The sequence below is a fragment of the Amphiura filiformis genome, chromosome 18, assembly GCF_039555335.1.
Source record: "Amphiura filiformis chromosome 18, Afil_fr2py, whole genome shotgun sequence".
NCBI lineage: Eukaryota > Metazoa > Echinodermata > Ophiuroidea > Amphilepidida > Amphiuridae > Amphiura > Amphiura filiformis.
The window spans coordinates 56,186,023-56,258,111 of NC_092645.1; the positions used below are offsets into that span (position 1 = coordinate 56,186,023).

The window sequence follows — 72,089 nt, forward strand, 5'->3', positions numbered from 1 at the left end:
GTCGGTTGGGAGATACGATCGGCGAGGGTTTGAGCCTTGGGTTTGCCTTAGGTGAAAATTCTCTTCCCTCCCAAGAAGTCTAGGACTATATAGTGAAAATTCTCTTCCCTCCCAAGAAGTCTAGGACTATATGGTCGGGAATCCTTCAATTAAGTTGTTTCATCACAGAATTTAATTGTAGAATTTCTTCTCACCCCCATACACTGCTTAGCATCATGTGCAGATATAGGTAGTGTATGTGCAACGTCCGTGATTCGGAAGTCACATAAAGCCGTTTGTCCCGTGTTCAGGAGGATTCATCCCTGTGCATGTTAAAGTGTCATCAGAGCTATTCGAAAAGAGGAGGACAAGATGGGCACCATACAACGAAGCGGTAAAAAGCGAGACTAAGCCATAGTCGAATTTTGATAAAAATATGTTATTATAATTTAATCATGATGAAAGCATTCCGTTGAACTTAAAATTATATTGATGTTTATTTTAAAACATGTTAAAATTAAAGTGTTCAATAGTAAAATGGTCATAAAGAGATAAGAAATATCATAATTAGATGATTAGTGAAAATAAAAGTTATCGAATACAACATATATCTTGCATAATTATAATGGCTCACTTCAATACTAAACCATTCTGATTTTGGAATTGGAATCTACCAGTTTATTGATCGCTGAAGCACGAGTAAAAAATCCGACTATGTACATTGGATCTTAAGCAGAACTTTACCCCGGTACTTTGGTCTCTAAAACACACTGTCAATCATGCTTGTTTATCAATCCAATTTAACCGCAAGCACTAAAAGGCACCCCACGAATGTATGCCAAAAATCACTTGCCCCCCTCTCAGATTTGTCAAAACTTGCTTTCACCCGCTCCTCCCCCTTTCGGCTCGCCAAAAATTTTGTGTCCCCTCAATTTTACCCTCCACAGGGCTCATAATTATTGCATAGCCCCTAACTTAGTTGTCTACCAATAAATCCAGTAGAAGGCCACGGTTTTGAACTCGCCACCCTTAGCGTTGCATCACAAATATTATGAGTTTTTACACCAATCAAGTTTCAAATTAGAATATCTCCATAACTATCAACCCTATAGACTAGCAAAAGTATACATTTTTGGAAAGCTGAAGGCAAAAGCAATTTAAATATACACATTTCAACTCATTGTACAGGGTGACCTTGAAGTTATACAGGGTGGAATAAAATAATTCCAAATATAAAATGGGCCATTGCTTACATTACTAACTTGCAGATATAAACTGAAAGTAAACAACATTGATTTGGTTAGAGGTTAGGGGAGCCTACTGACTTTGGAAGAAAAAAGAATCACAGCTGTTTGGTAATCTCGAATACAGGGTGTCCCAAAATATGTTCAAATTTTTTTACAATTCAACATGTTTTGAACTGAAACATTTTACCCCTAACCCATACAGAAAAAGTAAGTGGTCGCATGTCACAAATAGGTCACCCAAAAATGGAGGAGCCGTAACATGAAAATGCTTTCTTCACACTTCAAGTTTGGTTTATTCTATAAGTATAGTACCTATTTTGGAAAGTTTGGTGTCATTTTGTAGATAATTATGTTCTTTGTCAAATACAAAAAAAAACCAAGTCAATTGGGCAACTACTTTGAGATTTATACTTCATTATGTAAGATATGTCAATGGGGGTGCCGGGGCGGGGGAGCTGGGGCGGGGGAGACCCATAGGGTTGTACACAAAATTATGAAAATATGGCCAACTTCAAACCTTTGTATCTTAAAAAGTACAACTAGCATGGACCACAAATTGCACATACATGTATATCATCCTGGATTGTAGATCTACCTCATAGTAGATCAACTGTAACAAAAGATGTAACTAATTAATTGCCTAATTAAATGCTAATTAAGACAGTTTTTCCTATATGTTACTGTACAAAGTGTACACGTAATGCTCTGACATTTCTAAATGGCCCATCTTTGGCCCGGGTCATCCTGCTTATTCAAAAGTACACATATTTTTAAGGAAATTTGATGAGGAATTCAATTATGCTATTAGTTTTAGTGCCAGAAATGGAGGAAAAAAGTTTTGATTGATAAATGTCATAAAAATTGTAAAATTATTTTACAATTTTTGACCACCCTGTACATGTATGTTTAACACAAGGGATACCAAACTCTTTCTTCCTAATTTGTTTGAAGGGCCCATGAAATGTCTTTCTGAATCCATATTCATTTTGACCTACATAGCTTTCAGAAAAGAAAAATATGGGGTTCACTATGACAAGGAAAATGCTAATTTTGTTGATGTTCCACCCTGTATATTTCTTACCCACCCTGTATTATGATGTTATATTTTGTTGATTTGGCATCCTTGTAATATAAGCTTTCCAGAAATATATACTTATAATGGTCTAAAATGTATTTATTAAAAGTTGTGTTGAAGCTAATCAAAATTGGTGATATTTTCCTCATTTTACATTATGTTACACAAAAGATGACCAATTCATGACATGCGACCAAGTCCATATTTAGATTCCTCATCAAATTTCCTCTCAGAAAATGTTTACTTTGACTATGATAGGGTAAGTACCGTAATTAAAAATTTACAGCAACTTTTAAATTTTGAAGACATCCGCATTGCTTACTACAGTGTTTATTATGAAAACGGGTAGTTTTGTACCGGTACGTAAAAGTTTGTATTTTATAGACTAAACCAATCATAAAGAGTTCAAAATGATTAAAAATAATTAGCAGAAAATCTTTATTTCCCATAGACTTTGTTCATACCGCCACCGCCTCATCCGCCACCACCTCATCAACCACCTCGGTCATTCTGAACTCAAACAACTCTAACTCCACTATCTTACATGTAGCTGATAAACAATTCTCCTTTGGAGGTCTGTTAGGGCACTCATTTAGCTACAAACTGACACCAAACACACTATAATACCTTTTGTTTATCAGAGATATAACAATTTGAACAAGTCTCGATTTGGAAAAGCGCAACAAAATAACCACCATTTTTGGGTGGCGAGTTCAAAACGCGTGGCCAGAACTAGTACTAGAACCACCCCCACCGTGCCCCATGGTCGGTAGCCCGAAACATCATGGCCCTAGTTGTTCCTTCCTCGCCATAGGGCCATGAACGCGGTACCATGTTAAAAAGTCTGAACTGATGTCGTGGTGATGACGTCACACTGACGGCATCTATTTATAGGAAGAATTCAAAACACGGCGACGATACAAGTCTGGTCTTTCACATCCTCAAATGTGCTCAAAATTTACTGAACATGCGCCAAATATGTTTTGTTTAAGTCTCATCTTCACATGAGGAATGGTAGGAAGTGGTATTTATTAATTAGAAAAAGTGGTATTTTATGTCCCTGGAAAGGTGTAAGGTAGACATCTCAGACCTTTGCATTGAAAAGTGGAAATCGTAGTGACGGAGGTGTGAGTAGGCCTACCTCGGGCTACATGGTCGGATGTGCGCCAAAAATTTAATTGTCCCACCTCTCGACACATGTGCCAAAAATTGCTACGATTGAATTCCATAAGCCACTTTTCTTGCCGAACTACTACCATTGACTATGGAGATCATACACAATGTACATCGGGGCAAGATTGACTGAATTTTGATGTTGTCATTGGTTTTACACGTAAACACCAAAATGTCTCCAATAATTCCAAAAGTGGAAGTGTATGCATGTAATATTAAGCACTATTTTATTAGTCTAAATCCATTGAGGTTCGACAGTGAACCTCATGTTTTTTAATGTTTTGTATGAATATTAACAAACGATATGTTTATGACACATACTAAAAATTTCTCCCATCGTGTATCTTTGTTTGCATGGTCTAGCGGTAAGGTCTTCGCCTCTCCTGGCTATACATAGTAATAATTTTTTTTCTTCACATTCATTTTGAATCCAAAAATATTTATTTTCATGTGAAAATGTATACATTGCACTGAGAAATATATTTTATGCTTTTTTTTTCTGTAACACACTAACATGGCCAATTAGAGCTAAAAACGCACCTCGGCAGGCTCGGGCTCGGCAGGCTCGGGCTCGGCACGGGGCGTCCAACATCATGAACGTCCAGGCAGTGTTGCCGTCATATTGTCTGTTTTGTTTACGCTATTGGCTGTTGCAACATGAATTATGTCGGCCACCGTCGTCTGTATTATGTGCACATGCTTCTGCTTCTGTACTGTACTCATCACCCTGTGTGGCCCTGTAGGGTTATCGGTACTGATTGCATAGTATTAAATGTGTTGTTTTACACATGCATGCATGTTCACACACACAATACACACAGCTAGCACAGTAGCAGCTCTTCTTATTTATCATGATTATTTCATTTGTGATATTATGTGATTAATAATTCCCATACTTACTCATGTACTCGATGACATTAAGTAGGACCCCCTACTCTATTTTCTACGCAAGAAAATCACAACGTCAAGTGTACAACTATCCCGGGACATACATAAAAATATGTCCAATCGTAAATAAATGACAGTGTCTAGCAATAGCATGAATCTCGCTGAAGTACCCTGAATTTTGCGCTTCCTTCCATATTCGATCACAGATAAATATTTTAGAGACTTGGACAAGATCTTACTGACTGCAACGTAGGATGATCTTTGACCTGGTTCTGTCCATACACGTTGACCTCATTAATATTAATTGTTGACGTCATCACGTTGCAACAACCGTTTGACATTGCTTCTATTCCCGGCTTCTATTTAATATAGAACTGGACGAAAAAACAAACAAACAAACAAATAAGAAATAAAAACAAAAATAAAAACTAACTAACTAACTAACTAACAAACAAACAAACAAACAAACAAACTAAATAACTAAATGACTAAATAAATAACTACATAACTAAATAACTAAATAAATATTAAAATAAATAGATAAATAAATAGATAAATAAATAAATAAATAAATAAATAAATAAATAAATAAATAAATAAATAAATAAATAGATAAATAAATAGATAAATAGATAAATAGATAATAGATAAATAGATAAATAAATAAATAGATAAATAGATAAATAAATAAATAAATAGATAAATAGATAAATAAATAGATAAATAGATAAATAGATAAATAAATAAATAGATAAATAGATAAATAGATAAATAAATAAATAAATAGATAAATAGATAAATAGATAAATAGATAAATAGATAAATAGATAAATAAAAAATAAATAAAAAATAATAATAATAAAAATAAATAAATAAATAAATAAATAAATAAATAAATAAATAAATAAATAAATAAATAAATAAATAAATAAATAAGTGGCCAGTTCTCAAAATGAACTGCCAAAATCGCATGACACCATAAAGCGTAGCCAGCAAGGGGGGGGGGGCAGGGACATACTGCCCTGCCTGGACACCTAAAAATTGGGGATGGAGAAGTGGAAAAAATGGGGACAAAGAATGGGGAGAAAGAGAAAAAGTAGGAGAAGGAGAAGGACTGTAAGAGAAAGCTAGACGATAAAAAAACTACTAACCAAAACTTAAAACTAGACAATACTGATGTTCCTGCCCCCCCTTTCCACAAGATGCCCAGTAGCATGGCGTCGGGGTTACAAGGGGCGCGGGAGCGCTTGAATTGACCGATTCGACATCGATTCTGCGCCCCTCCAAGCGATTAAAGTCAAAATTTTTGCACGCTTGGCGTGCATTTCAGCGCATAAAAATCATTTGAAAGATCATTAAGACCGATATTCACCTTCATTAAAGCAAAATTAATTGTGGTTGGCCATATTTATCCAAATTTTGGCACGCATCTGTTCGCAACAATTGTTTCAAGGAATGTATTTGGGGGTGCCATTATGTATCCGTATCCGTAGCCCTAGCTAAGCCCGATAGCTAAGGGGCTGTGCAATAATTATGAGCCCTGGGGGAGGGTAAAATTGGGGGGGGGGGGAGAAAGACATTTTTGGTGAGCCGAAGGGGGGGCAAGCCATTTTTGTCAAGACGAGAGGGGGGGCAAGCGATTTTTGGCACACATTCATGTTGCGCCTTTTAAACAATACGCTCTAAAAAGGCTTAGGAAAACAGTACAGATCACGCTTATATACGCAAATTTTCCTGCTCGCTCCACTCGCAACATGCATCTACACCATTTAAGGTTTGTATATTGGGATCCCAAAAATTTGGCATGCGCAAGGGGTGGGGCAAAGAATTTTTGATGGGCCGTGAGGGGGGAGCAAGCGATTTTTGGCGGTCTGAGAGGGGGCAAGCAATTTTTGGCGAACCATTTGGAAATGTTACCCCTCCCTGGGGGCTCATAATTATTGCACAGCCCTAAGCCACTGGATGCAATCCTAATAATGACAATTTTTTGTCCAGCCTGGGGCAAAGGCCGCAACTACAAAAATTGGCAATGTGCATGGGGATTTTTGGCAGGCCAAGAACAGGAGGGTCAATCGATATTTGGCAGGCCGGGAGGGTGGGCCAATCACCGTATTTGGACATTTACGCCCCCCCCCCAGCTTGCTAATTATTGCTCAGCCCCTACTATAAGATTTTGGAATCTGGCATATTTGTGACGTCATTATGATGAATATTGAAAAGTATCGTCATTACTGGGAATATAGTATGCCAACGAGTTGCATTCTGGGTAAAATAAGTACTATAAGGGCGCAGACCACCAAATAACTTCCCCTTTGAAAAGCACGTAAAATCAACTTTTTTTTAAGCGGCGTTTTCTACCAGGCGTGACAATATTTTACACTTTTTAACATCATCCCTGTATTAATTAAGGTTAAGCTTCGATTTTGGGAACTTTACAGATTCAGTTTTTATAAAAAAATGTTGAAAAGCGACGCCGCTATTTCAACGCCAAAAAACTTGTTCCGTTAGGGGTGGTGCAATAATTATGTGTACCCCCAGGGGGGTGAATTATAGGGGGGGCAAAGATTTGTTGGCAGGCCAAAAGGGGGGCAAGCATTTTTGGCAGGTCGAAAGGGGGATCAAGTGATTTTGGCAGGTCGAAAGGGGGGGCAAGCAATTTTTGGCACAGATATTTTGGGCACTGTTTCTATATTACGCCCTAAAAAGGCGAGGAAAACGTTACGAACACGCTCAAATATGCAAAATGTCCTGCTCGCTGCGCTCGCATTATATGTTAAGACACTTTAAGGTTTTAAATGCGGTTCCCCAAAATCTTGCATGTGCAAGGGGGGGCAAAGATTTTTGGCACGTCAAAAGGGGGGCAAAGGTTTTTGGCACGTCGAAAGGGGGGAAAGGTTTTTGGCACGGCCAAAGGGGGAGGGTCAAGCGATTTTGGCAGACCATTTTGAGAATTCACCCCGGGGTACACATAATTATTGCACCACCCCTTAGCAGTAATTTGGACAGGGCCTACTTTTCTTGTGAAATCGATTGGTATAAAATCATAGCTATTTTAGTCATTAATAGGTTAGCATCTTTCATTTAAATCAGAACATGCCAACCTCACGAAGAACATGGTCCCTAAGGACACCACATCCAGTGGTGTACCATGGTTGCTCCTATCCGGGCCCGGATCCGGGGGCTGAAGAAAATTTTCCGCCCCTAGTCAACAGCCCGAAAAGGTTGACCAAAATTTTTTAAGGTTGTTTGAAAAAGTGAAGAGAGAAAATTTTTTTTTTAAAAATAAGGATTATAGGCGCTAGCGCCCTAAAAGCAATAAATGTAGGCTATAGTCACAAATTTGTATACTTTTTCAAATTTTTTCCGCCCTTTCTTCTTTACTAATACTATTTGCCGCCGCTTCTTCTTTCGCCGCCCAACTTTTTGCCACCCCTTCTTCCACCGCCCCTTAGTTCTAGCCGCCCCTTCTTTTACACCGGGAGGCTGGCGCCCCAAAGCCCCACCCAAATACGCGCATGACATCATCTCCAGTAGCCATATACTTTTAACTGGAACTTGTTAGAGACTGGAATCAGTTAGTCCTTTCTCGTTACCCAAAAGGCTAGAGCAAATATTGTACCCCCTAAGGATATTGTCAAGATGCAAGTCTTACAAAATGGCATTTCCTGAAAGACGTAAAAGTTTGTAGAAATTGGCCTAGTTGTGCCAGCTTGGCGTAGACCGAGGGGGGTAGTGCGGGCCGTAACCCTCTCCTATTATGGGTTGTTGTCGAGTTCCTACGGGAAGATCATTTAAAACAAACAAACAAACTCATCACAATTGCACCTTTCGCGCAGTGATTTGGTGTAATGCGCCCATAATATCGGCCACTACAATATAGGGTTGGGCAAAATTTGGTTTGCAAGGCTGCAATCGGCTTGGGCGGTGACTAACTCGTCCACGCTGGCTAGTAAGTACACTGTAGTACATGTTAGTAACATTGGGAAATGGGTACTGCATACACGGCAGTATATGGACATATAATTTTGCACATTGCCTAATGGTTACTATTTGTATGTAGTACATATTGGTCAATGTGTACTATTGTCTGTATCGGGTGTCTGTGCTGGTGTTGACAGTTGATGGTCATACAGGGTGTATCAAAATGATTGGTACCCATCAGTATTTATATTTATTGAAAAGCCTGTCATTTCAAAATGTAACATTGGATACTCTTGAAACGTCTAGAACGTTTAGTTTATGACTAATTTATACAATTAAGTTATAAAGTATCTGCATGTTATGTTGAATGATGATGTGTCAGACTTATCCATTATCAATGAAAACTAATGGGTACCAATCATTTTGATACAGCCTGTATACTCTCTTTTGGGTGCGCTGGAGAGCTGCGACTGGGCCCGTGGGGTGGAAGACTCAAGGAGAGCGATATCATCAGAAAAGTCCAGGTCATTTAGCAATTTGGCAGGATATCTTCTTGATCGACGAGGACAGGTCATAACTCCGGAGTCTGGTCCAGACGCCTTTCCCAAAAGGTAGTCAACAAGGATAATAAAGAGAACGGGAGCCAATACATCACGCGCCTTGCAGGACTCCTGTTGTTACATCGAAGGGTTCAGAGATGCCCCCATCAACCATAACTGCACTGCTGGAGTTACTCAATGTAAAGTACCTTTATGGCACTGACCAAAGTGCTTGGAATGCCGTAGTGACGCAATATTGAGAACATTATACTGTTCTGTTGATGGAATCGAAGGCCCGGGATCGAAGGCCTTCTTGAAGTCAACGAAGGTAACTGTCAAGGGGAGTTGGTATTCCTTAATGCCTTCCATAATTCTTCTCAGTATATGGATCTGCTGTGCGCAGCTGCGTCCTGGTCTGAAACCAGCCTGATTGCTTCTCAGGAAGGGGTCTACATGAGGCCGGATTCGTTTTAAAAGGATCTTGTTGTAGACTTTAGCTGCTATGGACATGAGTGATATGCGTCCATACTTCTAAGGTCACCTTTCTTTGGCAATGGTATAATAACATTGTTGATCCATTGGCGTGGTGGAGATAGTGTAGTGTAAACATCTGTCACTCAACACACTCCCTCGGAAATAGTTTTCCAAAATGTGTTATATTTCTACTATTTCTACCTTTCATATCGGTGGTGGCCATCTTGGAATTTTGTATGCGATTAAGAAGTAAAATGTCAAACTCATCGGCTGGATCTGTATTATTCTAGAGTGTACATGTAGGCCTACATTAATTATTGTAGGAAACAAAATCTTTACCTTGAAACTAATGGTTTTTGCTTATACAGCGGCCATTTTAAATTTCTTGAATTATGAGAGTGTACATTTAAAACTGTACATAATTTACATCTAAAGCGTCCAAAAGGCAAATAATTTACACAAAATACTTATTTATTTTGGTACCACTATAGTGAATAACCGAGCTTTTTTTTTATTATCAATAGCGGCCATCTTGAATATTTCTAATTGCCCAGTGGTTACCATTTTACATCCCCCAAAATCTTATTTTGTACCACTCAAAGAGTAATAATCAGCAAAGAAAGCTACTTTTATAACTGGCAAAACCATCTAACTTTGCTCTGCCACCGGATATTGCCATGATTACCACTGAATATATGGAAATTATATTTTGAGATTGATTTGAAATTAGAGCAGAAACTTGTATAATTTGCTATTAAATTGTCGCACCTTAAAATAACATTGCTAAGCATGAATTGTAGGCTTACATAAAGTGAGAATAATTATCATGATTATAGTCACTTCGACGTCAAGATTAGCAATAGGCCTATGTTTATAATTTCACGATTTTTTCCAAGACAATGGGCTATTCCAGAAAATAAGTGCACACCCCCCATAGAGGAGTTACTTTTCAATCAAAGCAATGTCTGGATTTCCAAGTCTGCTTTCTGAAAACGACTGGAATTCCAGATGCAAATGCCACTTGAAAAAGCCTGGAAATCCAATAAAATGAAGGAAAAATTACGGAGATGTCCAAAATGAGCTCTCAAATTGAGGATATTTGATTTTGAACTATTTTTCTGCTGGATTTTTTCGCCTTTGGACACTTTAAAAGTCTGGATTTCCAACAGTCACGATTGGACAAAAAGTCCGGAAATCCGAACTCCTCTATAGGGGGTGTGCATATATTTTCTGGAATAGCTCAATAGGCTACAGTTTCCGAGTATGTTAACATTCATTTTAGTTACTTAACTTTTTTGACTGTAAATATACCTCAGCCCCGGTGAGCAAAAAGATGGGATAATACAAATATGGGATCAGTTTTCGCCTGGTCAAAGGGGAGGGGGCAATATTGTGCAGGTCGAAAGATTATGATATTAAAACTGATTCTGGACCTTAATCTGGGATTTTGCTTGCTTCTTGACTATCAAGCAAAAACAGAAAAGGAAATATTCCTTGTTCTTTAGTACCGTTTAAACACTCACAAATCTGATAAACCCTCGATTTGGGTATAGAATAGTGTGAAATTGCAAATTTTCGTGCGCTTGGCGCGAAATTTACCAAACATAGGTCTACATCAACTTTACAATAAGCTACAATAGTATGAAATATGGAATAAATGTTCGCGCACTACGCGCACTTATCTCATAACATTGGGCCGAACTAATGACCACTACCAAATTTTGTTCTTGCCCTCCTCCCGACAAAAATTCAGGCACGCTCCTCATTTCAACTCTTTACTATTGGGCCCCAGGATATATTGCTGACAGGGCCCTTTTTTTTTAAATCCGCCTCTGTGTCGCCGCACATCCCCGTCACCCATTTTCAGTGAGTGCCCCCCCCCCCCTCGGGGCAGCCCTTTCAAAATAGACGGTGCAGTTACAAACTGAAAAAACAACATATATACAGTGGGGGTACTTACCCAGCAAACACAAAACGTTTTCGACATCATTCGCTTCGCAAAAGGTTGCCAGAAAACGTTTAAATGTCGGGTTATATAAAGGGTATATTAAGAGTATAAAACGTTTTCATAACCTTAAAAAACATTTTTGATAATCTACTGCTCAGCAAACAAAAATGTTTTACAGAAAACGTTTAAATGTCGGGTTATATAAAGGGTATAAATACGTTTTAATAACACTAGCGGGATACCGCTAGATGAGTAAATGGGAGCGTTCACTATAACAGGAAAAATTACTGAACAGGTAGAATCATTCATTGAAAAGGTACATTTTTATTTATCTAAATCTGTCTCTTCTAACATTTTCTTTTTTAGTTTCCTCTGCTTAGCTTGTTTTTTGTTTGTTTCCATGTTATTTATTTATTTAACCCAGTTCCCATTATTTTCTAAATCTGTTCTTTCTTACATTTCCTTTTAGCATCTTTTTTTTTATTTGCTGCTTGTGATTTCCCGTTTCCATGTTTTTTATTTAATTCTGTTCTCATTATTTTATATATACTTCTTTTTTTCTTACATTTCCTGAATAGTTTCTTTCCTTCTTTGTTTCGTTCCCGTTTCATTTAGTTACTTTAACCCGTTGGTCTAATTACTCGTACCTTTTTGTCCTCATTTTAATTTAATTTTTCTTTATAGTACCGCTTCATCCCGTGACCCGTCCATGTACCTTTTTGTCCTTTATTATTTTTCTTCTTTCCGTATTATCATGTCCACTGGTCTCTGGCTCGCAAATCGTGTGGCTCTGCGCCGTTTACGTGCGCATTGGCGTAATGCACATTACGCACGCGACGCCGACGCGCTGCCGGCCAGCTGCAGTGACGCGTAGGCTGGTAACCGATTTTCAAAACAAAAACCCCGTTTTTACCCATATTTTCACTGTTTTTGCAGCCAATTCTTGCCCGTTTCCAACCAAATTTTCGCATAACCGTCTCGGTAAGTTCCTCGATCTCCCGTATGAATTTGGACACATTTGGATCGAAACTGACGGAGCCTTTATACATGATACATAGATACATAGATAGATACATAGATACATACATACAACATTAGCCTATTTATAGTAAGATTCCAAAAACATTCTAAACAGAATGTTATTTTGGGGTTGAAAAAATATTTTGCGAAAAATGTTTGCCCAAAACATTTTCAATAACGTTTTAAAAACGTTTTCATGACCTTTATATAACCCGACATTTAAATGTTATTAAAAGGTTTTGAAAAAAAACATTTTAAGAACATTTCTGTGTTTGCTGGGTTCAAACATTTTGACATAATGTTATTTAAGTATTGACACAATGTTTGGCAAAAATGTTTACAAAAATAGTTTACAATAACATTTTTTGAAAACATTTAAAAATATTGTTGTAGTGTGTTTTCATACAAAACGTTTTAAAACGTTATCATGACCTTTATATAACCCGACATTTGAATGTTATTAAAACGTTTTTACCTAAGCCAAAATATAACTTATTTAAAACGTTTTTCTCTTTCTCTTTCATTCTTTCTTTCTTTCTTTCTTTCTTTCTCTCCATCTTTTCTTTTCTTTTCTTTTCTTTTCTTTTCTTTTCTTTTCTTTTCTTTTCTTTTCTTTTCTTTTCTTTTCTTTTCTTTTCTTTTCTTTTCTTTTCTTTTCTTTTCTTTTCTTTTCTTTTCTTTTCTTTTCTTTTCTTTTCTTTTCTTTTCTTTTCTTTTCTTTTCTTTTCTTTTCTTTTCTTTTCTTTTCTTTTCTTTTCTTTCCTTTCCTTTCCTTTCCTATCGATGTTTTTCTTTGTATCTTTGTTAGGCCTACTGAATTACACGGAACACCCTTCTTAGAAAAATTGAAAGCAGTAACCGCGAAAACTGTCAATCAGTAGCGTAGCCAGCAGGGGGGCAGAGCAGAGTGCCCCCTACCAAAATTCAGTCCGATCATGGGCCAAAATAGTGTAAAATACAAATTTTTTGCGCGCTGCTCGCGCACATTGTAAAGATAAAACCATTTCCATCATGATAATGGGCCAGTGTAAAATATACCCAATTTTTGCATGCAGTCGTCGCAATTTATAAACACCTTTTTTTGAAGCTCTCTCTCTAATTTATGTATGCCTATTGTATGATGCAACTGTAATTTGTTTCGTCTGTGCCCCCGAAATTTCATTTTGCCCCCCCCCCCCACCGACCGAAAAAGCTGGCTACGCCCCTGCGGTCAATGCGCTGTAAGTTCACCGAGCGCAAGTCCCAGCATGCGTATAACGTGCGCCTCCGCCTTTTGTATGCGCAGTTTTAAATTTCGCGCGCAACGCACAGTACGCAACTCGTTCTTGGAAAAAACATGCAGTAACTTCCGGGTTCACGAAATGATGTTTAGGTTAGGCCTACTGAATTTATCCGATTTTGGGAAATATTTGTGGAGTGACGGAAAACAGTAGGCCCTAATTTTACTTGATTTACTGGAGTATTTTTTGCATTCAGAAGAATGTCGGAAGAAACACGCGTCATTTTGCCTCATCTGCCAAAATTTGGTGGATCATCGCCCGGGAATGAAGGGGGAGGAGGCGAAACAATTGCTCCGGTGACTCGGGCGAGAAATGTCAATGCCAACAAGCGAATAATGACGGTAAGGTGATTTTAATAATTATTTTGGTAGCGTAGGTCTACTCTTTTTGCGTAACAAAACGTTTATCGGCCGAGCGGTTACGGCGTTGATGGGGGGGGGTGATCATGGCTGAGATGTTAAGGCCCATGAAAGTCAATTCCGAGTTTATCGTCCCTTTTTTTTTCCAGGTTGGTGAGGTGACTTTTTCATTTTTCATTTTTCATTATTTCATCAGATTTCATTATTGACCTAAAGTGCGTGTTGATTTAAAGCCACACCCCGGGAGCCACACTCATACATTTTATTTATAAACATGTTTTTATATGGGTAGGGGAGAGCGGGGAGTGTTCGCCCTAGGGGCAGGTTCGCCCACCCCTTGTTTCTCAGCACTACGGCTATCAGGGAATTTGGTGATGGCAAAATTAGGTGCTATAGGTCATTATAAACTTCTCATATTAGCTACGCGACATATAGGGACGTGTTCATCGAACTGCAGCCAAAACAAAAAAATTACACCAAAACGTAATTTTTCTTGCATTCATAATGTTGTATTATCATTGATACATAAATACAGATGGTTTTAATGGAAATCTGTATTGGGAACATATGGGATTTGTCAAAGATTTAATGCAGTTATAATCTCCTTATTCGATTTGTGTTTTGCATACCCTGAAGAAAATACACAAATGTGCACAAGGGGCTCGTTCGCCCTTTTGAGGATGGGGCATGTTCGCCCTATATCTTCCCCGGGCGGACTTACCCCAAACTGGAGGGCGAACCTGCCCCATCAGCGTATTATGCAAAATATTGATAATTAAACCATTAAACAAGGTAAAACTATGAAAAACATGTTCTTTTAAAGTTATGTGATATCTGTATTACTCATACCACAGTTTATGTCCTAATCCATTTCTCCCCGAAGTTGTAAACATGATACGTTTAAGCTCACTTTGGACCCCTACATTTTACCCTGACCCGACCCCTGCAACAAATCTAGTGACTCCCCAGAAGAGAATGAATGCCCTGTATACTATTGCTAAATGTTTGCATTGAATATGTTATTGTTATGCAATGTTTAAACCTTTTTTGTGATTAGGGTGAACTTACCCCACTATATGGGCGAACCTGCCCCAATATGGGGCAAGTTCGCCACTTTGCAAAACTTTTTTGTTTGCTCTATCCTGTTGCTATTGTAAGGCCTATATGTCTGGGATTGTGGTCGTATATAGCTAAGACATAGGGCTTTCACATGGGCTAATCAGATCATCCCTAACCTTAAAATTGACATCGCTAGGCTGGTCAGAAAAAAATAGGGCGAACACTCCCCGCTCTCCCCTACTCAGGGTAGGGACTAGAAAAGTTAGAAAAGAGCCTGGTTTTGGTTCCAAGTTATAAATTTATATGTTTTACAAACAAAAATATATGTTTTCAATTGCTAAAACTGGTGAAAACACTGATACTTTGAAAATAATGAATTATTTTGGCATTTTTGACAATTTGACGCGGGTGTTTTTGGTGTCCAAAAAGTGACGCGGGCGGGGGACGATAAACTCGGAATCGACTTTCACGCGCCTAAGCCTAAGGCGTGGCCGTTGCGCTGTCGGTCGGGAGATTAGGCCTAGGCTACGACGGCAAGGGTTCGAACTTTGGGCTTGCCGAATGTTAGAATTCTCATCATCCTTTTCCACAATAAGGTCGGAAATCCTACAATTGTGTTCAGCTATACTTGACAGAATTTAAGATTGTAGAATTTCTTCTCACCCCATACACTGCTTACACTGCTAAACAAGTTGTTGAAAATTTTAAACAGCCGCTGTTTACCGGGTGCATCGCTCAACCTTCAACAACTTGTTTACCAATTAAACAACTTAATTTTACTTTTAAACAGCGGTTGTTTAAAATCTTGCAAGTTAAAACTTATAAACAACTTTGTTTAAAACGTATACAAACTTGTTTAAGACAACGTGTTAAGCTATAACAACAAAACTGCTGAACAATGTTGTTTAAAACCTTTAACAACGCAACACTTTAAACAACGTCTTTTTAAACGGCAATTTTTTTAACAGTCTCACATGCAGATGCCTGCGCTTAGGTAAAATATAATAAATAATAATAATAGAAGTCACGTAAAGCCGTTGGTCCCGTGTACAGGAAGAGTCAAGTTCTGTGCACGTACGCCTACGGTGTCAAAAGCTATTGGAAAAGAGAAGGGGGTCGACCGTCCTTTGTTCTGATATCTGCAATCAATCCTATGTTCCAGGATCGTGCATTATGTTAACTGTGCACGGTAAGCCCGTGCGACAATACTCAACACATGATCATGTCTACTAAGTTTTGCCCTTCAACTTTGCCCAAACTAGCTGAAGGGCAAAACTTAGTAGACATGATCATGTGATGCACGTGACGTAATACATGCTGACACGATGATAGAATATAGGCCTAGGCCTACTTGTTCATAGTAAGCATAGGTTTGATTGAAAGAGGAAAAAGTCTGATAGTCTTCTTCTTCTTCCTATTATTTTGTTATAGCTTACTGTCTGTTCAATTAGCTTAGATTCTTGAATTTTTAAGATATTTGAAAAATACAAAATTGCGGTCAAAGTCATCAAAGAAAAGTGTTAGCACAGCCTTAGACCTAACGTGATTTATACTTTTCAAATTCTAAAGTTCAATTTAAAACCCCATTTCCTTTCAATTTTGGTCTTTTCCCGCGATATTTTCAAAACAAGCCGTAGAACGTCGGGTACCATAAACTTTTTTGAATCAATCCATTTAGAGCAGTGGGGACGCCGGACGATGTCACAATGCGCTGAGATAGTATTTATTCGACCATCCGCATCAAGAATTGTCCAGCAAAATAGCTATATTTGTCAGTAGGCCTATTTCAGATTTGTGTTGAAATCCTACTGTTGAAACATTACCTTATTATTTATGAACTACATGTAAGTTTTCTAAAATAGACCCAGCTTATATAAATACATGCCTTGCGTATTTATTTATTTATTTATTTATTTATTTATTTATTTATTTATTTATTTATTTATTTATTTATTTATTTATTTACTTACTTATTTATTTATTTATTTATTTATTTATTTATTTATTTACGAATGGATCTGAGAAGGTGTAGGCATGTAGGCCTATTATAAAACTACACATTTATTTTCAATTAGTTATTTCGTTTTGTTTGTTGAATACAAACTATGAGAAGGACAAAAGAACTTTTGTACAAGAAAATATTATTCAAAATAATCAGGTTACAGAAAGACATTTTTGAAAAGTCACTGTATCTGAAAATGTCAAGCGAATGCTGATATTCTTGGGAAGGAATGATGGTATTAAACAAAACTCAATTTACATTGTAAACCAGTTGAAATAAGATGGAAAAAAATGTTTAGGAAAAAATAATGCTCAGAATAATGTTATGCATAAAACGTAATCGCGCCATATAATTTTGTATAACAAAAACCGGTGGACCATCATCACCTATAGAACCTATCCAATAACCGGAACGGTATAACAATAGAGGCCCTGCATCATTTTATCGACTGGCTCCAAACAAATGAATTGGAACCGGTGTCCTTCACCGTAGTTATGGCGGAGTGCAGTTCATTCAATCAAATGTTGTCATCAACCTATTTGATCGTAGTGCAGGGTTATGTGTGTGAGACGAACTGTCACGGTAGATTGCAATCATGCTTTTGTTGAATGCATTTGAGTAGTCCGCCATATTTACGGGATGATACGTCACATGCAAGGCCTCTATTGAAATGACAGGACAGATTGGTGAACAGGTTGTTTTTCTATATTGGATAGGGTCTATGCCCTAAGTTGAGAATGGACCGTCCCACTCGATTTGTGAAAAGGTCGCGAACCCTTTGGTGGACCCAAGTAACTGCCTAAAATGAGGCAAAATTGAAAAGAAATCGTGTTTTAAATTGAACTTGGGAATTTGAAAAGTATAAATCACGTTGGGTCTAAGGCTGTGCTAACACTTTTCTTTGATGACTTTGGCAGCATTTTTTTATTTTTTCAAATATCTTAAAAATTCAAGAATCTAAGCTAATTGAACAGACAGTAGTTGTCTTAAACAAGGTTGTATAAGTTTTAAACAATGTTGTAAGTAGGTCCTATTAACAACTTGCACGATTTATCGGGTGCATCGCTCAATCTTGACTGTTTAAAAGTAAAATTAAACAACTTGTGCTAAATTTAAATCAATGTTACTTGAGTAGGCCTACACTGTACACAGCCACCAATAAAACCTCCAAAACGCTAACCCGTATAGTAGAACATGCTCGTTTATTTTCAGTGGCCCATGCAACTAAAATGAACATATTTTTTCATAGGGGCTGGCATCTGGTGCTCACACGAGGAAACATGGAGGTGAACCATTAACATACGGTAGTCAGAGTGCCTTGGGTACCGCGGCAGACTTTCACGGCGGTGTCAATACGCCATCGGTAGGCCTCACCCTCACAAAGGTCCACGAAGACCAAGAAAAACCTGTGTATCTACCAGCCATTGAAGTAGGCCTATCTGAAGAACAAAGACAACAGCGAATCCCCACTGGACTGACTCTCTCTGCACCAAATGACCAGACAGAGTATCACACAAGATCCACTTCCCCGCTAGGTACACCTAGCTATCATGATACGAGACAGCAGCAGCAAAGAATGACGATGGGGCCTCCTCTGTCTTCTCATAGGGATGCGGCATACATCAGAAGTAGGAGTCTGACGCCGTCTCTGTTAGGTGCTCCGAGAGATCTGCTACCACGATCGAAGAAAACATCGGTTCGTGAAATTTAAATGTTTTAAGGGATCAGATTTTAACGTTTGCACGTGGGAGGTGAGAGAGTAGGGGAGAGTGGGGTAAGTTGAGCCACTTTTTACATTTACTTTCACTACGCTCAAATAAATAAAGCAGGACCCAAATGCCCGGGGGGGCACTTCAATTTGAAATGGATATAGGTGTAGGGCTGGCGCTTTCGCACTAAGGGGCATTCGGTGAGAGCAACATGTAAAAAATATGGGGTCATTGGGTGAGAGCATGATTTTTGGCATTCGGTGACAGCAAAATGTAAAAAATATGGGGTCATTGGGTGAGAACATGACCTTTTTTTTTAATGGAATCTTTGGGTGAGAACCAAAACAGCGCCACAAAAACCTCGAAAATCAATTTCTAGTTCTAAATGGCTTCAAATTTCTTTATTTTTTCAAAATAAGTAACAAAATCAGTGATAAATGAAAGTTGCTGTTCAAATTGAACTTGTAAGGGTCTTTGGGTGACAGATCAAATGGAAAAATAGGGGGTCTTCGGGTGACAGAGCGCGGAGCAAGCATGTGTTCGTAAAAAATATGGGGTCTTTGGGTGACAGCGATGCTGAAAAAGGGGTCTTAACAGCCCTACATACGCGTCACCTCCAAAGTTGGAGTGCCCCCAGGCCCAAATGCAGTGTTGCAAATGAAACATATGTATGTTTACTTGGTTATGATACCACAAAATTGTAATCAATATTTTGCACTTTCGCACAGTGAGACGTCAAAAATCATTTGCAAATTGTAAGTTGAGCCAGTCACGGGGGAAAGTTGAGCCACCATAGAAATGCACAGTATATGCCATAGCTGTGAAATTCAATTTTGCTTTTTTTTAATTGTTGTTTTCAGGTATTTATTTCGAAAAATAGTTTGATATAGAAGTAGTTTGATCTAAATATTGCATACAAGTAATTTATGACAAGATTTTACTTTGAATAAAAAAATTGGGGAAATTTCTGCAGGTTTTTCCTATGCTCAACTTGTCCCATGGCCTGTGGCTCAACTTACCCCATGTGACCCTTTTTGTCAACAACCAAGCCTCCCACCTGACTAAAACTTGTTACAGTTTTAAATAGTTTTCTAAAATAGTGTTCATATATCACATCCTCAATATCCAGAATGCTATCATTTTAGCCTTTTTCTTTCTGGGTGAAACATGAAAAAAATTGGTTTTTGCCAAAAGTTCGACAAAAGTGCGAAAAATGAACTTTCTAATGCCGCTTTCTTACCCTATGTGCAAGCGATTCCATATTACACTTGAGAAGCCTCTGTTATGTCATATACAAATAAGTGGAACTGCAAAGTAAGATAAGTTTTTAATTTTCTTTCAAGAGGGGGTGGCTCAACTTACCCCCTGGCTCAACTTGCCCCCACTCTCCCCTACACCAGACATATCGAATTGCAGTCTGAATACGAGGAATGTCCTTCTGATATCAATAGGCCTAATTGTGATTTTTTTGAAATTCACGATATAATACACATTTTATGGGAAATTAATAAAAATTGATAGTTTTGATATTATCAGTCCTCGAAGTAAACTTTATAAATCTAATGATATGTATATACTTAAAGTGTATGTAGCTGGGATAAAAAGTCGTCCATCATTTGAAACTTTTGACCTTTCGTATTGAAGAATAGATATTCACCCCTATTTTTATGTCTTTTGGGAAACAATTCTTCAGTACAGACAAGCATGGGAAGAGTTTATATACATTTATGTATTTATGAATGTTACAGCTATTTGCTGGTTACCTTCCGAATCTTGCACACTCAGAAGACGATGGAGGGCATGATGGCGGCAATCTCACACTCGCGGTCGAAGGTCATCATGACCTGAAATTACCACCAAGAAGAACACCAACGGAGTCTAGGAAAGCCGAGGTAGGTCTATTGGGAAAATGCATTTTTTGTTATTACGGTTAGATGAAATGTGGAACATTCACCATCTTCACTGCGAGTTGTCGAATGTCTGGGGTTATCAAAGCAGTCAGGAATATTTACTAAAAGTATAGTCCTATTATCTACGCATCGTGAAATATGCGGAACAGTGGCTTCACCAGGAATTGGGGGGCAAAGTGAATTTCGGGGGGGGGGCAAAATCGACACATTTTGCGCAAAATTGTCGCAAAAAGCGGCAATTTACGTAATTTGGGGGTTTTGCCTCAAAACTGATGCGGAACAAACAAACCCATCATCGGAGATCAATTCAATGATTCAAGAGGAAACAGAATTTAGGCCTAAACATCAAGGACAGTATATAACTCACTCAATAAGTTACAATTAAAACTTATAGGCCTATAGGACAAACCCAGGGCCGTTCCTAGGGATTTTGCCGCCCTAGGCAAAGCCTCTCCCTGCCACCCCACCAAACCATACCATTTTTCCTTCCCTTTTCTTTCTCTATTCCCGTTTTTTCTTTTTTCGCTTTTTTTTTTCTTCTTCTTTTTTTTGCGCCCCTCTGCGTTTGCCGCCCTAACTAGGCGACCGCATTACCTGGCCTAATGGTCGGAACGGCCCTGGACAAACCAAATTGAAGACCTGAGCGCAAGAAGACCAAGTCCACTTGGCCCCTCAACATGTACCGGTATACACTAAAGTTATGTATAGTTTTTTAGGGTTTTATAATGTTTAATACATGTTCCAGGGTGAAAACATCATGAAAGGTTGTGAAAGATTTGTTTGGGTCCCTGAACACGTATAAAACATTACCAAACTATACGAAACTATACGCAACTTTAGTGTATACATATTGAGGGGCCACGTGGACTTACCGTCTTCTTGCGCTCAGGTCTTCAATTAAAAAGGGGCGGCGCAAAGAAAGAAAGAACAGACAGACAGATCGAACGAAAGAAAGAAAGAGAGGAAAAAAGAAAGAAAGAAATGAAGGGAGGGAGGCCCGGGGAGGGAGGTCGAAAGTCCGAAATAAATATGAAAAAAGAGAGAATGGGAGGGAGGAGAGAGAGAAAGGAAAAAAGACAGAAAGAATAAGTCACATCAAATCACCCATTTCAATCTTTTTTAATACACGTATTTCTATAGAAATCCCGTCACAAACTGTCCACTCCAATATTACACATGTTGGATGGCTATGACGCATATGACGATATTTCATTGGAGGAGAACCTGAAGACTCTATTACTATGTCAATCTATGGGAGTGCGACTGGAGGTAAGAATAATTATTACAGTACAAAGAGTCCTTAAGGCTACATGCTCTTTTTGGTTGCAATTTTTGGCGGGAAATAATCCCGCCAAAACATTAAAGTAATCTTTTCCCACAACTAAATATCATAGTCAGGAAATTAATGATGCATCTGGTAGCTTAGATCATAACTTTCATTATACTTGCAATTATCCCAGATAATTCTTGATTTGTTTTTACAGAGTCTTGAATTGTCGATGTTTTTGATCAAAAAACATCACTACTACTGTTTCTGAGAATCCACTGAGAACTAAAAACTTAATTTGGTCCATTTTCTCCATTCCAAGATGGCCTCTAAATCCAAAATGGCCGCCGTTTATTAAAATATGGCATACCGCTTTAGGCAATTACTATCATTGAGAGTAAAATACACGTATCTCATTTCTGTTAGATATGGATAAGAAAATGATTGTAAACATCTTAAAGTAGTGCAACAACATTGTTTAAGGAGAATATAGGTGCATTTCACCTTTCAAAATGGCCGCCAAAATGTCATGAAATTGGCTACGATTAATTTGTCAGCATTTATGCAATGAAATGCAGAAAATCATGTTTTTAAAAGTTGAAATTTCAATATTGTAATTCAACTTCAGACATTTATGATAGAGCTGACCTTGAGGCATTTAAATGCCTAGTTGTCATCATCCATGTTATCAGTATTTTCAAGTTCCTCAACACAGCTGTATTGGTACACTCTTCATCTGCTCCACAAACACATGCTACTGTACAAGTCAGATTGTGTCGTCTGCAGGAACATCTACTGGAGCATTTGCTTATTCCACATACGCACCTAACAAGCTCGACAACAGACTCGGGAGCTATTGCAATGTCTGACAGGATAGGTACTGGAATGTTATCTGCATCACTCGACCATCCTAGCTTGAACTGGTCTGGAATATTTGGATTTACCACAAGGTCTTGACAAGGTGATGCCACACACCAGAAGTTGGAGGGATTTTATCAATCCCCCTGGTTGGCTCTTGAATTGTTTCCATCTCAGTTTTTCATCTGTGTTAGCCTGAAGGTAATTTTTTGTGCCCATGAGCCTGCACAAAAACCTCTCACAGCCTGAAACAACACTTTGATGTCCTAAGATGGATACGTATTGGTTTCAGCAAGATTTTCCTTCTGTTGTCACCTGTCCCCATAAGCATGGTTGTCTGAAGACCATGAACCGTGAGTCTTCGAAGAGCAAGGACCATAACATCTGTAACAGCTTCAGAGATCTCTGCTGCATGTAGCATGATTAGAGTGTCTGCTTTCCTCTTGTGTACTAACACCTGTCGATGTCTGAACATCATTCATGTTGCTTTTCACATGCAGATGTGTTACAGTGACTATGAAGGTTGCCGTGTCATCTTTGATTATTATTATGGAAGAGAAAACTCAATCAAAGCTATAATCAGACGTCGCAAGTTAGGAGTCCAATCATCAGCGAGAGCCAAATTGTTGCTGACACAACCCCCATCCGTGACTCTAAGCTATTTTTGGCTAACAATGAAACTAAGGACACCCTCGAAATCTACCAGTAGTCACTGTAACACGTCTGCATGTGAGAAGCAACATGAATCATGTTCAGCCATCGACAGGTTTTAGTACACAAGAGGAAGCAGACACTCTAATCATGCTACATGCAGCAGAGATCTCTGAAGCTGGACAGAATGTCCATATCATGACCCAAGATACAGGTGTTATGGTCCTTGCTCTTTGAAGACTAACGGTTCTTGGTCTTCAGACAATCATGCTTATGGGAACAGGTGACAACAGAAGGAAAATCTTGCTGAAACCAATACATATCCGTCTTGGGACATCAAAAGCAGGATGCGACACATGTGGACATATCAGAGGTATAGGTAAGAAGACTGCCTTCAATGCCTTCACTGAAGCAACACCTGAAGAACTCACAGCACTGAGTCAACTTGGTGATGCAGAAATGCCATCTCAAAGTGTTGTTTCAGGCTGTGAGAGGGTTTGGTGCAGGCTCATGGGCACAGTTAAAAAAACTGAGATGGAAACGCTTCAAGAGCCAACCAGGGGGGATTGATAAAATCCCTCCAACTTCTGGTGCGTGGCATCAACACATTCTGCGGGTGCATATGCAAGCATATATTTGTAGTCAAGACCTTGTGGTAAATCCAAATATTCCAGACCCGTTCAAGCTAGGATGGTCGAGTGATGCAGATAACATCCCAGTACCTATCCTGTCAGACATTGCAATAGCTCCCGAGTCTGTTGTCGAGCTTGTTAGGTGCGGATGTGGAATAAGCAAATGCTCCAGAAGATGTTCCTGCAGACGACACAATCTGACTTGTACAGAAGCATGTGCTTGTGGAGCAGATGAAGAGTGTACCAATACAGCTGTGCTGAGGAACTTGAAAATACTGATAACATAGATGATGACAACTAGGCATTAAAATGCCTCAAGGTCAGCTCTATCATAAACGTCTAAAGTTGAATTACAATATTGAAATTTCAACTTTTTAAAACGCGATTTTCTGCATTTCATTGCATAAATGCTGAAAATTAGCTGAAAATCTTAGGCAATTTCAAGACACTTTGGTGGCCATTTTGAAAGGTGAAATGCACATTCTCCTTAAACAATGTTGTTGCACTATTTAAGATGTTTAATCATTTTCTTATCCATATCTGACAGAAATGAAATACATGTATTTTACTCTCAGTGATAGTAATTGCCTAAAGCGGTATGCCATATTTTAATAAAAGGCGGCCATTTTGGATTTAGAGGCCATCTTGGATTGGAGAAAATGGACCAAATTAAGTTTTTATTTCTCAGTGGATTCTCAGAAACATAAGTAGTGAAAATAATCAGCAAAAAAGGAAAGAAATCAATGTCCTTATAGCTGGCAGACCATTTTAGACAAATTGGCGGCCATTTTGGATTTGGCAGCCATCTTGGATTCTAGAAAATGATCCTAATTATGTTCTTAGTGGATTTGACAATCAAAAGTATAAATAATCAGTAAGAAAAATATGACTTTGTGCACTTTCGGGACAAATATGGCTTAAAAAAGGCTAAATATAGTGGCCATTTTGAATTTCAAAATGGCCGCCGAAGACACATTCGAAAAAAATGGAACCAACCTATCATTTTTGAACAAAATATGGTTCAAAAGTACGTACACTGCGCGTATATTCTGGCACAGCGAGGTAATGAAGAGAGCTATTTACGGTGGGGTATCTATTGTAAGCTATTAGGGTAGGCCTATAGTATATATTTTTTTATTCTTTTTACTAATGCGCTGTACCGTTTTTCAAACACGCCCCTGAATGAAATTGATGGGCAAGTATACCCTTAAACCGCAACTTGAAATAGCTCCCGCATTGCCATTGGTTAGCCCGCCTTATATAAACATCTCAAAAAAGTAACTACCCCCCCCCTTAAATAATGGCCATTATTCAAAAAATCTGTAAAATGCGTTGGAAGCAGAATTTATTTTTGCGCATTTTGACACCTTATTTCATGCAATAGCCCAGAAAACAATAAAACACCGGTCAATTTAATGTAGTGAGGTCCAGATTTGAAAGTTGCACTTTATTACAACAATACAAAAACACATAAAGATGTCATTACACACAGATTTCCTTTCATTATACTGAATACAAATCAATAGCTGCAACTTTCAAATATTGGGTTACATTGATTTAAATGTACGCTGTGACGTCAATATTTAGTCAATTGATACAAATGAGGTGTCAACATGTGCGGAAATAAATTCTGCTTCCAACGCATGTTACAGATTTGTAATACAATTGCCCGTTTTTGAATAATGGTCATTATTTAAAGCCATATTATAACATTTGCTGACTGAGGAGAACGCCCTCAAGGGTTTTTACACGATTGTAATGAACTTTAGTAAACAAAGATTCTCTGCAAAAATCAAGACTTTAGGTGCTGTAGTTTTGTCAAAATCCGAGATTTTGAATAAACCGCCTGAATCAGCGTTTTATTATTACGATAGAAATATTAGTCGAACGCGTATGCGATGTCAACAAACCCCTACGTACACCCCGTGCGGGACACACACACACACACCCAGAGGGTCGTACCATATTACAACTGCCGGCGTGACATGCATTGGCGCTAGTTGTAAATTCCGATTTTCTTTGCTTTACCTCACTTGTTCGGCTCAAAATTAAAAGGGACATATTTGACAGTAAATGCTAATATTTTATTGAAAATTAATACTAATCTATTTTTTAAGAAATGTTATAATATGGCTTTAAGGGGGGTTAAGTTACTAGTACTTTTTTTGAGATGTTTAGTTTTAATAGGTTCGATCTGTACGATTTTGGGTACACATAATTAGGCATACACTGAATTTGGGCAACATTGATGTTATCAAATTAAATGAAGTTTAAGGTGATATTTACTTAACCTAAATACAATGCTTGTAATGTAGGGCCTATACCAGTTTTGAATGTGAGACGAGCTTATTGGGGGGTGGCTCTTAAAAAGTGGTACGTAGGCCTACTCAAAAGTTTGAATGGTCGCCTGGGGCCAAATGTATAAACTTACCCTACACAAAGAAACAGCATGAGTTCATTGGACAATTATTAGGAATCCACGGCGCAGTTGTTGTTTTTTTTTATAAAATAACTATATAACAACGTTTTAGGCCTAGCCTTCGACTTCACTTTCTTTTTTTATAGTACGTGATATCAATGTGATATATCCGTCTTCGTGTACAATGTAGTCTAGACTGCATGTATGATTAAAAAAATAAAATATTTTCATACTTCTCACTTTCAAAGGTAGCGAACATCAAGCGTGGACATGATAACGAGAAAAGCGTCCGCCCGGTGTTCCACTGTCCTCGTTGCTTGAAGCATTGGGCAGAACACGGTACTACACCACAATATTGTGACGAACCTGAAATACCGACTTCCGGACCGACCTTCGAAATCAGCAACCGAAGCCACGAAATCATACGAGAATTTGCCAATCTCTCCATCGAAGACAAGCAACAGGTTGTGGTTATTATCATGGGTCGGGAAAGCCCTGCGATCGGCGGTAGAGACGGACATAATTCGAAGGCGGATGCCGTGTTGACTGGACGGCGAGCTACGGAAGTAGGGGAGAGTGTAATGACAGCAAAAACCACGACGGATATAACAGGCAAGTACCTAAACGATTACATGAGAATTGTGTCCCTATATAAGTTCTTTTTCATCATCTATGAACAGTCGGCTTTCAATAGTAGAATACAATGTTTATTTAGAACATTCGGCCGAAGCCAGGCTAAACCCAATTTAGTGCTCAGAGGCTACTAAATTCAAGGGATGCCATCCGGGTATGACGGGACAGGGATATGGGAAGAGGTCCGATTTTAGATGCAGGAGGAGGAAAACCGGAGCACCCGGAGAAAAACCTGCGAGGACAAGCATGGATCGGCAACCAAACTCACATGTGCCCCTGCAGGGAATTGAACCCCGGCCACAGTGGTGAGAAGCGAGTGAAAAGACCATTATACTAACCCGCCCTCCCATCGGCAAGGGTCTCAAGTCTAAGTATAAATAAATCAAATTGTATCTAAAGGCACTCATTCGTCGCTAGAGCATTGGTAATGATGGTTTGCGGGGCGTTTATGTTCTACATGTAGCATATATTATACTAAATAAGTTGTCGAAATTCATATTCTGAGAATCAAAATGTCATTAATTTCGCAGATTCGGTTCCGGCGTCTTTAAAATGTCCAAACAAATATGTGGAGCAGACGCACACAACACATAGTGGGGAAAATAGTCTTGTTTGTAGCCAACATACAACGACAGATGAGACAGTCGTACATCCGATTACACCGTGAGTTACTTTATAAGACATAGACGAATCCAATTTCACGCATTCCTACACCTCAATGGCCGCTATTGACCTTTTTCCCTCTATCCCACAATGCACTATTCCAGGGGGGTTTGACGTAGTTCATCAACCTCATAGATCGTGTGCATCCGAAGGTCTTTGCCAGAATTTGCAATTATTTTGTCTTAATATGGGCATACTGATTCCATATATGCGGATTATCGTAAAGGCCATCGATGTTACTAATTATGCAATTATTGAATACACGAGTGATGCAGTTACGGAGCGATGCAGAACATCTGTGTCAGAGATTTTTGTTTACGCCTTATTTTCATCTCCGAAAAAAAAGTGAAACGGACGCCGACAAAATATCACTGCGTGTCCCGTCATTAGTTTATCACCATTAGGTCTATAAAATGTATACAAAGTTAGGTTTCAATAGCAGGAAACTTTTTTGGGTGACGACACCATGTCAATAAGGCACCAATAGAAATATTGTTTTTTGCCTCCGAAAGGTATTAGTGATCGCGCGCCATTATCGTGATTATCGGGGATTCCTTTTTTTGTGATGAAGGCACCAGCCGAAATGTCCGTATATTCCAGAATGTAATGAACATAACTCTGTACTCCCCCGGGAGATGATGTATTTTGCGACACTCATACCCCCCTGGAATAGTGCATGATGGGAAAGAGGGTAAAAGGTCTATAGCTGGGTCCCCATCGGCCCCATCTCATCTAAAATGTGAAATGATGCGGCCTTGGAGGGTATTTTAAACTGCATTCTATCACCCGTGTTACACGTAGACAAAAGAATGATGACAGTTTACAACACAAAAGAATCTAAAATCGAATTTTAAGCGGCTTAATCCACCCAATTGGGCAGTCACAACACCAGTTATGTGCTGCGGGGACCCAATAATGGCCGACCAAATCCTGACCATGACTTGGCTCCGTTGGATTCGTCTATATCAATTATAAGACAATAAAACGATCGATCTTCAAGCAATACATGCGGACTCAAAATCGTGCAATTTTATATGTATTCGAAAATGTATGTAACATAAACATAACATAACATAAATTTCATTTATAAAGCGCATAAGACTGAAGTTTCGATGCGCTGTACATCAAATAAAAAGCACAGGAAGATATACAATGTGCTAGCATAAAGTTTTAAAAAATACATCGAGATAAAAAGATACATCGAGATGTAAGTCATGATGATCATTAAATTTGTATATTAGGTTTGCAGTTTGTCATTAGCAAGATCAGTTTCAACAATATGGCTCTAATTGACGCGCCATTTATTAATTTGACTTCTAGGTGTTGGCTGGAAGTTTTTGAAGAAAAAAAAATCCCCACTACATTAGCTAAAAAAATAATAATAAGAGAAACAGAAATTGGTTGCAATATTAATGCAGAATTATTAAATACAAATATCGCGTTTTTATTCTGCCTTAACTGTCTTGTAATTGTAAAAAGCCTAAACATCTCTATATCTGAACTAAATTCCATTTGCTTCATGAGAATCACTTTCTGGCATCTGCATAACACTTAAACTGCGAAAGAAAAAGCGCTCAATATCCTCGTATAGAACTCATACTCCACTTGACTGTTACTACTCAATGGCTATAATGTCAAAATAGTCGTTGCATCATTTCAGTAACATTTGCAAAAGCTACCTGTATGTACAGTAAGCATGGTAAGACGAAGGAAGGAGGAGAAATGGGAGAGTGAAAAGAGAAGCAAAGGATATTATAGTGATTATGTCCTTCAAGCAACTTTTTTTTTCTATTTTCTTTTCCTTATATTATTCTTTTTTCCCTCCCACGTGCATCATTTCCTGAACAATTTTGGTAGACTAGGAACGGTGGTCCACGACCCCTCCCCCTCAACTTCTGCATCCCTGGATCAAAACCGGGGATCAAAATAAGCAGATAATGTTGCATATTTTTCTGTTTTGTGTTATAGTCATAGTCCACTGCCTCATGACGATACGTATTCCAAGTACGACGCATCGTTAGGTATACCAATTGGAGATATAGGACATGTAGGACAACAGTATCAGGCCGAATCAACTATTGCAAAGCACGATGCAATAACTACATCAGGTAGCGGTGTCACGGATATGTCTATCAGACCAGAAACGGACAACATTAATGCAGGTAAACCTTTCATTGTTGTAGCTGAATAATGAATGTCGTTGCTGTTGTTATTGAACATATTCTTCTTCCTTCATTTGTGTCGCATTCTTCATTCTTTATTCTTCCACCGTTTCTTCTTATTGTTTGTCTCTTTCCAATTTCATCTGCTTAATTTTTGTAGATTCTTATTCCTTTTAACGATTTTAATGATATGAATATAATCGTTACATTTTGCTCTTTTCCCTCAGGATACCAACCAGTGTCAGGAAAACTATACAGAAAAGAGAGCCAACTAGAGACTGGCCAGTACGGACCGGACGGAGGTACTACCCCGGTCACTATGGCCCCGACGGCCGGTTCATGGCTATCTGTCGCATTGCACCAGACGGCAAACGCCACCCAGTAGTCATGGGACCCGACGGGCGGTTCTATTCAATGCTCGCTACGGACCCGATGGGCGATTCTATTTTAGGGAACATGAGGCAGATAAGCATGGGGTTTTGTTCTTAAGCGCAACAGAAATGGCTGCGTTGAAAGCCAGCCAGACCACTAGACAAGGAGTGGTAGGTCCTGACGGTCTGTTCTACCCTCACGGTTTCTACCAATCAGACGGGAAGTTTATTCAAGGAGGTCCGCCGCACTCCGGGCACCCTGTTGTTTGGGGACCTACGCTTGGTACCCACGAGGCAGGTTACCCATTTCCCCCTACGGAGTTTGGTCCTGCTTGGCCTCCTGGTGTCCCAGCACCATATACCCATGAACGGGAAACCCACGATCGACAACACTTACTTCAAATTGGTATTGACGAACAGGCCTTGAGTTTCACTGACGATGAGGCGATTGATAACATTGCTTCCGCAACTGCCGACTCGTCATTAACGCCAACAGAACACCCCTATGCTGATCATAAATCATTGCAAGTTGATCCGACAGATACAATACCACATCTCGAGCACGGTGAAGAAACGGATGGAATGAAACATTTAGAAAGTCAATCGTCTTCTATAGATAATGGCGATTTACATCATCCCAGGGATCTCTTCTCGCCGTGGGGAAAAGATGAAGAGCTACCAAACTTGCAAATTACTGCTAGTGTTAGCTTCCATCAAATAGAGAAAAGGAGACGTGATGATGACGGTGAGACAGAAGATATGATTGAAAAAATCTTGGTCAAATGGAGAGAGACAGTTGCGAACTTGACGATCTAGAACAAGATGTTCCGCTTTCTAATTTAGACAGTCGTATCATAGTCTGGTGTGATGACGAATTCGGCACACAGGACGGATCTGTGTACGTGTGAAATCATCGCAAAGCGCTGGTCGCAAGAGTGGCATTACTTCTTTGCAGACAAATATGGACGTAAAAGGACAAGGCGGTGTAGGAAACAGTAAAGTAAATGTGCTGGATGACCAAGATCACACCAAGGTACAAAAAACAACAGGTACAGACATGGTTGGTCCTAAAAAGCCCAAGGACAACACGGCAGCATACATGGGCGTTGTGGACCGTACCGATTCGAGCAACAGCACACGAGATTCGAGTCATCCACACATTGCAAAAGCTCGACGAGGCAGCGTAGCTGCTGACGTTCGCACTGGATCGGGGAGACGCGGTAGTAAAGCACTACCGATTGCTAAACCAGGAAAGAATCCTGCAGTGAAAAATGTGACGGGCAAACCTGAGACAAAACCGGGAATGTTGCAGAAACACATGTTTGCTACACCGTCTACAACTCTAACGCAGACAAATACGATTGGTATAAATAACACTAGCAAATCGATATCATCAAAAGATGACGTTCAGGTTGGAAAGCCCAAGCTACCTTCAATTGGTGGGGGAGAGCCGATTCAAGATGGCGTATCGCACAGAAGTCCATCTCCAGTGAAACAACAATCGATAAGTAGAATCGGTAGCGGAGAGAAACGGCGCATGTCCAGTATCGACAATGTGATGGTACCGCCGGAAGAGTCAGTCAAACCTCGTTCTGGAAAACGAGGCGCAAAGGTGAAGAAGAAAACGGGGAAAGTGGCTCGCAAGACTGTAGGAAAACGACAAGACGCTAGAGGCGAGGAGGAAAGGAAAGGGATTGAAAAAGCAGCAAATGATACTGATGCAATTAAAGACGTCTTTGAGGCAAACAATCCTGAGGTGGAATCTCCATTGCCTGTTAAACAGCAAATGAATAACACCATGGTAGGCACGTATCATGATATAGTCAAAGAAGCCGAAACGACGATATCGCGTGCGAACTGTGAAGAAAGAGAATCAATCACGAAGCTTACCGATTCATCATCAATTCTCGATAAGTTTTCCGAGTTTCGCATTAGCGTGCCAGCGTCATCATCACCGCTACCAACGGAGCATGCGCCGTCTTTCCGAATGACGTATTCAACTCTTCCAAATTTTGGCACGACAGAGCCAGAAAGCACTGCATCGAAATCTAATGAAGCCTTTCCGATAAAGACTGAAAAGAAGCCGAGTAAAAGTAAAAGCATACCTTTTGATTTTGAGAAGGTTGAAAAAGGCTACAATATCCGTGCACGGACATCATCCACACGTAGTTTATCAACCAAAAGGAGCAGACAAAAACAGACAATAAAGCCACGAACGGCTCGTGACAGCGTATCCTCCGACACATCCACTCGTCCGTCATCCGCAGAGAGCGTCTGGGAATCGCTCAGCGAGATTTGGAAGCGCAACAGAGAAGAGATAGCAAATCTGAAAAAATGTGTGGCCGATTCGTACTTGCCTCTAACGCATGCGTATACATTTTCAATGTTTCCACTTGCGCCGGGATATGCGGCTCATAACAGGGCAATATGGGAAAGAGCCTCGGCTATAAAACAACTGCGTAAACCGGTCAAATTTAACAAATCAAGAAGGGCTGCAAAACATGTTAAGAAACGCTCAACCGTCGGGGAGAAAGTACTGCCGGTCAAAACTGTTGAATCGTCGGTGAAAACCGTCGCACCAGTAAAGTAATTTCAGAATCAGTCCAATACCATACTACGTAATGACCCCTGAACCGTTCCAATTCTTTGCATTTTTAATTTTGTTTTTATTCATGAGTCCAATAGTCAATTATATGCCATTTATGCCAAAACAAGAAATTAGAATTGTTTAGCACAGGGGATCACTTGGTATAATGGTCAGGTAACCAATCTTGTTCCAAAAACGCAAGACCAGCAACGTTTCTGGGGAATCAAAATCGCAAAAGCTCCGAGGTCGGATACTGAGGAGTAGGCCTATAGCCAAAATGGGTTACTGAGCTCAGCCAAGTCTTCACTGACATTTCAGCTTCGCTAGAGCCTTCGACGCTAACAAGCGAACAGTATATTAGATACATATAAACACGGGTCGTCGATAATACAACCAAAATCAATTTTTGTGCTCTGTAAGCATGGTAATTACGATACGACCCTCTCATCAAATGCTCAATTGGTCATTAAAAACATGTCTGGTGTCATTGTCTGCGGTCAATGGAAAGTCAATTATGTCAAGGGGTTGTCAATTTAAGCATGGTCGTAATAGATTCGATCGATTTTTGCTCAATTGTGGTATTGGAGCAGTGTGTGTAAATTCAGCTTTGCCTGCCAGTTTTTACAGCCTTTTATGGGTTGGGGCTTTGCCAAAAGTCGGATACCCCTTCGCTAGAATGATATACCGAAGGCAGCGAAGCTTGGCTGAGCTCGGTGAACCATTTTGGCTACCATCCCTAGGGTTTCAGTAGTTGGCATTGTTTATTTTTCACAAAAGTGAAACGGAACTTGGGAAAATGATCGGTGAAATGAAGAAAATTGTATTCCTGGTCAGGTATCCGATATCCGTTCAAAATGTTCGTGGTCTCACATGGTACGCATGTTCATTTCCAGGTCTCACATGGGGTAAACAAAGGTGGTATCATATATACGGTGTTAGTTACCCGTTTCTGGTCTCATATGGGGTCACCCTTAGAACTGATGGAACGCACTTGGTTACCAGGGCATTTTCAAAACCCACAAGTTACCCCTTTTGATTATTTTGACCTACCCAGTTTCGTAAAGCGTGCCAAAGACGACAAACAAAAGCAATCAAAAACAAGATTAACAGTGGAGGTGGAGGCGCCAGTAATCTTGTTTTTGTTTTTGTTTGTTTCGGGGTTTTTTTTTGGGGGGGAGGGGGTGTTGAAAAGAAAATGGGGAGGGTGACAGTCATTGGATTTTTTTTCTAAAATCGGTCAATACAGGGTGTCCCAGAAAAAATTACCGGGCGAATGAATTTGGACGTAAGTCAAGATATAGATATCGGAATCCAAAACACTAAACATCAGCGTGCAGCCCATCGTATTTTGCATCTTATATGTCAATGTTACTTGAATCGGTTGACTGATCGCGAAGAAATGAGCGATTACACAACGCATGCGTCAATTCACTTCGTTCCAAGTTTGAAAGAAATGCGCACTAGTGGTTAACAGTCAATGGGCTTCATAATTTGTTCTGTGAAATCCTTTTCATTCTTTTTAAACAATCTGTTTCTTGCAAAACATTTAAATTAGGTTTTGTTCAAATTTGAAAACCTGCACGATATTGAAAATGAAAGCTTGCATGTAAGATGATGCTCGGTACTTGTAAATATATTTTTTTGTTAATGTTGATACAAATGTTGCATAAAGAATTATTGTATGAAGAATTACAAAAAGAAAAAAAAAATTTCTCACACACATTAATGTTTTTGGAATATTTCCAAGAAATTGTATTGCAAAGTTTAAATCTTTTAAAACTTCAACATTAATGTTGCATGGTATCAAAATCACACGTAAAGCTTGTAAGCACTTGATCATTGTCATTCTTGGCATAAATGTTCTTTGGAAAGTTAAAATATAACATATTTGTACAACATAAAGAATTAAAATTGGAAAGCTTCCAATTGCAGAAATCAAAGTTTTCTCGGACAAACTGTTATTCATCTTCAGTAAAAGCATGAATGACATAACACCGTCGGATTATAAAATAGATAATGTGGACTAAATCTAATGAGATACACAAACTTTAGGAAGCGGTGAGCGAGTATGAAAAAAGCGCCTTTTGATCAAACTTGGAATGAACTGCATTGATGCACGCATTATGTTATCGTTCATTTCTTTGCAACCAGTCAACCGAATTAAATAAATTTTTCGTATGTGATGCACAACAAAAGAGGCTATGCGCTACATTTTAAATTGTTTGATTCTGATGTCTAATTCTCGACTTACGTTCAATTGTATTCGCTCGGTAATTTTTTCTGGGACACCCTGTATTCTGTATTTTTGTCAAGGCCATTTATTACGACTCCATATGGGAGAGAAGTGTCATTGCGATTTCAATGACCACTTAAAATGGTAAATCACAGTACTATTCGAACAGCATGAACACAACGCTGCCACTTCTATTGTTCAATGATGATTGACACTAATATTAAAAGCAAAAGACTTTTAAAGATAAATCAAATGCAATAAGAAGAATTGCAAGAATCCTTCGTAAGAGTTAAAACAAGTATTAATCTTTTTTGTGCACGTATCTGGTATTATACATTTCGTTGTTGTTGTTGTTGTTGTTGTTGTTGTTGTTGTTTAATTAAAAGACCGCCCTTGGAGAATTCTCACATTAAATCATTTCTACTTGAGCTTTATGCACTATTCGAGTACTTTCTCTTATTCTGGGAAATGTGGGACACTGGTGGGGATTGTAAGCTGGGATTACATAGGAATTAACCGGTTAGTTCGTCCCAGGAGATGGAGCGTAGCGTTTTTAACATATTGTAATTTCCCGACCATAAAACCCGTGGGATTGGCAGTAAATGGTAGAAAACCAGGATAGCGGGGCATACAATGCTTACAGTGGTCCTAAACGTCAATGCGTTAATCCTTGATATTGCTTAATGGGATAAATCAATATAGGGAAGGGACCTGTAAAAAAAGGTCGTTCGACCATCCCTATATTAAGCCCAGTAAAAGACAATGGTTAACCCAAATTTGGATTGAGGACCTCCTTCAGTCACGTGGTTCATCTGATATTTAAACTTGTTAAAGGGCCGTATTTACCGCCCCAACTACATACACCATGGAGGTGTTCATAATTGAATACATGAATACAAACCCCACCCAAGTCCATGGGAAGTGATTTTGAGAGAAACACATTTTAATTCCTTCAGTTAGATTTACCTGGTCAATATAGTAAGTTTTACGTGCAAATGAGTGGATTAACCTGTATTAGGCATGACGATTAGCATTTCAGGGACTTCGTGGGGTTCATTTTAAATTTTGGACTTGGGTGGTTTTTTGAATCATATACAAAGACAACAATGTTAGAATGAGATTACCACTAGTAAGATAATACAAAATAAAGCACACAGGTATGTATAATGTTGATAAGCATTCTGCCATGTAATATAAACCACACACTTTCCTTTATTAAACCATTTTTTTTTTCAAAGTGTCTCTCTAGCAATGAATGTGTTACAAGTGGACTTTTATACATACTGGATTTCAATCAATGTGTTACAAGACTCAAATCATGGAATTGGGTGGTTCTTTCATACATGCTATTTTTCACATGCTCAATAGACACAGAGGATGAATTTGAGTTGTTCTTTCATACATATGACAGGCCTATGTATAGCAACAATTTCCCATGCTTAACTCAATTTAGCCAACATATGGACTTGGGTGGGTTTTGTATTCATATCTTCAATTGGATAATGACATTTTTTACGATCTAGTATTATAAGGAATTTGACAACTTGTAAACAGGTTTGAATCTTAGAAATAGAAAAAGGTCAATAAGGTCAAGTTTTATGGGGTGCTATTGGTGACATATTATTATACCATATATCCATATGTTGGTGCTTGGCTGGCCTGGTCACCTATTACGGCTCTTTAAGCGGAGTGTGACAGCACTCTGATCCAAGTCCGGCATTGTCCGCAGAGCTGGGATAGTAATTTTTCGCGGGCAACTCAACCCAAACCTCCACGTAGTGCCGGGTATGGGTAACGCTAACTTGGGCAATGGGGAACAGGCTTGGATGCGAGGAAGTCGGCTAGCGAAAAATCATGTAAAGTTTTGGCACGTTCTAGCCCTTTCTCAGCTGACTCAGCCTGTTGTGGCTCTGAAAAGACACCGTTTGGTTTTCAAACACGCCTGCAAGGAAATGAAATCGCCGTACGAGTATACAGGCAAGGGGGTGACACTAAACTCACGGTTGTTCTATTAAACACGCAAAGCAATGACAAATCCCGCTGGTTTGCTTGGTAGAAAATGAGTCCAGTTATTGATCGGTTATGAATATTCATGTTCGACCCCTTGATCATGTTAATTACGGTTGACAAATAAAGCCGCCATTCAGTATGCGAACTTTGTCTGTTCAATGCGAGTACCTAGCTTGAAAGTGCGCCCGCTAGAACATACCGCAGTTACTGTCCGTGTTCCTATACACAATACACAGTGCTCTCACCATTGACGTGTGACCTCTACAAACAGTGTATGTTATAGGTATATGGGCATTGCCTAGTTAACATCACTGTGTGAAAAATAACCGGCCAATATTTTAACTATTCTCCAAACTTCTAGCAAATATATTTCTCTAACATGACCTAAAATTACAGCTAGGTTAGATGTTCAGAAGGGGTCGCACTTTCGTAGAATATGAGTGAGGGCAAAGCATAGCTAGCTCATAGCTAGCCAACTCCCCGTGTTAATTGAATGGAGATTTGACCGAAAATATTGAGCTATATTGGTAACGGACCGCTCCGTTCTGAAGGATGCCACAAAAAACGGTACAAGCTACATTTAAACTATTCTAAATAGGTTCTAGAAAATATAGTTTTGTAACATGTCCTAAATTTTTGCTAATTTAGATGTTTGGAGAGGGTCGCACTTTTGTGTTTTAGGAAGGATATGTAAACGACAGATAACACCAAAAATATGAAGAAATTATTTCCAAACCGTGTTAAGTCAACAATCATTATGTTGCTCATTTTGAAGAATGCTGGTTAACAAAAAGCAGGCCATTGTCTCATTTCGTGAACAAAGGTACACATACCATTGTTGCCTTTCGTTTCCTTTATAATCGGTTACCCAACTGAAGCTATAATACCAGCTTTATTGCGATGTCGCACATGTAAAACAGACACTTGTGCACAACCAGAGAAGATCTGATTTAATCAGTTGAGCTGCTTCAATGAGTGTTATCTTGGTTTAATAGCTTTTAATGGGGTTTAAGTCCTGCAAAGGTCGAGATGAATTCTACTGTAGACATGACTGCATCATGAGAGCTGAGACCACTGACCTCTGCACCCGTAATGGCGGACTGGTATTTCCATTAGGCACCAGAGATTATGTTTTTTATTGAAAGTCTGCTAATTTGAGAAGAGAATGACTTTTTACAATAGCAATGTCGAAATTAGGACTTGCTGTCAATAATGCGATGGAAATTCGAGAAGGTATGAAATACAAGTAGTATTTCAAGTCAAAATCTTTTACACCACATCTGACCGATCAGAAATGAAGACCACTTCATCCCTTATTCATAATCACCAAACGCCGTTGTGGAAATTACGTAACCAATGTCCTTGAACATTTTAAGATCTACGGCTGTTTTGACATAATATAATGACATTGTGATACTCGATTATATATCTTTGGGAATTAACATTTCTTTTCAAAAGCAGACCAATGGTGTTTGCTTGAAATGAATCTGATATAATTCAATATTTTCAATATTATTGGAATTGAATTCTACATGTAGCCAGAGACGGCCACGCTGGCACCATCTATAGCTTCGAGCTGCTTCAGTCGGCGGAGCTCTGCACTACAGACACTAAAAAGGCACGTAAATGTCACATTTATAAACTTCATCACCCCCATTGTTGTATAAAGAAATCGTGTACAAAATATACCAGCTTATACCTATATACAGAACGGTGATTTAATGTTTTTATGCATCAATTAAACATGCCTGTACACTTCCACTGGTTCGAACAGGCTCCGTCTGCATGCCATGACTAGCGCCATCTATACGAGCTGAGGCCAAATTTAAATAACAATACGCTATTTAAATAACAATGCAGCTCATGCTAATGAGATAGTGCCGTTTCCTACCAATTATTCCATGATACAGGTAGCGGGACAGGTAGAGACATACAACGTGGTATCAAGCTGATAGAAAATAACTAAGATGCAGCTGAAGCATATAACGTTTGGTGATTGAATGAAGATATCCAGGTGGAATTTGACAAAGGAGGGAGTACTGGTGCAAATAACCTTATGAGTTGAAAGCGCCATTCAAATCTACAAAACGAAAAACTCTGATCCAATCCGTCTGTAGCCATGAGTGTAGTTGGTTGATGACTATAGAAGCCTCTTTCTCGCCCCGACACATCCAAACCGTCGCATCCGCTGCTGATTCCACTCCGATCTCAGAACTGGTGTTGAGCTTCGTGTTCTCTACATCTGAGCGAATCTGTGTGTGATTCATTTTCCAGCGTCATGTACGGAACGGTCGGTACTCCCATCGCCTCCGAAGCCTTAACTTGGCCGATCGCTACCTTATACCGAAGGCCGATTCCGCTAACAGTGGTGGGATCTTAGTGACATTTGGACTAGTCACATCTCAGACTGGTGGGCGAGTGTTGAGAAGAGAGAATTATGGAGTCCAACGTTGATAGACTCAATCCTTACGAAGCTCCGGAAAACGGCGCACAATGGCTCCGAGACGTTGATGCTCAGGATCCGAAAGAACTCATGGAAATGATTAGAATGGTTGGAACAATAAATGAGGAATCAGGAAAATCCGGAGTGTACTATAAAGAACAGTGAGCTGAAGAATAAAATAATCGGATCAAGAACTAGTCCTCCTTCACAAGCAGCTGTTATTAATCAGATTGAAGTGATGAGATTCCGTGGTTGTCCACACTACTCATATTGGTATGTGTTGGAGGCTCACCCCAGTGTGCAGAATGATCACATTAAAAGCAGTTATTGGCTCACCCTCAAAGTGAAGAGCTACACTATGATGTACGTGCGTATCATGTACCCATAATTACCGAAGCCTACTGCGGCATGCACCTTATCACCTCCAAAGTCTGCATTGTAATCACGGGATTCTTGTACACCCTGTCACCTCCAAACTCTGCTCTACCAACCTCGGATAACTGTTCTTTCGAATTTGAATTATTGCTCCGTTGGATTCGGGTTTCTGCTTCGTTAGATTCGGATTTCTGTCCTCGTGCTTTACACACCTACACAATAGATTGATTCTCGGCATGTGATATTTTAAGTACAAAGCACTTATCAGGGTTAAAATGCATTTGCCATGAGTGCTGCCATGTAGATAATGCATCAAGATCAGACTGTAATTCTGAGATGTCATTGTTGTTTTAATTGGCCGATATAACACGCAATCATCGGCGAACAATCTGATTTCAGAGGAGATGTTGTCAGGGAGATCATTCAGATAGATCAAAAACAAGAGGGATCCCAAAACGGTGCCTTGAGGCACGCCCGATTTGACATGGACCCACTTGGAATGAACTCCATTGACAACAACCCTCTGAGTACGTTTAGTTAAAAAGTTAATCCTTAAAAACTTAATCCATGTATGTGCACTACCTGTAATACCACAAGTTTTTAACTTATGGAGAAGACGTTTGTGAGGACAGTGTCGAACGCCTTTGAAAAATCCATGATGATCATATCCAAAGGCGTCCGACAGTCCAGTGATTGGGCCAAATCGTGAACGGTGAGTATTAATTGGGTTTCACATGAGTGCATGGAACCCGTGTTGTCTGTATGTAAGAATAGTGTGTTTGTCAAGGTGGCACAATATGTTGCTGTGTAGTATATGTTCAAACAACTTACAACATATTGGTGTTAATGAGACAGGTCTGTAGTTAGATGCAAACGTCCTGTCCCCTTTTTTGTGGATGGGTGAGATGTCGGCCGTCAACCAATCTTTTGGCAGCTCCCCAGTATGCATGTTAAATGCTTTTGTTTAATATACCCAGCAAACACAAAAACGTTTTTAAAAATACTTAAATAACATTATGTTAAGATATTTGAACCCAGCAAACACAGAAATGTTCTTAAAATGTTTTTTTTTAAACCTTTTAATAACATTTAAATGTCGGGTTATATAAAGGTCATGAAAACGTTTTTAAAACGTTATTGAAAATATTTTGGGCAAACATTTTTCGCAAAATATTTTTCAACCCAAAATAACATTCTGTTTAGAATGTTTTGTATCAAGTTTTCAAGAATGTTTTTGGAATGTTATTAAAACGTTTTTATACCCTTTATATAACCCGACATTTAAACGTTTTCTGTAAAACATTTTTGTTTGCTGAGCAGTAGATTGTTTTTTAAGGTTATGAAAACGTTTTATACTCTCAATATACCCTTTATATAACCCGACATTTAAACGTTTTCTGACAACCTCTTATAACCTTTTTGCGAATGATTTTATTTTATTTTATTTTTTTAGATCTTATTTTGCCTGGGGAACAAACTCAGTGGTCCACACTGATTTCCAGCCTGGCCCAGGGGTCAAACAAAATACATCAAAAATACAAATGAAATACATACAAAATAATTACATACCATGGATTTAACAAATAACATCATATATGAACACACCAAGGAAGCACATCTGTGCTGGTCGGCTGCAGTGCAGCAATGTCGGCAGGCTTCTAAGACAGCCCGCAGACAGAGTCGGCACTGCAGCCGACCATCATGCAACAACCTGAATAATTAAATAATTTAATTGCACATTGCTTTGAAACGGCCTAGTGTATGAGGTAATGGTACGTTAACCTGGGTTGGCAATGAATTAAAAGAGACCACGCCTCTGGATGTGAATTTTCGCTTAGCCGACTCGCTCTTACTATATGGGATGACTAGATTACCTTGTGACCCTGCTCTAGTCAGGTGGTTGTGACTCGAAGCCACTGTGTGGAATATATTGCACAGGGGTGATGGGAGTAGGTTACAAAGGCTTTTGTACACCATTATATTTAGATGGAAATTACGGCGGCAATCCAGTTTATCCCATTTCCCATGATGTCGAAAACGTTTTGTGTTTGCTGGGATACTTGTGAGTGCTGGTGCCAACTCTTCGGCACACACTGAGTTTCAGAATCTTCGATGACAATCCATCCGGGCCAGGAGCTTTATTCTCCTGAAGATCTTTTAGGAGTTTAATGAACCCGTTTTGGGAGACATGAATGTCTGGCATCGGCGGGAAGGATTCTTTATCGGTAAAATTGTCCATGGGTTTCTCGGTGGTAAATACAGACGCAAATTGATCATTGAGAATCTCTGCTTTGCCAACATCATCTGAAATGAGCTGACCCTGCTTTTTGAGGGCTTGAATACTAACATTGTCTTTATTCAACCTCTTTACGAAACCCCAAAATTGTTTCGGAGATGCGACACAGGTGGATCGTACCCATTTCCAATAGGATTTGTTAGAGGCTCTATGGGTTTCCTTTTTGATGGTCCGAAACTGGTCCCAGTTATCCTCACTTCCAGTGGATCTGGCATGATTGTATGCCCTTTGCTTCTTTCTCAACTGGCGTGTAATGTTACGATTTATCCAGGGAGTCCTAGACCTTTTTGAGGTGAATTTAGAAGGAATGTTTTGGTCAATGCATTGACAGATCCATCACAAAAATCACACCAATCATCCTCAACTGATGAGTCATTCCTAGAGGCTATGTTCTGGCTTAGCTACTGTATGCTTTCTTTTAGTCCACTGACGTTGGCCTTTTGGTATTGATATAGTTTTCCTGGTTTTTGTTTATTGTACTTTGGCTTTGTTTGCATGTCTATCATTGGTATTCCATCATGGTCACTTACACCGGGTAGTGTGGTAGCTTGTGGTAATACTGTTGACCAGAGTGAAATTAGACGTAAAGAAGAGATCAAGCATTCTTCCGTCTCTAGTCTCTAATTGTTCCAGGTTGAATTGATCCTTTATATCAAGTAGTAACTCGCATAAGGCAACATCTCTAGCACCAGTCGGGACTGAGTTACTTTCCCAGTCTATGCCGCCTAAGTTTAAGTCGCCTCCCAGGCAAACTGTGGTCCCTTGACTAATGTTCATACGTGCCAGAGACGATCTCAGTTTTTCAAGGATGTTGGGTACCGGGTCGGCCGGGTTAGGGGGCCTACTAGAGATTGCGAAGAGGCGTTCACAGGAAACGCCATACGGGTTACCTGGTACGGCATTGTGCGGGCGGACCTCATAATGCCGTTCGCCTCGAAACTTAACTACAATAAATTTATGGTGGCGCTATGCTGAAACAAATATATCTATAGATGCCCTGCATGCTTTTATCGATTGGCTCCAAACAAAGGATTTTAACCGATGTCCTGCCTTCGCCGTAATCATGGCGCAGTCCAGTTCATTCAATCAAATGTTGTCATCAACCTATATCGTAGTGCATTTGCTTTGTGTGTGAGACTAAATGTCGCGGTATGGATTGGATCATGCTTTTGTTGAATGCATTTGAGTAGTCCGTCATATTCACGGTATGATACGTTATATGCACAACCTCAATGAAGAGATATGAATCACCATTTCACCCTTGGGTGTATCGAACCCACATTAGTATTGGTATGAAATACGATTGGCTGCATTCAGTCCAGTTTAGATCATAGCATCGATGTTTTGCGGGCTTTTTTTTAAACGAGTATTTTTTTACAGGTGTATGTTATTAGTTGTCTAAATAACCAAAACAAGAGTTTGGTGTCGGATGGCGAAGGGAGTATGATCAGTAAAAAACAGAGTTTATACAGTTTGTACGAATTTGTGCAAATTTAAATCCACTGGCTTTGTGTTGTGTTCGTTTTGATCGTGGCGTGGTTCCGTGAGTAAACCAGTCAACTTGGCATCGATCGATTTTGACATCACACTACGACGGCAAATAGTTATATAATCTTATTTCATTCATGGTTTTATTTATAGACCACTTGACATCGTCTATCGATATGCATGAACGAGCCGCCACACTGTTCAATGGCTTTCTTGTATATGAAATGCGGTAGGCGATTCAAAATGCACGTGCCCAGAGCAAACTACGATGCGTACGCACACTGTAGGGCAAAGAACAATTGAAATGGCACCCTTTTGCTTGGTCTAACTGCCCTTTTCACCCGCTAGCTGTACCATCCATTCACTGATTTTTTCAGAGCAAACTCTCTGTTTGTGAGACCATCTTCTTTTTACCATGCTGAATATTACACTACTTATCCATGGATCAATTAATTTATTTGCACTTTGTTCAATTATATTTTTCTTCTATCTATAAATATCCTCCATTAAATACTTTTATTAATTTAATTTATTTATACTTCATATTTATTATTGATTTACTACTATTATTATTCTTATATCATTTTCAACTCTAGACATGATATATTGCGTGCTCCAGTTCTATTTGTTCATGATTGAGTGAACGGGTGAATCTTTTTCTTCTGTTCATCATTGCTCTTTTTCATGCTCGCTTACTGCTTCGTGCATCATGCATCGATTATGACTCGTCGTCACAACGAATTCCCCCGGAACACTGATCAAAAAGAAAGACATAGAGATAGATATGTTGCGGTCTTGTAAGACCGCGAAGTCCAGTCGTGACCTTGAAATGACCTCTGATGACCTTGAAATGGCTTTGGTCAAAATTGTCTTTTTGTGAAAAATTATAGGCACTAAGTTTAATGACAATCTAATAAAAACAATTTGATCTTGACTTGACCTCTGATGACCTTAAAATGACCTCCATCGTGTTTTGAATCATATCAACATCACATAATACTAATTTCATTCAAATTGGATAAACTTTTAGAATTTCCCCCAAAACAGACCCATCCCCATGTTTAAGCCAACTGTTATTATAACCCTATGCACATAATGCCATTGTTCTGATGATCACAGCACTTAATATGCAGGAAAAGGGAATTTCAAAGTTGTTTTCAGTAATAAACTATGTTTGACCCCTACATGATCTTGAACTCAAAATCTGTTACAATATAGACACCAGCTAATGTCAATGCTTATGTGTCAGTCGCACCTCTGTATACCATGTAATCTGCAGGAAACGAAGCATTTTGAAGCTCTTTGTTATGTACTGGAATTACACCCTTAATGACCTTTGACCTCAAATCTGTGCTTACCCTATAGGCCCCGGCTATAGCCAAATCTCAATCCCATAAGCAAAACACTTTGACAGCTGTTTAACATGTTTAAAACAATGAAAAAGCAAGGCGAAAAATGGCGTTGCATGAACTTCTGTCCCCGTCCAAAAAAGAATTCAACGGCAAATTTGCCGTAACACGACTCGATCTTGCCTAAAACGCCTCTTCGCAAGATAATTTTTGTACGGCATTTTCCACACACAAATGAATAGGTAATCTTCCCGGTCGAATTCGCGTCGGAAAAAATCGAAATTTATTCACTTCTTCTGGTCTATAGACCACTTTACATTATTGTTTATCAATAAAGGCAAGGGATTGGTCTGTCGATATGCCCGAACGAACCGCTTCACTGTTCAATGGCTTTCTTGTACTATATGAAATGTGGTGGGAGATTTAAAATACACATGCCCTGAGCAGACTACGATGCGCACGCACACTGCAGGGCAAAGAACAATGGAAAGTACCATAATGCGTGCGCATACTGCCGGGCAATGACGTCACATGTCAAGTGGTCTATACTAGGTCAAATTGTAACCCCCAAAATGGATTTTATTACATGTCGGACTCTACTTGCTCTATTAGGATACTTTGATTTGCTTCATAACAAGACAAACATAACATTTTTCTGCATTTTATAATGCGTCTTTTTGTCATTTTGGAACGTCATTTTTTGCTACCAACCGCAACGTAATCGCCTTACGGTAATTCCACGATTGACCAATTCACAATAGATTTCACCCTCTAGAGGGCACACTAACCTATTTTTGACTAATGTAGTTTGCCGTTGGCGTTCCCGTATCACGTTTCACGTAAATTTCGCAATCTCTCTATTAATAAAAGTACCAATCAATATGTTCTTACATCCTGTGAGCTGGATTTGAACCCAAATGATCTCACAGTCGGTATCCATCTTAATTTGGCGGGTGCCAATGATGTCATTTCGCAGTGCGACAAACACCCCTCCTCTAAGGGAACCATCTTTCCTATTCTTACGATATGCAGTGAAATCCGTGGGAAAAACCTCGTTGTTGGAGATGGATTCGTTGAGCCATTATTCTGTACCAATAATTACACGAGTCCACACATGTATGCAAACTACCTCTTTTAGCTCTCACACTTTGGAAATTAATAACCAAAATTCTCAGGTTATCAGTTTTCACTTTTTGATAAAGTTTTTTGTCTTTGGTTTATGAGTGCGTTTGTCAATTGGTGATGATGTTGCGTTGGGTGGTCCCAGCAGCAGTTCACCTTCATCATTAAATGATGACAGGCTACTGTAGCTATATTTGATGAAAAGATGACCAGCAGAGTGGTTTGGTATACCACATGAGTGATAGATCCATACAACCTGACTTCCATCGAGATCTTCATAAGTGTGGGTCACGATTCCCATACATTCTGTATGGTACCAGCCAAAACAGCTGTCGCAACGTACACCACGTTGACCCTAGTTATACCGCCTTCGAGCAAAGATGGCATGGAAATTTCGGTTTGTATGGACCAGGATTGGATTCAATGTCGTGAGCATTTATTACGAGTAATATGTGAATGTAGGCTGACACAAGTTTCACATTGGTGTTTATGTAATGTGGAGAATTTTTAACAACACTATTAAGGCTGCGTGGTAAATGAGCAGCATGTAACATACATTGCTTTGCAATGATCATTGAGACTGCACTTTCTTCAAAAGAAACAGAGTGCCGTGATCTGTACATGTGTTTGGCATACTGGTAATATTGGGCATAATTTGTGCCCAGTATGATGTTGAAAACAGTAAATTTATCTCTCATAAACAATTCACGGGGGACACATTTCCCAGCCTAATAGAGTGTTCACGAGATAACAACAAAGTACCACTGTCATGACTAGGTCTCAAAAATACCACTTTCAAAAGGATATACACTGTAGCTGACGTAATAGTAAGCTTCATGGTGGATTGATAGTGCTGGAAACACTGACGAGATCGGTAGCCACACCACGGTTACCTGTTCAATACATACCAGTCCTAGCCCCGTCGTGACCTATTCCATGGTGCAACACGGTTCAGCCATCTTGGAAAATGTTGATCAGAGTCCAAGTAGAAAAGTACTGGATCTTCGGAAAATACACCTTACGCGGAACAAATAACTAGCCACGAGATGTCACAAATGCACAATAAATCAAGTAATGACATGTAGAATGGATGATGACAAGCACAAATATCGGGAAATTAGGATGATATTTCTCCCGATTTTTAATCACTACCACTCCTCTTAACAGCGCCCTCTGAAACCGATCGGGATGAGGAGGGGAGTGTGTGGCGGAAATGGGTGTTGACGAGAGAGGGCATCCTACAGTCACGTGGTTCATCTGCTATTTAAGCTAGTGCGACAGCACTTTGGGCCAGTCCGTCTGTTAGCCATGAGTGTAGATGGTTAATGACTTGACAACGAGCCTCTACCTCGCCCCCTACACATCCGTACCGTCGCTCCGCTTCTGATTCCACTCCGATCTCGGATAAGCCTGAGCGTCGTGTTCTCTTTATATCTGGGCGAATCTGTGTGTGATTCATTTTCCAGCATTATGTATACAGAATGGTCCGTATTCCCACCTCCGCCTTTCTTGTACTTCATTTTCCCGCTAAATGAGGATATCAATTATCGCTTAGTCTTGACAAAGGTCTAACCCCGAAAATTCGTGTTTAATTTTGCTACGCAAATAAATTTATACAAATGTGGTTTGACACCAAATATTTCTGCTCTTGGACTCTTTTACTTATCGCTTTGTATTTCCATTAGGCACCAGAGATTATGTTTTTTATTGAAAGTCTGCTAATTTGAGAAGAGAATGACTTTTTACAATAGCAATGTCGAAATTAGGACTTGCTGTCAATAATGCGATGGAAATTGAGAAGGTATGAAATACAAGTAGTATTTCAAGTCAAAATCTTTTACACCACATCTGACCGATCAGAAATGAAGACCACTTCATCCCTTATTCATAATCACCAAACGCCGTTGTGGAAATTACGTAACCAATGTCCTTGAACATTTTAAGATCTACGGCTGTTTTGACATAATATAATGACATTGTGATACTCGATTATATATCTTTGGGAATTAACATTTCTTTTCAAAGCAGACCAATGGTGTTTGCTTGAAATGAATCTGATATAATTCAATATTTTCAATATTATTGGAATTGAATTCTACATGTAGCCAGAGACGGCCACGCTGGCACCATCTATAGCTTCGAGCTGCTTCAGTCGGCGGAGCTCTGCACTACAGACACTAAAAAGGCACGTAAATGTCACATTTTATAAACTTCATCACCCCCATTGTTGTATAAAGAAATCGTGTACAAAATATACCAGCTTATACCTATATACAGAACGGTGATTTAATGTTTTTATGCATCAATTAAACATGCCTGTACACTTCCACTGGTTCGAACAGGCTCCGTCTGCATGCCATGACTAGCGCCATCTATACGAGCTGAGGCCAAATTTAAATAACAATACGCTATTTAAATAACAATGCAGCTCATGCTAATGAGATAGTGCCGTTTCCTACCAATTATTCCGTGATACAGGTAGCGGGACAGGTAGAGACATACAACGTGGTATCAAGCTGATAGAAAATAACTAAGATGCAGCTGAAGCATATAACGTTTGGTGATTGAATGAAGATATCCAGGTGGAATTTGACAAAGGAGGGAGTACTGGTGCAAATAACCTTATGAGTTGAAAGCGCCATTCAAATCTACAAAACGAAAAAACTCTGATCCAATCCGTCTGTAGCCATGAGTGTAGTTGGTTGATGACTATAGAAGCCTCTTTCTCGCCCCGACACATCCAAACCGTCGCATCCCGCTGCTGATTCCACTCCGATCTCAGAACTGGTGTTGAGCTTCGTGTTCTCTACATCTGAGCGAATCTGTGTGTGATTCATTTTCCAGCGTCATGTACGGAACGGTCGGTACTCCCATCGCCTCCGAAGCCTTAACTTGGCCGATCGCTACCTTATACCGAAGGCCGATTCCGCTAACAGTGGTGGGATCTTAGTGACATTTGGACTAGTCACATCTCAGACTGGTGGGCGAGTGTTGAGAAGAGAGAATTATGGAGTCCAACGTTGATAGACTCAATCCTTACGAAGCTCCGGAAAAACGGCGCACAATGGCTCCGAGACGTTGATGCTCAGGATCCGAAAGAACTCATGGAAATGATTAGAATGGTTGGAACAATAAATGAGGAATCAGGAAAATCCGGAGTGTACTATAAAGAACAGTGAGCTGAAGAATAAAATAATCGGATCAAGAACTAGTCCTCCTTCACAAGCAGCTGTTATTAATCAGATTGAAGTGATGAGATTCCGTGGTTGTCCACACTACTCATATTGGTATGTGTTGGAGGCTCACCCCAGTGTGCAGAATGATCACATTAAAAGCAGTTATTGGCTCACCCTCAAAGTGAAGAGCTACACTATGATGTACGTGCGTATCATGTACCCATAATTACCGAAGCCTACTGCGGCATGCACCTTATCACCTCCAAAGTCTGCATTGTAATCACGGGATTCTTGTACACCCTGTCACCTCCAAACTCTGCTCTACCAACCTCGGATAACTGTTCTTTCGAATTTGAATTATTGCTCCGTTGGATTCGGGTTTCTGCTTCGTTAGATTCGGATTTCTGTCCTCGTGCTTTACACACCTACACAATAGATTGATTCTCGGCATGTGATATTTTAAGTACAAAGCACTTATCAGGGTTAAAATGCATTTGCCATGAGTGCTGCCATGTAGATAATGCATCAAGATCAGACTGTAATTCTGAGATGTCATTGTTGTTTTAATTGGCCGATATAACACGCAATAATCGGCGAACAATCTGATTTCAGAGGAGATGTTGTCAGGGAGATCATTCAGATAGATCAAAAACAAGAGGGATCCCAAAACGGTGCCTTGAGGCACGCCCGATTTGACATGGACCCACTTGGAATGAACTCCATTGACAACAACCCTCTGAGTACGTTTGGTTAAAAAGTTAATCCTTAAAAACTTAATCCATGTATGTGCACTACCTGTAATACCACAAGTTTTTAACTTATGGAGAAGACGTTTGTGAGGGACAGTGTCGAACGCCTTTGAAAAATCCATGATGATCATATCCAAAGGCGTCCGACAGTCCAGTGATTGGGCCAAATCGTGAACGGTGAGTATTAATTGGGTTTCACATGAGTGCATGGAACCCGTGTTGTCTGTATGTAAGAATAGTGTGTTTGTCAAGGTGGCACAATATGTTGCTGTGTAGTATATGTTCAAACAACTTACAACATATTGGTGTTAATGAGACAGGTCTGTAGTTAGATGCAAACGTCCTGTCCCCTTTTTTGTGGATGGGTGAGATGTCGGCCGTCAACCAATCTTTTGGCAGCTCCCCAGTATGCATGTTAAATGCTTTTGTTTAATATACCCAGCAAACACAAAAACGTTTTTAAAACGTTTTAAATAAGTTATATTTTGGCTTTTGGTTTAGGTAAAAACGTTTTAATAACATTAAAATGTCGGGTTATATAAAGGTCATGATAACGTTTTGTACGAAAACACACTACAACAATATTTTTTAATGTTTTCAAAAAATGTTATTGTAAACTATTTTTGCAAACATTTTTACCAAATATTGTGTCAATACTTAAATAACATTATGTTAAGATATTTGAACCCAGCAAACACAGAAATGTTCTTAAAATGTTTTTTTTAAACCTTTTAATAACATTTAAATGTCGGGTTATATAAAGGTCATGAAAACGTTTTTAAAACGTTATTGAAAATATTTTGGGCAAACATTTTCGCAAAATATTTTTTCAACCAAAATAACATTCTGTTTAGAATGTTTTGTATCAAGTTTTCAAGAATGTTTTTGGAATGTTATTAAAACGTTTTTATACCCTTTATATAACCCGACATTTAAACGTTTTCTGTAAAACATTTTTGTTTGCTGAGCAGTAGATTATCAAAAATGTTTTTAAGGTTATGAAAACGTTTTATACTCTCAATATACCCTTTATATAACCCGACATTTAAACGTTTTCTGACAACCTCTTATAACCTTTTTGCGAATGATTTTATTTTATTTTATTTTTTTAGATCTTATTTTGCCTGGGGAACAAACTCAGTGGTCCACACTGATTTCCAGCCTGGCCCAGGGGTCAAAGAAAATACATCAAAAATACAAATGAAATACATACAAAATAATTACATACCATGGATTTAACAAATAACATCATATATGAACACACCAAGGAAGCACATCTGTGCTGGTCGGCTGCAGTGCAGCAATGTCGGCAGGCTTCTAAGACAGCCCGCAGACAGAGTCGGCACTGCAGCCGACCATCATGCAACAACCTGAATAATTAAATAATTTAATTGCACATTGCTTTGAAACGGCCTAGTGTATGAGGTAATGGTACGTTAACCTGGGTTGGCAATGAATTAAAAGAGACCACGCCTCTGGATGTGAATTTTCGCTTAGCCGACTCGCTCTTACTATATGGGATGACTAGAGTACCTTGTGACCCTGCTCTAGTCAGGTGGTTGTGACTCGAAGCCACTGTGTGGAATATATTGCACAGGGGTGATGGGAGTAGGTTACAAAGGCTTTTGTACACCATTATATTTAGATGGAAATTACGGCGGCAATCCAGTTTATCCCATTTCCCATGATGTCGAAAACGTTTTGTGTTTGCTGGGATACTTGTGAGTGCTGGTGCCAACTCTTCGGCACACACTGAGTTTCAGAATCTTCGATGACAATCCATCCGGGCCAGGAGCTTTATTCTCCTGAAGATCTTTTAGGAGTTTAATGAACCCGTTTTGGGAGACATGAATGTCTGGCATCGGCGGGAAGGATTCTTTATCGGTAAAATTGTCCATGGGTTTCTCGGTGGTAAATACAGACGCAAATTGATCATTGAGAATCTCTGCTTTGCCAACATCATCTGAAATGAGCTGACCCTGCTTTTTGAGGGCTTGAATACTAACATTGTCTTTATTCAACCTCTTTACGAAACCCCAAAATTGTTTCGGAGATGCGACACAGGTGGATCGTACCCATTTCCAATAGGATTTGTTAGAGGCTCTATGGGTTTCCTTTTTGATGGTCCGAAACTGGTCCCAGTTATCCTCACTTCCAGTGGATCTGGCATGATTGTATGCCCTTTGCTTCTTTCTCAACTGGCGTGTAATGTTACGATTTATCCAGGGAGTCCTAGACCTTTTTGAGGTGAATTTAGAAGGAATGTTTTGGTCAATGCATTGACAGATCCATCACAAAAATCACACCAATCATCCTCAACTGATGAGTCATTCCTAGAGGCTATGTTCTGGCTTAGCTACTGTATGCTTTCTTTTAGTCCACTGACGTTGGCCTTTTGGTATTGATATAGTTTTCCTGGTTTTGTTTATTGTACTTTGGCTTTGTTTGCATGTCTATCATTGGTATTCCATCATGGTCACTTACACCGGGTAGTGTGGTAGCTTGTGGTAATACTGTTGACCAGAGTGAAATTAGACGTAAAGAAGAGATCAAGCATTCTTCCGTCTCTAGTCTCTAATTGTTCCAGGTTGAATTGATCCTTTATATCAAGTAGTAACTCGCATAAGGCAACATCTCTAGCACCAGTCGGGACTGAGTTACTTTCCCAGTCTATGCCGCCTAAGTTTAAGTCGCCTCCCAGGCAAACTGTGGTCCCTTGACTAATGTTCATACGTGCCAGAGACGATCTCAGTTTTTCAAGGATGTTGGGTACCGGGTCGGCCGGGTTAGGGGGACTACTAGAGAGATAGCGAAGAGGCGTTCACAGGAAACGCCATACGGGTTACCTGGTACGGCATTGTGCGGGCGGACCTCATAATGCCGTTCGCCTCGAAACTTAACTACAATAAATTTATGGTGGCGCTATGCTGAAACAAATATATCTATAGATGCCCTGCATGCTTTTATCGATTGGCTCCAAACAAAGGATTTTAACCGATGTCCTGCCTTCGCCGTAATCATGGCGCAGTCCAGTTCATTCAATCAAATGTTGTCATCAACCTATATCGTAGTGCATTTGCTTTGTGTGTGAGACTAAATGTCGCGGTATGGATTGGATCATGCTTTTGTTGAATGCATTTGAGTAGTCCGTCATATTCACGGTATGATACGTTATATGCACAACCTCAATGAAGAGATATGAATCACCATTTCACCCTTGGGTGTATCGAACCCACATTAGTATTGGTATGAAATACGATTGGCTGCATTCAGTCCAGTTTAGATCATAGCATCGATGTTTTGCGGGCTTTTTTTTAAACGAGTATTTTTTTACAGGTGTATGTTATTAGTTGTCTAAATAACCAAAACAAGAGTTTGGTGTCGGATGGCGAAGGGAGTATGATCAGTAAAAACAGAGTTTATACAGTTTGTACGAATTTGTGCAAATTTAAATCCACTGGCTTTGTGTTGTGTTCGTTTTGATCGTGGCGTGGTTCCGTGAGTAAACCAGTCAACTTGGCATCGATCGATTTTGACATCACACTACGACGGCAAATAGTTATATAATCTTATTTCATTCATGGTTTTATTTATAGACCATCCACTTGACATCGTCTATCGATATGCATGAACGAGCCGCCACACTGTTCAATGGCTTTCTTGTATATGAAATGCGGTAGGCGATTCAAAATGCACGTGCCCAGAGCAAACTACGATGCGTACGCACACTGTAGGGCAAAGAACAATTGAAATGGCACCCCTTTTTGCTTGGTCTAACTGCCCTTTTCACCCGCTAGCTGTACCATCCATTCACTGATTTTTTTCAGAGCAAACTCTCTGTTTGTGAGACCATCTTCTTTTTACCATGCTGAATATTACACTACTTATCCATGGATCAATTAATTTATTTGCACTTTGTTCAATTATATTTTTCTTCTATCTATAAATATCCTCCATTAAATACTTTTATTAATTTAATTTATTTATACTTCATATTTATTATTGATTTACTACTATTATTATTCTTATATCATTTTCAACTCTAGACATGATATATTGCGTGCTCCAGTTCTATTTGTTCATGATTGAGTGAACGGGTGAATCTTTTTTCTGTTCATCATTGCTCTTTTCATGCTCGCTTACTGCTTCGTGCATCATGCATCGATTATGACTCGTCGTCACAACGAATTCCCCCGGAACACTGATCAAAAAGAAAGACATAGAGATAGATATGTTGCGGTCTTGTAAGACCGCGAAGTCCAGTCGTGACCTTGAAATGACCTCTGATGACCTTGAAATGGCTTTGGTCAAAATTGTCTTTTGTGAAAAATTATAGGCACTAAGTTTAATGACAATCTAATAAAACAATTTGATCTTGACTTGACCTCTGATGACCTTAAAATGACCTCCATCGTGTTTTGAATCATATCAACATCACATAATACTAATTTCATTCAAATTGGATAAACTTTTAGAATTTCCCCCAAAACAGACCCATCCCCATGTTTAAGCCAACTGTTATTATAACCCTATGCACATAATGCCATTGTTCTGATGATCACAGCACTTAATATGCAGGAAAAGGGAATTTCAAAGTTGTTTTAAGTAATAAACTATGTTTGACCCCTACATGATCTTGAACTCAAAATCTGTTACAATATAGACACCAGCTAATGTCAATGCTTATGTGTCAGTCGCACCTCTGTATACCATGTAATCTGCAGGAAACGAAGCATTTTGAAGCTCTTTGTTATGTACTGGAATTACACCCTTAATGACCTTTGACCTCAAATCTGTGCTTACCCTATAGGCCCCGGCTATAGCCAAATCTCAATCCCATAAGCAAAACACTTTGACAGCTGTTTAACATGTTTAAAACAATGAAAAAGCAAGGCGAAAAATGGCGTTGCATGAACTTCTGTCCCCCGTCCAAAAAAAAGAATTCAACGGCAAATTTGCCGTAACACGACTCGATCTTGCCTAAAACGCCTCTTCGCAAGATAATTTTTGTACGGCATTTTCCACACACAAATGAATAGGTAATCTTCCCGGTCGAATTCGCGTCGGAAAAAATCGAAATTTATTCACTTCTTCTGGTCTATAGACCACTTTACATTATTGTTTATCAATAAAGGCAAGGGATTGGTCTGTCGATATGCCCGAACGAACCGCTTCACTGTTCAATGGCTTTCTTGTACTATATGAAATGTGGTGGGAGATTTAAAATACACATGCCCTGAGCAGACTACGATGCGCACGCACACTGCAGGGCAAAGAACAATGGAAAGTACCATAATGCGTGCGCATACTGCCGGGCAATGACGTCACATGTCAAGTGGTCTATACTAGGTCAAATTGTAACCCCCAAAATGGATTTTATTACATGTCGGACTCTACTTGCTCTATTAGGATACTTTGATTTGCTTCATAACAAGACAAACATAACATTTTTCTGCATTTTATAATGCGTCTTTTTGTCATTTTGGAACGTCATTTTTTGCTACCAACCGCAACGTAATCGCCTTACGGTAATTCCACGATTGACCAATTCACAATAGATTTCACCCTCTAGAGGGCACACTAACCTATTTTTGACTAATGTAGTTTGCCGTTGGCGTTCCCGTATCACGTTTCACGTAAATTTCGCAATCTCTCTATTAAAAAAAGTACCAATCAATATGTTCTTACATCCTGTGAGCTGGATTTGAACCCAAATGATCTCACAGTCGGTATCCATCTTAATTTGGCGGGTGCCAATGATGTCATTTCGCAATGCGACAAACACCCCTCCTCTAAGGGAACCATCTTTCCTATTCTTACGATATGCAGTGAAATCCGTGGGAAAAACCTCGTTGTTGGAGATGGATTCGTTGAGCCATTATTCTGTACCAATAATTACACGAGTCCACACATGTATGCAAACTACCTCTTTTAGCTCTCACACTTTGGAAATTAATAACCAAAATTCTCAGGTTATCAGTTTTCACTTTTGATAAAGTTTTTTGTCTTTGGTTTATGAGTGCGTTTGTCAATTGGTGATGATGTTGCGTTGGGTGGTCCCAGCAGCAGTTCACCTTCATCATTAAATGATGACAGGCTACTGTAGCTATATTTGATGAAAAGATGACCAGCAGAGTGGTTTGGTATACCACATGAGTGATAGATCCATACAACCTGACTTCCATCGAGATCTTCATAAGTGTGGGTCACGATTCCCATACATTCTGTATGGTACCAGCCAAAACAGCTGTCGCAACGTACACCACGTTGACCCTAGTTATACCGCCTTCGAGCAAAGATGGCATGGAAATTTCGGTTTGTATGGACCAGGATTGGATTCAATGTCGTGAGCATTTATTACGAGTAATATGTGAATGTAGGCTGACACAAGTTTCACATTGGTGTTTATGTAATGTGGAGAATTTTTAACAACACTATTAAGGCTGCGTGGTAAATGAGCAGCATGTAACATACATTGCTTTGCAATGATCATTGAGACTGCACTTTCTTCAAAAGAAACAGAGTGCCGTGATCTGTACATGTGTTTGGCATACTGGTAATATTGGGCATAATTTGTGCCCAGTATGATGTTGAAAACAGTAAATTTATCTCTCATAAACAATTCACGGGGGACACATTTCCCAGCCTAATAGAGTGTTCACGAGATAACAACAAAGTACCACTGTCATGACTAGGTCTCAAAATACCACTTTCAAAAGGATATACACTGTAGCTGACGTAATAGTAAGCTTCATGGTGGATTGATAGTGCTGGAAACACTGACGAGATCGGTAGCCACACCACGGTTACCTGTTCAATACATACCAGTCCTAGCCCCGTCGTGACCTATTCCATGGTGCAACACGGTTCAGCCATCTTGGAAAATGTTGATCAGAGTCCAAGTAGAAAAGTACTGGATCTTCGGAAAATACACCTTACGCGGAACAAATAACTAGCCACGAGATGTCACAAATGCACAATAAATCAAGTAATGACATGTAGAATGGATGATGACAAGCACAAATATCGGGAAATTAGGATGATATTTCTCCCGATTTTTAATCACTACCACTCCTCTTAACAGCGCCCTCTGAAACCGATCGGGATGAGGAGGGGAGTGTGTGGCGGAAATGGGTGTTGACGAGAGAGGGCATCCTACAGTCACGTGGTTCATCTGCTATTTAAGCTAGTGCGACAGCACTTTGGGCCAGTCCGTCTGTTAGCCATGAGTGTAGATGGTTAATGACTTGACAACGAGCCTCTACCTCGCCCCCTACACATCCGTACCGTCGCTCCCGCTTCTGATTCCACTCCGATCTCGGATAAGCCTGAGCGTCGTGTTCTCTTTATATCTGGGCGAATCTGTGTGTGATTCATTTTCCAGCATTATGTATACAGAATGGTCCGTATTCCCACCTCCGCCTTTCTTGTACTTCATTTTCCCGCTAAATGAGGATATCAATTATCGCTTAGTCTTGACAAAGGTCTAACCCCGAAAATTCGTGTTTAATTTTGCTACGCAAATAAATTTATACAAATGTGGTTTGACACCAAATATTTCTGCTCTTGGACTCTTTTACTTATCGCTTTGTATTTCCATTAGGCACCAGAGATTATGTTTTTTATTGAAAGTCTGCTAATTTGAGAAGAGAATGACTTTTTACAATAGCAATGTCGAAATTAGGACTTGCTGTCAATAATGCGATGGAAATTCGAGAAGGTATGAAATACAAGTAGTATTTCAAGTCAAAATCTTTTACACCACATCTGACCGATCAGAAATGAAGACCACTTCATCCCTTATTCATAATCACCAAACGCCGTTGTGGAAATTACGTAACCAATGTCCTTGAACATTTTAAGATCTACGGCTGTTTTGACATAATATAATGACATTGTGATACTCGATTATATATCTTTGGGAATTAACATTTCTTTTCAAAAGCAGACCAATGGTGTTTGCTTGAAATGAATCTGATATAATTCAATATTTTCAATATTATTGGAATTGAATTCTACATGTAGCCAGAGACGGCCACGCTGGCACCTTCTATAGCTTCGAGCTGCTTCAGTCGGCGGAGCTCTGCACTACAGACACTAAAAAGGCACGTAAATGTCACATTTTATAAACTTCATCACCCCCATTGTTGTATAAAGAAATCGTGTACAAAATATACCAGCTTATACCTATATACAGAACGGTGATTTAATGTTTTTATGCATCAATTAAACATGCCTGTACACTTCCACTGGTTCGAACAGGCTCCGTCTGCATGCCATGACTAGCGCCATCTATACGAGCTGAGGCCAAATTTAAATAACAATACGCTATTTAAATAACAATGCAGCTCATGCTAATGAGATAGTGCCGTTTCCTACCAATTATTCCATGATACAGGTAGCGGGACAGGTAGAGACATACAACGTGGTATCAAGCTGATAGAAAATAACTAAGATGCAGCTGAAGCATATAACGTTTGGTGATTGAATGAAGATATCCAGGTGGAATTTGACAAAGGAGGAGTACTGGTGCAAATAACCTTATGAGTTGAAAGCGCCATTCAAATAAAAAAAAAAAAAAAACTCTGATCCAATCCGTCTGTAGCCATGAGTGTAGTTGGTTGATGACTATAGAAGCCTCTTTCTCGCCCCGACACATCCAAACCGTCGCATCCCGCTGCTGATTCCACTCCGATCTCAGAACTGGTGTTGAGCTTCGTGTTCTCTACATCTGAGCGAATCTGTGTGTGATTCATTTTCCAGCGTCATGTACGGAACGGTCGGTACTCCCATCGCCTCCGAAGCCTTAACTTGGCCGATCGCTACCTTATACCGAAGGCCGATTCCGCTAACAGTGGTGGGATCTTAGTGACATTTGGACTAGTCACATCTCAGACTGGTGGGCGAGTGTTGAGAAGAGAGAATTATGGAGTCCAACGTTGATAGACTCAATCCTTACGAAGCTCCGGAAAAACGGCGCACAATGGCTCCGAGACGTTGATGCTCAGGATCCGAAAGAACTCATGGAAATGATTAGAATGGTTGGAACAATAAATGAGGAATCAGGAAAATCCGGAGTGTACTATAAAGAACAGTGAGCTGAAGAATAAAATAATCGGATCAAGAACTAGTCCTCCTTCACAAGCAGCTGTTATTAATCAGATTGAAGTGATGAGATTCCGTGGTTGTCCACACTACTCATATTGGTATGTGTTGGAGGCTCACCCCAGTGTGCAGAATGATCACATTAAAAGCAGTTATTGGCTCACCCTCAAAGTGAAGAGCTACACTATGATGTACGTGCGTATCATGTACCCATAATTACCGAAGCCTACTGCGGCATGCACCTTATCACCTCCAAAGTCTGCATTGTAATCACGGGATTCTTGTACACCCTGTCACCTCCAAACTCTGCTCTACCAACCTCGGATAACTGTTCTTTCGAATTTGAATTATTGCTCCGTTGGATTCGGGTTTCTGCTTCGTTAGATTCGGATTTCTGTCCTCGTGCTTTACACACCTACACAATAGATTGATTCTCGGCATGTGATATTTTAAGTACAAAGCACTTATCAGGGTTAAAATGCATTTGCCATGAGTGCTGCCATGTAGATAATGCATCAAGATCAGACTGTAATTCTGAGATGTCATTGTTGTTTTAATTGGCCGATATAACACGCAATCATCGGCGAACAATCTGATTTCAGAGGAGATGTTGTCAGGGAGATCATTCAGATAGATCAAAAACAAGAGGGATCCCAAAACGGTGCCTTGAGGCACGCCCGATTTGACATGGACCCACTTGGAATGAACTCCATTGACAACAACCCTCTGAGTACGTTTAGTTAAAAAGTTAATCCTTAAAAACTTAATCCATGTATGTGCACTACCTGTAATACCACAAGTTTTTAACTTATGGAGAAGACGTTTGTGAGGGACAGTGTCGAACGCCTTTGAAAAATCCATGATGATCATATCCAAAGGCGTCCCACAGTCCAGTGATTGGGCCAAATCGTGAACGGTGAGTATTAATTGGGTTTCACATGAGTGCATGGAACCCGTGTTGTCTGTATGTAAGAATAGTGTGTTTGTCAAGGTGGCACAATATGTTGCTGCTGTGTAGTATATGTTCAAACAACTTACAACATATTGGTGTTAATGAGACAGGTCTGTAGTTAGATGCAAACGTCCTGTCCCCTTTTTTGTGGATGGGTGAGATGTCGGCCGTCAACCAATCTTTTGGCAGCTCCCCAGTATGCATGTTAAATGCTTTTGTTTAATATACCCAGCAAACACAAAAACGTTTTTAAAACGTTTTAAATAAGTTATATTTTGGCTTTTGGTTTAGGTAAAAACGTTTTAATAACATTAAAATGTCGGGTTATATAAAGGTCATGATAACGTTTTGTACGAAAACACACTACAACAATATTTTTAATGTTTTCAAAAATGTTATCGTAAACTATTTTTGCAAACATTTTTACCAAATATTGTGTCAATACTTAAATAACATTATGTTAAAATATTTGAACCCAGCAAACACAGAAATGTTCTTAAAATGTTTTTTTTAAACCTTTTAATAACATTTAAATGTCAGGTTATATAAAGGACATTAAAAAGTTTTTAAAACGTTATTAAAAATATATTACGTAATAATTTTTCGCAAAATATTTTTTCAACTCCCCAAAATAACATTCTGTTTAGAATGTTTTGTATCAAGTTTTCAAGAATGTTTTTGGAATGTTATTAAAACGTTTTTATACCCTTTATATAACCCGACATTTAAACGTTTTCTGTAAAACATTTTTGTTTGCTGAGCAGTAGATTATCAAAAATGTTTTTTAAGGTTATGAAAACGTTTTATACTCTCAATATACCCTTTATATAACCCGACATTTAAACGTTTTCTGACAACCTCTTATAACCTTTTGCGAATGATTTTATTTTATTTTATTTTTTAGATCTTATTTTGCCTGGGGAACAAACTCAGTGGTCCACACTGATTTCCAGCCTGGCCCAGGGTCAAACAAAATACATCAAAAATACAAATGAAATACATACAAAATAATTACATACCATGGATTTAACAAATAACATCATATATGAACACACCAAGGAAGCACATCTGTGCTGGTCGGCTGCAGTGCAGCAATGTCGGCAGGCTTCTAAGACAGCCCGCAGACAGAGTCGGCACTGCAGCCGACCATCATCAACAACCTGAATAATTAAATAATTTAATTGCACATTGCTTTGAAACGGCCTAGTGTATGAGGTAATGGTACGTTAACCTGGGTTGGCAATGAATTAAAAGAGACCACGCCTCTGGATGTGAATTTTCGCTTAGCCGACTCGCTCTTACTATATGGGATGACTAGATTACCTTGTGACCCTGCTCTAGTCAGGTGGTTGTGACTCGAAGCCACTGTGTGGAATATATTGCACAGGGGTGATGGGAGTAGGTTACAAAGGCTTTTGTACACCATTATATTTAGATGGAAATTACGGCGGCAATCCAGTTTATCCCATTTCCCATGATGTCGAAAACGTTTTGTGTTTGCTGGGATACTTGTGAGTGCTGGTGCCAACTCTTCGGCACACACTGAGTTTCAGAATCTTCGATGACAATCCATCCGGGCCAGGAGCTTTATTCTCCTGAAGATCTTTTAGGAGTTTAATGAACCCGTTTTGGGAGACATGAATGTCTGGCATCGGCGGGAAGGATTCTTTATCGGTAAAATTGTCCATGGGTTTCTCGGTGGTAAATACAGACGCAAATTGATCATTGAGAATCTCTGCTTTGCCAACATCATCTGAAATGAGCTGACCCTGCTTTTTGAGGGCTTGAATACTAACATTGTCTTTATTCAACCTCTTTACGAAACCCCAAAATTGTTTCGGAGATGCGACACAGGTGGATCGTACCCATTTCCAATAGGATTTGTTAGAGGCTCTATGGGTTTCCTTTTTGATGGTCCGAAACTGGTCCCAGTTATCCTCACTTCCAGTGGATCTGGCATGATTGTATGCCCTTTGCTTCTTTCTCAACTGGCGTGTAATGTTACGATTTATCCAGGGAGTCCTAGACCTTTTTGAGGTGAATTTAGAAGGAATGTTTTGGTCAATGCATTGACAGATCCATCACAAAAATCACACCAATCATCCTCAACTGATGAGTCATTCCTAGAGGCTATGTTCTGGCTTAGCTACTGTATGCTTTCTTTTAGTCCACTGACGTTGGCCTTTTGGTATTGATATAGTTTTCCTGGTTTTTGTTTATTGTACTTTGGCTTTGTTTGCATGTCTATCATTGGTATTCCATCATGGTCACTTACACCGGGTAGTGTGGTAGCTTGTGGTAATACTGTTGACCAGAGTGAAATTAGACGTAAAGAAGAGATCAAGCATTCTTCCGTCTCTAGTCTCTAATTGTTCCAGGTTGAATTGATCCTTTATATCAAGTAGTAACTCGCATAAGGCAACATCTCTAGCACCAGTCGGGACTGAGTTAATTTCCCAGTCTATGCCGCCTAAGTTTAAGTCGCCTCCCAGGCAAACTGTGGTCCCTTGACTAATGTTCATACGTGCCAGAGACGATCTCAGTTTTTCAAGGATGTTGGGTACCGGGTCGGCCGGGTTAGGGGGCCTACTAGAGAGATTGCGAAGAGGCGTTCACAGGAAACGCCATACGGGTTACCTGGTACGGCATTGTGCGGGCGGACCTCATAATGCCGTTCGCCTCGAAACTTAACTACAATAAATTTATGGTGGCGCTATGCTGAAACAAATATATCTATAGATGCCCTGCATGCTTTTATCGATTGGCTCCAAACAAAGGATTTTAACCGATGTCCTGCCTTCGCCGTAATCATGGCGCAGTCCAGTTCATTCAATCAAATGTTGTCATCAACCTATATCGTAGTGCATTTGCTTTGTGTGTGAGACTAAATGTCGCGGTATGGATTGGATCATGCTTTTGTTGAATGCATTTGAGTAGTCCGTCATATTCACGGTATGATACGTTATATGCACAACCTCAATGAAGAGATATGAATCACCATTTCACCCTTGGGTGTATCGAACCCACATTAGTATTGGTATGAAATACGATTGGCTGCATTCAGTCCAGTTTAGATCATAGCATCGATGTTTTGCGGGCTTTTTTTTAAACGAGTATTTTTTTACAGGTGTATGTTATTAGTTGTCTAAATAACCAAAACAAGAGTTTGGTGTCGGATGGCGAAGGGAGTATGATCAGTAAAAAACAGAGTTTTACAGTTTGTACGAATTTGTGCAAATTTAAATCCACTGGCTTTGTGTTGTGTTCGTTTTGATCGTGGCGTGGTTCCGTGAGTAAACCAGTCAACTTGGCATCGATCGATTTTGACATCACACTACGACGGCAAATAGTTATATAATCTTATTTCATTCATGGTTTTATTTATAGACCACTTGACATCGTCTATCGATATGCATGAACGAGCCGCCACACTGTTCAATGGCTTTCTTGTATATGAAATGCGGTAGGCGATTCAAAATGCACGTGCCCAGAGCAAACTACGATGCGTACGCACACTGTAGGGCAAAGAACAATTGAAATGGCACCCCTTTTTGCTTGGTCTAACTGCCCTTTTCACCCGCTAGCTGTACCATCCATTCACTGATTTTTTTCAGAGCAAACTCTCTGTTTGTGAGACCATCTTCTTTTTACCATGCTGATTATTACACTACTTATCCATGGATCAATTAATTTATTTGCACTTTGTTCAATTATATTTTTCTTCTATCTATAAATATCCTCCATTAAATACTTTTATTAATTTAATTTATTTATACTTCATATTTATTATTGATTTACTACTATTATTATTCTTATATCATTTTCAACTCTAGACATGATATATTGCGTGCTCCAGTTCTATTTGTTCATGATTGAGTGAACGGGTGAATCTTTTCTTCTGTTCATCATTGCTCTTTTCATGCTCGCTTACTGCTTCGTGCATCATGCATCGATTATGACTCGTCGTCACAACGAATTCCCCCGGAACACTGATCAAAAAGAAAGACATAGAGATAGATATGTTGCGGTCTTGTAAGACCGCGAAGTCCAGTCGTGACCTTGAAATGACCTCTGATGACCTTGAAATGGCTTTGGTCAAAATTGTCTTTTTGTGAAAAATTATAGGCACTAAGTTTAATGACAATCTAATAAAAACAATTTGATCTTGACTTGACCTCTGATGACCTTAAAATGACCTCCATCGTGTTTTGAATCATATCAACATCACATAATACTAATTTCATTCAAATTGGATAAACTTTTAGAATTTCCCCCAAAACAGACCCATCCCCATGTTTAAGCCAACTGTTATTATAACCCTATGCACATAATGCCATTGTTCTGATGATCACAGCACTTAATATGCAGGAAAAGGGAATTTCAAAGTTGTTTTCAGTAATAAACTATGTTTGACCCCTACATGATCTTGAACTCAAAATCTGTTACAATATAGACACCAGCTAATGTCAATGCTTATGTGTCAGTCGCACCTCTGTATACCATGTAATCTGCAGGAAACGAAGCATTTTGAAGCTCTTTGTTATGTACTGGAATTACACCCTTAATGACCTTTGACCTCAAATCTGTGCTTACCCTATAGGCCCCGGCTATAGCCAAATCTCAATCCCATAAGCAAAACACTTTGACAGCTGTTTAACATGTTTAAAACAATGAAAAAGCAAGGCGAAAAATGGCGTTGCATGAACTTCTGTCCCCCGTCCAAAAAAAGAATTCAACGGCAAATTTGCCGTAACACGACTCGATCTTGCCTAAAACGCCTCTTCGCAAGATGATTTTTGTACGGCATTTTCCACACACAAATGAATAGGTAATCTTCCCGGTCGAATTCGCGTCGGAAAAAATCGAAATTTATTCACTTCTTCTGGTCTATAGACCACTTTACATTATTGTTTATCAATAAAGGCAAGGGATTGGTCTGTCGATATGCCCGAACGAACCGCTTCACTGTTCAATGGCTTTCTTGTACTATATGAAATGTGGTGGGAGATTTAAAATACACATGCCCTGAGCAGACTACGATGCGCACGCACACTGCAGGGCAAAGAACAATGGAAAGTACCATAATGCGTGCGCATACTGCCGGGCAATGACGTCACATGTCAAGTGGTCTATACTAGGTCAAATTGTAACCCCCAAAATGGATTTTATTACATGTCGGACTCTACTTGCTCTATTAGGATACTTTGATTTGCTTCATAACAAGACAAACATAACATTTTTCTGCATTTTATAATGCGTCTTTTTGTCATTTTGGAACGTCATTTTTTGCTACCAACCGCAACGTAATCGCCTTACGGTAATTCCACGATTGACCAATTCACAATAGATTTCACCCTCTAGAGGGCACACTAACCTATTTTTGACTAATGTAGTTTGCCGTTGGCGTTCCCGTATCACGTTTCACGTAAATTTCGCAATCTCTCTATTAATAAAAAGTACCAATCAATATGTTCTTACATCCTGTGAGCTGGATTTGAACCCAAATGATCTCACAGTCGGTATCCATCTTAATTTGGCGGGTGCCAATGATGTCATTTCGCAGTGCGACAAACACCCCTCCTCTAAGGGAACCATCTTTCCTATTCTTACGATATGCAGTGAAATCCGTGGGAAAAACCTCGTTGTTGGAGATGGATTCGTTGAGCCATTATTCTGTACCAATAATTACACGAGTCCACACATGTATGCAAACTACCTCTTTTAGCTCTCACACTTTGGAAATTAATAACCAAAATTCTCAGGTTATCAGTTTTCACTTTTGATAAAGTTTTTTGTCTTTGGTTTATGAGTGCGTTTGTCAATTGGTGATGATGTTGCGTTGGGTGGTCCCAGCAGCAGTTCACCTTCATCATTAAATGATGACAGGCTACTGTAGCTATATTTGATGAAAAGATGACCAGCAGAGTGGTTTGGTATACCACATGAGTGATAGATCCATACAACCTGACTTCCATCGAGATCTTCATAAGTGTGGGTCACGATTCCCATACATTCTGTATGGTACCAGCCAAAACAGCTGTCGCAACGTACACCACGTTGACCCTAGTTATACCGCCTTCGAGCAAAGATGGCATGGAAATTTCGGTTTGTATGGACCAGGATTGGATTCAATGTCGTGAGCATTTATTACGAGTAATATGTGAATGTAGGCTGACACAAGTTTCACATTGGTGTTTATGTAATGTGGAGAATTTTAACAACACTATTAAGGCTGCGTGGTAAATGAGCAGCATGTAACATACATTGCTTTGCAATGATCATTGAGACTGCACTTTCTTCAAAAGAAACAGAGTGCCGTGATCTGTACATGTGTTTGGCATACTGGTAATATTGGGCATAATTTGTGCCCAGTATGATGTTGAAAACAGTAAATTTATCTCTCATAAACAATTCACGGGGGACACATTTCCCAGCCTAATAGAGTGTTCACGAGATAACAACAAAGTACCACTGTCATGACTAGGTCTCAAAAATACCACTTTCAAAAGGATATACACTGTAGCTGACGTAATAGTAAGCTTCATGGTGGATTGATAGTGCTGGAAACACTGACGAGATCGGTAGCCACACCACGGTTACCTGTTCAATACATACCAGTCCTAGCCCCGTCGTGACCTATTCCATGGTGCAACACGGTTCAGCCATCTTGGAAAATGTTGATCAGAGTCCAAGTAGAAAAGTACTGGATCTTCGGAAAATACACCTTACGCGGAACAAATAACTAGCCACGAGATGTCACAAATGCACAATAAATCAAGTAATGACATGTAGAATGGATGATGACAAGCACAAATATCGGGAAATTAGGATGATATTTCTCCCGATTTTTAATCACTACCACTCCTCTTAACAGCGCCCTCTGAAACCGATCGGGATGAGGAGGGGTGTGTGGCGGAAATGGGTGTTGACGAGAGAGGGCATCCTACAGTCACGTGGTTCATCTGCTATTTAAGCTAGTGCGACAGCACTTTGGGCCAGTCCGTCTGTTAGCCATGAGTGTAGATGGTTAATGACTTGACAACGAGCCTCTACCTCGCCCCCTACACATCCGTACCGTCGCTCTGCTTCTGATTCCACTCCGATCTCGGATAAGCCTGAGCGTCGTGTTCTCTTTATATCTGGGCGAATCTGTGTGTGATTCATTTTCCAGCATCATGTATACAGAATGGTCCGTATTCCCACCTCCGCCTTTCTTGTACTTCATTTTCCCGCTAAATGAGGATATCAATTATCGCTTAGTCTTGACAAAGGTCTAACCCCGAAAATTCGTGTTTAATTTTGCTACGCAAATAAATTTATACAAATGTGGTTTGACACCAAATATTTCTGCTCTTGGACTCTTTTACTTATCGCTTTGTCTAATAACCTATAGCGGTATTCAAGCAACGGTGAACAATTATGCTCTTATTTTTATTATCTTTTTATGGTTGGATGCTTGTATTCTACACTGCGTCTCTCAAAATAATATCAGGCTTAAAAAAACTCTAAATGCAGTGTTTCTGGGTATTTTGAGCCGGGGAAATTTACTCCCACTGTAAAAATCATTGACAGTATAGAGTAATGTGCACACTATACGTGGAGAGGGTAATTTTAGGTATTGGTCCGGTTCCGATGCTCGGAAAACCTGCTGGTCCGGTGAGGGAACTACCAAAGACAGTAAGGTCACATTGAATCTTCCAGGAATATTGTGAATTATGTGCATGCATTTTAGCCTATAATATACCGAGATGCAAAGGTGTTAAAATCGTATTTCGACCTAGAAAATTACTATTGTTTTAAGATACAGATATTGCTTATAGTTCTATACTGGTTAAACAAGAAGGAAGTATAAAGCGTGAACTACAAGCGTCTAAGGAATATGACATGGTGCTGGTATGTGTGATACAATGACAACGAGTAAAAGGTACAGTGACACATTTTTGCATATTGCTTTAAAAAAAATATATAAATACGGTATAACAAAAAGTCTTTTAATGTTCCAAATTATTTAAAGAATTTAAAGAACAAAACGTTCGACTCTCAGCAAACACACGACGTTTTACAGGTTTTAGTCCGCAGTGGCGGATTTAAGCTGTCAGCAAGTCAGCAGTTGCTGACAAGGCCCCACTGCTATTTTGGTCAAAGGCCCCCCCCCCCCCCTGTTTATTATTATTATTATTATTATTTGAGTTAATTGTTTTCTGCCAGGTTCAAAGGTGCGGTGGGTAGAATAGTAATGAAAAGGTATAAACCCATCATGCAAGAGGACATTCTATTGGCCATGTGTTTTAACGTTTGAGGCCCTCTGCCCCAGGGCCCAAAATGTTAAAAAAAGGCAAGGTATTAAAAGCAAATATAACAGTTTAAGGTTCTGAGTTGGTACACCTAGCACTTGGGCAGTGTACCTTTACATGGGTACATGAGCCTCATAATGTCAAATAGTATGGGCTACAGGGCCCAATTGTTACAAAAAAAAGAGCTAGCCGCTTCTTAACCAATAAAGCCACTTCAGGACACTCTGTTGGTATATACTGATAATCCTAGAGCATTTATACTTTCTCAAAGTACAAGTAGGTCATCAAGTGTGGGCCCCGGGTCCCGAATGTTAGATATAAGGGTATCATTAAAGCTGGCTCTAAAACTACAAATAAAAGCTAAAACTATGTGGACCGTGATACACTTAGGCCTAGAGGCCTTTCCCCCTAGATATGAATTGCCAATTTTGGCCCTGATATACAAGATCAAGAGTTTCCGGAGGCCCAAATTTTAATACAAAGGGCCAGTCGTTTTTCAAAAACCTTTCATGGCCACATGAGTTCCAAAGGTCAAATATCATATGCCCACTTGGCCCTTTGATTTAACATTTGCGTCGCATCGCAGATAAGCCAATTTGGCCTATCTGCTACGTATAATTCTAGATTTTTATTTGAATAGGTATTAAAACCATACAATTAGATAGGCCTACAATTTTTATGAAAATCGGAGAGGTTTTAAGCCTTTAACCCTTGTAGTGGTCCACAAAATGCGCCCTTTAACCCTTTTGCTTTTAACTGGAGAACGTGATAAAAACTCGAACGGTGGTGATGCAACTGCAAATTTCACTTTTGCAAACCTAATCATTCACCGAGTTAACGCTGCATATTCACCTCATATTCACCCTAGCACCTCAATCTTAGTGATTAAAGTCTAAAAATGAGCAAAAATACCTTTAAAAAATATCCAGGGACCTCAAAATAGTGAGCATCAGTTAGTATGTCCGCCTAACTACATCATCGCGTCGAGCAAAAAATCGCCATGACAAGAGGAATAATTTGGAGAACTTTCTGAGCAGTTTGAATTTTGACCTCTGTGTGAACTTTGACCCGCCATATCTCAAAATGCTCAATGCTGACAGAGGTCCAGTAAACTTATATTTGAGGTTGGTGGTCTTGAGAAGCAATATCCATCAAAGCAAAACTATGGACACCAAAACAACGTCATAGCTACTGGTAGCGGGACTATTTAAATGTCGGGTTATGGAATGGATGTAAAACATTTTAATAACATTCACTTGAAAACGTGATGCAAAACATTCTAACAGAATGTAATTTAACTGTTGACAAACTATTTTACAAAAATGTTTGTCCAAAATATTTTACAAAAACATTTTTTGTGTTTACTTGGTAGTTATTGTAATTATTTTCTTAAACGTCTAGTATTTTCATCGTCATTTTAAATCATTATTATCACCAGCAGTATAGCAGCATACTACCGTAAAAACTCGATAGTAAAAACTCGCTTTTAAAAGATGCAAACATGAAGTGCCCAATCCACAAAAGCGTAAAGGGTTTTGAGCAAATCATCGATACACATAGTTATATACGAACAAGTAAACCTGCCAATTTGTGTCTCAATCCCATTAGCTCAGTTGGTAAAGCGTTGGACTTTGGTACAATTTCATGTTTTCAACAGCGCTCGATAGTAAGCACATATGCTAACTATCGAGTTATTACGGTATACCCCTGTGATATTTTTATAATTTTTTGGTTGCTTTGCATAGTGCACTTACGTCCACGGCGAATTCACCGTGACCTTTCCAGCCATAAACCCGCTTATTGAAGATTAAACCGATATCTGCAGTACTAAACCATTATATAGTAATCTATTGTCCAAGCAAATTTATTACCACCTGATAATATTGATCCAATGAGCGACCGAATTGTCCGCTACGGACGAGTAATCCAATCGATAATGACTCAATTGACATGTACGAACGCAGCCCCACTGACCGAGTTTTGGGATATTTTTCACTGGTTTGCAGCTGTTTGCTATCATTTACTTATCAAGGTGGAGTACCGTTATTATAAGGACTATGCCAATTATTTAAAGATTGACATGTAGAGAATAAGCTATAATTGATTGACAGAAAGTACTAAATTTGTACCTATGACGGTTTTATGACGCCAATCTTCCAAATACGATCAAAAAATGGCTGCCCGGTGAAGTAAAATGTGCATTGGAATAACACGGCGAGTTTGGATAGATGATAGGATTTCTTTTTAATAAAATGTATGTTCCCCGTTATTAAAGCTTGTACCGGGTTGAAGATTCAGATATTTGGAAAAGAATAAGTAATTGAAATAGAGAGAAAGTACTAAAATCATAGCTTTGATACTTTTTGATATATGATACTAACTAGTTCATCCCCAATAGCTACGATACAGCGCTACCAGTAGGGTTCAATTGCCTATTGTGAGTGCCCCTGTGTTGTGTGCATACATGTAGTTAACAATAACTGCATGATGGTGTTTTTACGTAATTTTTCAGACGTTTGCCGAATGGGATTGTCTTGCTGCTTCTTCTTGAAGTATTCAGGGGTGAGTCAAGAAACCAAAAATTATGACCTTTAAGGGGGTACTACACCCATGTGGTAAATTTGTAACTATTTTTGCATTTTTCTCAAAAAATAATTACACACTGGTAACAAAAGTTATGTATATTATTGGGGCAAGGAATCCAATTACTACACTGAACTTTCAGTGACTCAAGACAAGCAGTTCAGTATATATGATAGGAAACGAGGTACATCCTAGCGGTACCTTATTTCTGATCATAAATAACAAACCGCTTGTCTTGTGTCACTGAAATTCCAGTGTAGTAATTGGATTCCTTGCCCCTATAATATACATAACTTTTGTTGCTACTGTGTTATTAGTTTTTGAGAAAAATGCAAAAATAGACATAAATTTATTGAGGGGTGTAGTACCCCCTTTAATAGGGACTTTCAGATATCACACGAATAAGCCTTTTAACGTGGCTGTACTGCAGACGTCGTTTCTTTCGCAAAATGTATGTACTTTGTTTTGTTTTTCTTTTATAAATACAAGCAAAGACTTTATGGCAATTTTCTTCATAATTGTTATATTTACACCAAATCTGAATTTATACTAATAATCTTGATGTCTTGTTTTTAAAAACATGTATGTCTTTATATGTGAATAATTACAAAGTTATGGCACTTTTACTACATGCATGTCTGAGAGTATAAAGCTGCCTTAACCCTATTTATCAAAAAATTGACATTTGACCTTTTCCCCTATAACTCAAGAAATTTTTCTGATTTCTTATGACGAGTAAAATACATTTGTGAAAAATCTGTGACTGGTTGAAAATCTGTGAAAAATCTGTGTTGAATTACATATTTTTCACGGATTTTTCAACCGATCACAGATTTTTGTCTCCTAGTGTATGGTTTTTATTAAGATTTGACCAACTTTGAAATCTAACCCGCGCCCATTTTGGATTTATACTAATTTGGCACTGTTCCACTACTGGGATTTTCGGATACTGTTGATGTGCATGTTATTAAGGATCGTATGGAAAGGTTTGTACGTACGATTCTTTTATAAACCGTATGCACAGTTCCGCTTCGATACACCCGAGCACACATTTTTGTCCAATAGCTTCCAGGCAAGCAGTGAATTGT

The 72,089-nt window shown here is 39.3% G+C and overlaps 1 protein-coding gene across 1 annotated transcript; it reads left to right on the forward strand.

Moving 5' to 3' along the window:
* The first annotated feature begins 13,879 nt into the window (after nt 1–13,879).
* LOC140139644 (uncharacterized) lies at nt 13,880–33,182 on the forward strand. Its single transcript, XM_072161348.1, has 10 exons — nt 13,880–13,885; nt 18,214–18,660; nt 20,422–20,565; nt 21,724–21,852; nt 26,659–27,022; nt 27,574–27,706; nt 29,675–29,868; nt 30,096–30,170; nt 30,367–30,984; nt 31,127–33,182. Exons 1-10 carry the CDS (start codon nt 13,880–13,882, stop codon nt 32,827–32,829), a joined length of 3,813 nt encoding a protein of 1,270 aa, XP_072017449.1. The 3' UTR covers nt 32,830–33,182.
* The last annotated feature ends 38,907 nt before the right edge of the window (nt 33,183–72,089 follow it).

Coding starts and splice junctions, on each gene's coding strand:
- LOC140139644 (XM_072161348.1), top strand. Junction 27,707..29,674: donor GTCGTACATCCGATTACACC/GTGAGTTACTTT, acceptor TTTGTGTTATAG/TCATAGTCCACTGCCTCATG. Junction 29,869..30,095: donor AACGGACAACATTAATGCAG/GTAAACCTTTCA, acceptor CTTTTCCCTCAG/GATACCAACCAGTGTCAGGA.